Source organism: Hoplias malabaricus, chromosome 4 (assembly GCF_029633855.1).
Source record: "Hoplias malabaricus isolate fHopMal1 chromosome 4, fHopMal1.hap1, whole genome shotgun sequence".
Lineage (NCBI taxonomy): Eukaryota > Metazoa > Chordata > Actinopteri > Characiformes > Erythrinidae > Hoplias > Hoplias malabaricus.
This window is the reverse complement of record NC_089803.1, coordinates 60,754,018-60,818,844: the sequence shown is the minus strand read 5'-3', so window position 1 is coordinate 60,818,844 and position 64,827 is coordinate 60,754,018. Positions and strand designations below refer to the sequence as shown.

Here is a 64,827-nt window from a genome sequence, read left to right as displayed (position 1 = left end):
GAGTGTGAGAGAGAGAGATTTAACTGAAATGTGATGTCTTTGACAGTTCTATTTCTCCCAGTTAAAAAGCCCTGTTGTCCTTTGTTGTCACAGAAACCCCCTGCTTTAATATCATCCCTCTTTCTCTGTTCTCTCCCTCTCTCTTATCACTGTGTTTAATGTGAACAGATTTCTAGCTGCGCAGACACATTATCTGAAAATTAAAATTTAAATAAGGCCACAAATGAATTAGCCTTAAACCACAGAGTTGGTAACATTAAGATCAGCGCTAACCTACTTACAAACGAATATCCACTGCATCCTTTCTCTCCAGTTATCATTACCCTATGCATGACCTGCTTAGAGAAGACAAACTGCACACAGCCTGCAATGCTCTGTGAGGTGTTTTGTGCTTACCAGGCATTGATCTCTTTGTGAGGACCAAAACCTGTTTACACACTCTGATTGTGGGAACATCTCTTCTGGTGGACACCACAAGCTACATGGTCCCCACGGAATAAATCATTACATTTTATGCATTTTGTAACATATTTTAAGATTTGAATAAATTTAGGGTCATAATTAGGCTAGTACTACTTATGGATAATGCAAGTCTCCACAAATTGACTAGAAGTCATGTGGTTGTATTGTGGAATGTGTGTATGTGTGTGTGTTTGCAGGGCTCCACAATTATCTGAATTTTCTGCCAAAAATGGCATTACGTTCGAATGACTAATTTATTACTAATTACAAGAACAATTCTGAAGTCAGTTCACTCATTTATTTCAGGAATTTATTGAATTTATTCATATTCATATTTCCGAGAGATTATTTTTTTATCAGGAGGAAGAAGCATGTCAACAGTGGAAAGGTAGAAAACTTATACTATTCACAACAAATAAGGACCTGGTAAACAACAAAAGCTGTCGTTATAAAAACCAAAAATAAATAAATAAATAAAAGAGAGCTTATCTCTTCACAGAAATGTTCAGACTTCTAGAGAAAAGCGTTAGCACACTGACAGAAGTTTTACTGCAGGAAAGAGGAACAAAGTTCCTGTTAATGCTAAAACTCACTGTCTTTTACAGAGAACATATTTCTGCACATATGTCGTTGTTTAATGGCTAGATGGAAAAAATTAATCATACAATTTGATCAGTGTCAGTGTGGTATTTCTTCTTCCTAATATAAGCCAATAAATAACATTAACATAATAAAAAATAACAAAATAAACAAGAAAAGTTATTTAAGCAATATAGAATTTATGCCTCTTTACATGTATATCAGCATAATCCCAGCAAGGGGCCACAAAAAGGCATCTCATGAGTAATCAGGATTAAAAATAAAAGACTTTGCATAGTGCAAGCAAAGAAAGTGGAAGAGAAAGAAATAGATGTTTTACTTCCTCTGGTGGAGGAAATGGGTCACAGTGAATGTAAACTCCATACATCATTTGCAACGGTGAAAACAGTGAATACAGGCCACATTTTTTTAAACAGATGGGGGTCCTGTATTAATGACTGTGCTAAATATATAATTTTTGTGTCTAATTTGTTAAATTCACTCCAACCATCAGCAAAAGCAATTAGAGCAAGTCTCTAACTGAGCTATGTACTTTGGATCATTGAATAGGGACATCGCCTCTAACCAACTCTTTTTCAGATATTTCCTCACTTGAACGCTGGCCTAGAGTGTATATTAATATTAGATTATTCATTGTTATTTTTATAGGAGAAAAAAACATACACATCTAGAGAAAAAATGAGTTATTATTGTTTACTGAATACTAGACAGTATATTTGGCGCAGCTGGCAGTGTCACACTCACACAGCTCCAGGGACCTGGAGGTTGTGGGTTTGAGCCCCGCTCTGGGTGACTGTCTGTGAGGAGTTCGGTGTGTTCTCCCTGTGTCCATGTGGGTTTCCTCCCACAGTCCAAATACAGTACACACATATAGGTAGGTGGATTGGCTACTCAGAAGTGTCCATAGATGTGAATGTGACAGTGTGTGTTGCCCTGCAAAGCGCTGGAGCCCCCTCTAGGGTGTGTTCCCACCTTGCACACAGTGATTCCAGGTAGGCTTCAGACCCACCATGACCCTGAACTGAATTAGGGTTACAGACGTTGAATGAATGAATGGGCAATATATTTCTATTACATCATTATATTAATGTAATTACTTTTTTAAGGAAGAGAGAGAAAAAAACAGTACCTCATCTATATATGCCATTTCTGGCTTTAGAACTGAAACTGAAAAGATACAATAAATATAAACTAATTATACTTACAAAAAAGTCTAATTTTATATTATATAATTGTAGATAATTATATCTATATAAAATATGTTATACAGACATGATTATGGCCAAAAGTATGTAAACTGACGTGCTAAGCTGAAAATACTGTAGTATATTTTCATATAATACTTATGCACTTTTAAATCCAGTCTTTTTTTCTGTGTGGTGAAAGTCTGGCCACAATGTGACAATGACAGATGTCCAGCCACAGATGGAGCATCTTGAAGCACAGCAATAAAACTCTCAAGATTCTCCCAGAGGAGCTTCAACAAAGCCCCCTCACATGCTCCAGGGACCAACACAGGATTGGGAATTTTATTAAAAATCAAAAGAGCAGGTGGATATAAAACAATTAACAGCAGGAGAGGAAATATGGTGCTTTTTCAAAACCCTTTTTCAGACATTATACCATTTAGCTAAGATTCTCTATCGCACAGTGCTACCAAACTGAGAGAGTGAAGACTACACATCCACAGAGACATGTACAGTCAGCTTTCCTCTTTTGTTTTTGTTTATTACAAAACAATATAAAATTTTAATATTCAAGTTCCAATTTTCATTTTCAGAGTGCTGGTGAATGTGGTTTATTTTAAGGGATCAGGCCTAACTTTAAATATATTTTGTTACAGCAATTGGAGACTGCACATGAAGAGGATAATTATAGTCTCAGTTAATGACAATGATTTTGTGATAGTGAGATTAAGGTGTCTCCAAGCTAGCTGCTGCTGGAACAAATATTTATGCTCTGTGGTGCCTCGTGAGAAATGAGTTTTAATCATCAGAGTCCCTGTGATTTGACACTGAAAAATGTAAAGATATGGATTGAACTTATTACAATATGAAGATTATTTCTATGTTACTAAACTGTGTATCATTTTTACTTTGCTTACAAATGGAAACAAATCGAATATGTCGTCACTGTCCAAAGAAAATATGTAATTCCAAAATAGTAATTTTATTGGAGAAGTAAAAACCCTTCTTAACTTACAATGGAACTCAATGTAAGGATTTTATTCCAGGTATTTTTTAAGCATGTAAAAGGTGTTTGGTTCTGTGTTGTGGGGTTTTGTGTTGGTTCTTAGCTGTGTCCCCCATTGTCATGCGATTTTCCTGCCCTCATTTTTTCTTGGTCATGTGATCTAGTTACCCTTAGGTGTTTTGGATTTATGTGGGGTTATTCTTTGCCTGCAGGCTGTGGCAAAATAATTCGGAGAGTGTAAAAAAAGTGTCATCTACTTAAAATGAACATTGCTCTTTGGCTTTTCTTTATACAGCAGATCTTTAGAAGCTGTTGTCAGTTGAGCATAGAATATGAAGCATTTGAAGCATGATGAACATATCTTATATAAATAGTCTGTAATATATGGCTGTGTTGAAATTTATTTAGAGTAACTGCTCTATGCTAATATGACATAATGAATATGTAATCCCCTAGGGGAAGAACAAATGAAGAAGCTTCTGTTTGTGACACAGGCCCTTTTATTTTAAATAATGTTAGTATAAACAGGGGCGGCACTGTGGCGCAGCAGGTAGTGTTGCAGTCACACAGCTCCAGGGGCCTGGAGGTTGTGGGTTTGATTCCTGCTCTGGGTGAATGTCTGTGAGGAGTTGGTGTGTTCTCCCCGTGTCCACGTGGGTTTCCTCCGGGTGCTCCGGTTTCCTCCCACAGTCCAAAAACACACGTTCCAGGTGGATTGGCGACTCAAAAGTGTGTGAATGTGTGTGTCTGTGTTGCCCTGTGAAGGACTGGCGACCACTCCAGGGTGTATTCCCGCCTTGCGCCCAATGATTCCAGGTAGGCCCTGGACCCACCGCGACCCTGAATTGGAAAAGCGGTTACAGATTTGATTTGATTTTGAAAGTCTATTTTTACAGCAGATGCAAAACATCTTGAAGAGGCTTACAATGACATATTACATCAAATTAGTTTGACAGTAGAAGCGGACCTGTAAATAAAAAACTAAAACTGTGCAGACGTAACATGTTTTGTTCATGTATGAGTTGATATCGAAGAACTGCTCCAAAATGTAATTAAATCACAACTCACAGCCCACATTACAATTAATTTATAAATGCATTATGAATGGATATATATTATAAATCCATCCAGGTAAACTAAAACTCCACAATTTCTTTATTAAGCTCAGTGTAGGAAATGTTTATAAAAGTCCATAGCTTCTTCCAAAAAATGTGCAAAACAGCTATTTATTATTTTTTACTGATAGGCTGACTTGGTTTTTCCTTCATTATATGGAACATTAATTTACTGACACCTAGTGACCTGGATGTATCAGAGATTCTGTACTAAATGTACTGTAACATGGCTGTCCCATTTTGTGGGACCCATTCCTGAAGCATGAATGAATTTAGTCAAGAAAGCAATGTGATTTGACATCTTTACAGGAGTTGCATTAAAAGGTTAAAAATGTATAAATATAAATTTTAGTACTTTCATTATTCAGTACTCCTCTTATTTCATCCAAGTGAAACATTTATACTGGAACAGATTTAAAGCTCTGGACCAAGATCTGTTTACATTCTGTAAAACATCTGAACCAAGGAAATGCAACCCACTATAGTTTTGCAGTGCAGCCACAGTGGCCTCAGTTCTATGAGTCAGCAAATACCACTGTAAACTGAGAAAATAAAACTTTCTACAGTGTCACACATAAACCACAGTCAAGAGCCTTAAACATTCTCTGATATAATTTCTATAGCAATATGCCAAGAGAATTAACCTCTGCACAAGATTAGAGCTAAGTACATTCAACACACACAAAAACCTCCAAGATTCCTAAGAGCATTTAACATGTTTATAAACCTTCAATTACAGTCCACTCATATCAGGAAAACACACACTAAGACCACTACCATGTCAGTGTCACTGCAGCACTGGGAATGATCCACAACCCAAATCATGTCTGCTCTGTGGTCGTCCTGACCTTGGAAGTAAATTGTGGGGGCAAACAAAGCATATAGAGCAACAGATGGACTACTGCCTGAAATTGTAGAACTACAAAATGTCTCATTAGAGCTGAGAAAATGGCCATGTAATGTTATGGCTGTTGGATGTATCGAATTAATGAATCGGACTTGTGCTATTTACTTAAGCTGAGTTTAGGTTAAAGTGTCCTTATTTTCCCAAATAAATACCCTATCAAAAATCTCTTATGGATTAGGGGCTGCTCCATTATCAATCATGAGGCTAGCTGCATTCCCATGATGAAGAGTCTTGTTCATTTCCTGAAAAGAATAAAATTTTCAAAATACATTGAAACTGAAGTTAAGTACAGAGTGGACACTGAGTGAATGTGCTAATCATGCACAGACAGAGCGGTGCCAGACAGCAGCTCTAAGCCACAGCTGACGTTTAGTCTTTAAGCTAAAAGCTTGCTAAATACTACTCTCTGACAACATGTCTTTGTGTGTGTGTGTGTGTGTGTGTGTGCGCGTTTGTGTGTGTGTGTGTGTGTGTGTGTGTGTGGGTGTGTGCGTGTGTGGGTGGTGGCAACAGCCGCAAGCTTCATGAGACAAGACACTCATTCGTACTCCTCTGTGTGTGGGTGTGTTAAATAACCTAGCTCAGTGTCCTCAGATCTAGGATCTCAATATGTGCAACAATATCCACAATCCAGATGTCCTGGAATAACCCCAGCCCAAAGCAGCTTGGAGGTTGAGATGTGTGATTTTTATTAACCATTAAAAAAACAGAAATACGGAATATACTATGATCAGTCAAAACATTAAAATCAAGCCATGGTCCATTTTATCAGCGCTACTTACCATACAAAAGCACTTTGATGTTCTACGGTTTCAGTCTGTAGTCCATCTGTTGTTGTGCATACTTTGTTTGCCCACTTACACTCTGTGCTTCGATGGCCATTACCAAAGGCAGGTATGATTTGGCTGGTGGATCATCATTCTGAATGTTGCACTGTCTTGGGACTTGTGTGTTGCATTGGTACGAGTGGATCAACAGTTTTTTAACATTTTTAAACACCTCAGTGCCACTGCTCGACAGATAAGTAACTAGCTGAAATATACAGCCAGCCATCAGAGTTCTGTAGGCAGTGTCCAGTGACTACAGGATGACAAATAAACTGTGGTGCAAAAAAAAGCTGTTGTTTATGATTTCACACCGAGAATGTGGACAAAAAGGTAGGTTTATGTAACAGAGTGGCTTGTGACTGAGCAGTGTTTAAAAACTCCAGCAGCACTGCTGTGTCTACTCCATTTCTACTAGAGCAGTGTCAGTACAACACTGAGAATGATTCACTACCCAAATAATAGATCCCAGACTGGCCCTGTGGAGGTCATGGTCACTGAAAACAGTGACTGGGTGATAACAAAGTATGCAGCGCAACAGATGAAATACTATCTATAATTATAGAGCTACAAAATCTGAGGAGCTGATATAATGGATGTATACTGATGTACTATGTGTAGAAACAGAGAGAGATGTTTTTTTTTTTTTTTTTAATTATGAATGATCTGTGTTGATATATGTCACAAATATTACATAACAGAACGTACTTTCCTGAGTATTGCCAAACTTTATTATTTTTATTTATAATAATGTTACCAACTACAAATACAGTATACAGGTGAGCAATATGGGAGTAGTTATTTTGTCAAAGTAGTTTTTACAGATGGATTTAGGACTCTCTGCCCATTTCAGAATATTACTTATAGCATGTACGGCAACTTTGATGAAAAATCAGTGTGTTTTTACCACGCTTACATTTTGAAAAGACATTTCAACACAGTGTCTGAAAAAAAATAGAAATGTATGTTTGAACTCTGAAACACTTTTATGGATTTATGGGGTTATTTTAATTAAGAACACCCGAGAAACAAACATTACAACCAACTTTTAAGACTAAAGTTTGGAGGTGGTTAAAAAAACGGCACAGGTGGGGCCTTCTCTGTCTCAAATGCTTTACATAACTACATATAGACCACTTATAGAAACTATTTTGTGCATTGTATTCATCCAATATTACATTTTCTCTATGCATCTCAATAACAAATTGTTGGTTTTTGGACCAGTTTATAAGAAAACAACTTTTCAGTTCTCCATCCTTTCTGTGTTACCATCTAAAAAGTGGCTGATGTATTGTCTTTATGTTGATCTATTGTGGTGCTAGCCCTGTAAATTTTGTGGTGCTAGCCCTGGACCCTTTGATGGTTCAATACAGTTTTATGGCACTTCATTGTCTCCAAGGAGACAGCTGTTGCTCTGTTCTGACGTGGCATTAAAATGTTTTAGATAGGAAACAAAGCATTTTCACAAAATCCAAACCTGACAGCAGCCTCTATTTACATATGATCAATTATTCACGCAAAGAGCTCAAAAGAAATAACACCAGAAATGCACTGTTCTCTTTTGATGTTTCAGAGGTTCGGCTCAGCCTCCACCCACACAAGTAGACACACGAACAAAGAAGTGCTTTGAAAATACAGCAGCCCTCCAGAGCTGTGCTTTTGCAGAATTGAAGCATTATTAGGCATTATTCCAGAGCATTATCTCAGTCTGTGAGGGTGGCTTCCTTGTGAATTTAAAAAAATACTACGGTCTATGGTCAGTACTTAGTCTCTTTGACCATGACAAATAAAGAAAAATATCTTTCATATATTTTATGACCAAATGCCTTTGTACACTCCTGATTGAATTCAGGTAATTTATTTTGTGATCCAAACGTATATTTTTTCACTGCTGAAAGACCTGTGTCATGGCAGAGAAGTCCTGAAATCTAGTGTAACATTCTGTTATTGTGACGCCCTTGTCCTCTTGTCTGTTTTCCCCGCCATGTGCTCACTTGGCACATGGCTCTGTTTGTTATTGTCCATGTCTTGTCTTGTCTCGTCTCGTTTTGTCTATTTCTCATGCCCTCCAAGTCAGTCTTTGTATCTCTCTTGTCTGTTTGTGTGTGTTCAAGTTTAGTCTGCTTTAGCTCTTCCATCTTTAGTTCTCTGTCTAGTTTCAGTCTGTTTTAAGCTTTCTCTGTTTAGATTTCTGTTCAGCTGTATCTGTCTAGGTTTGTCAGTCCAGTTCCCTTTCTCTGTCTAAGCCCCTCTGTCCAGGTCATCCTGTCCAAGACTCTCTGTGTCAGTCTTTCTTTAAGTATTCTGTCTGTTATGCTAGTCTCTGTTTGGTTATCTTGTGTTTCAGTAAAGTCACCGTGTTAGCAAGTGCGTCCGCCTCCATCAGTTCGCCCCGAGAGCCTGACAGTTATTTGATTGAGTTGGTTAGAATTCTTGAGCATTCTAAAAAGATTTTAGCTTTTAAAAAGATTTTCAGCTTTTAACATCACATAACCACCACCTGATTTTACAGTAACTATAATCTTGATTCTATTCACTCCAAGCCACCTCCAGTGTTTGGTCTAATCCAAATATAGAAATCCCATTCTGACTTCCAGTGATGATAATGAAATAGCAAGAGCAAAGGATTTCCTCTGGCTTTTCCAAATTTTGTGTTGGTGATTTGGAAACCTGTTAGTCACATGACACAAACATCTTCAATAGTTCAATGTTCCATAGGTGATTACAGGTGATAGCTCTGGGACTGGACTGGACGCATTTGATAAACATCACAGGAGCAGAGATGAGAAAGAGATAAGACAGAGGGACAAAGGGACTCACATTAGATGTATGAAGCTGAAGATTAGATGGATAATAGGACAGTTATGGACAAAAATTAGACAGAGAGAGGATATTGGAAAAACACAGGGAAAGGAGATGGACAGAACTTTTTTTGAGATATCAGCTGGCCCATTTTGGAAATTACTCTGAACTGTGGAGTAAATGGAGAATTCACAGTAACCAGGCATCACAAGTTGTTGTGAATAGACTTGGTTCAAAAGCTTTGCTTCCAACAAAAAAAAAAAAAAATAAAAAAAATAAAAAAATAAATAAATAAATAATAAAACACACAGAAGCAGAAAGTTAAAACTGGGCTTTTTATTACTCAATAATAACATTTCCCTTTTAAATGTACCGGCTGCTTGGTTGTTGTTGTTGTTTTTTTATTATTTTAATTTTTTAAATTTATTATATTGGCATAACCCAGGTGGCATAAGAATGACATTCAAATCAAGCTGTTCATACCGTTTCCATATTTTCAGGTGGACATGCTAAAAAAAATAATGAAATAAATAATAAAAAGATTGAAACAATAAGCAGCTCTTGCCTCTGGAAATGAGTTTCATCTGTTTTTCAATCGCTGATGTTTCTTAGCAAAGCATATTTCAGCACACCTGTTTACAGTGAACATAACCAAACATGGCATATAACAGCAGTGATGACACAGCCTTCCCAGTACTAAGGACAGAAGCCCACTTCAGTTAAACACAGGATAGTAAAAAAGGAGGTTTATTTATCTTAACCTAAAAGAGGTCCTAACACCTGGGCTTGTATAAATACACCTTTCATATTTCATAGACGGGGTTATTTGTCAGAAAGCAGTTGAGGTAAGCGCTGCTACACATTTGGTATATAGCATGACATGGTTCAGACATTGGGAAGGGGGCAAAAACCTGCCAATCAAATAATTCCCACTCAAATTTTGCTCACTAAACCAAATACCACAAACCAGAGTCATGCATGCCGCAATACAAGCTACGGTCACACTCATTCACATTTACAATACTGAGTAGGAACTAAAAAAAAATGTGCAAATAACACAACTTCATGTAACCCTCAAAATCTTCCTAAAATCCGCATAAAATACAAGACATGCCTTCTGCCAGCAACCCTTGGTCCTTCTGCAACCAGCATGATAAAAGACTCCAAAACTTTACTAAGTCACTATCATGTTCCCAATAAAAATACAAGTTATTTAATATCAAGGTTTCCCTTAAAATGACAGTCATTACATACTGTCATTTCTCAAAAAGAAAATCAAACAAACAAAAAAACCCTCCAACAAAAACATTTTCTTTAGCCTTGTAAATTATTTTTCTCTTTCAGATTAAAAAGGCACTCAACCTCTGAAGGAATGTGAGCTGATGATATACAGACACTGGAAATGCATTTCAGAAACCTGGCTCAAATAAACATTTCACTTTACAATTTAACACTCTGGCTTTTGTGTTGGTTCAGCTCCAAAATATGATATGGCTCTTTGCTGTTTCCTTCACTTCAAATGTGTGCCTATCTGATCTCATCTGATCTAAAAGCCTCTTCTAAAGCCACCCCAACATAGCTGCCAAACCTGGGGTATATAGATGTTTCCAAGGCTATGACTGAGTTACATACAACTAAAACTAGCACCTGCAGTTCTGGTCAACACTGATGGCGCCCTTGCTTTCTGGAATACAATACACAATATTTTTGTCAAATATATTGATATACAGCATGCGTCTAAACAATACCTTTTAAAAAGGAAATGTGTGGTATTATATAAAAACCTAAAAAATGGTGAAATAATTATTGTCACCCTTTAACAAACTAAATTTTAACTGTCTGTGAATTGATATTCACCAACAAGAAAATTGCCAGTAGTCATGACTTGAATTAACCAATGAATGATGTTCATAGTGAAAAAAAAATCTCCGTCCCTGTTGACAACATGAGACTCTGTGGTAAACAGTAACAATGATAACCCTCTGTGTTACAATGTTAGGAAGATTCCTTCTCATGGATCTTTCAGGGACCTTCCTGGATGAGATACTTACTGAAACACTGAACAAAATACTTGTTCAACAGATTAAAATAATACTTATTCATCCTCATCTCGATCTGTCACATTTGTATCACATGCCTGACAAGCACTCACTTTCAATGACCATTGATCTTGTCTAAGTACAGAAAACCTTTTGACACAAAAGGCAAAGGGTACTGGCTTCAATATTAATGTTGTTTTTGTTTGTATATTTACCCAATTATTAACCACAGCCAACAGTACTTGGTAGCTAGATTGGAATGTGCATCCAACACAGCACATGTTGGTCACATGAATGTCTGTTTTGAACTGCTGGTAAAATCACTGGAGATACATGACATACACTGCACAGGAAAACAGATTTCAGAATGACATCACTGTTTATACACCCAGAGGAGGAAACCCACCCTACTTTAAGTCCTTTAAGTTGTGTTTATATGTATACAATCTCCATATTAAACATAAAAATGCAAAAAAATGCAAAATATTCAGTGGAATATTACACAGATGTGAGTAGGCTGGCCCTGTGTAGTTGCTGAGATTGTTTACAGGAGAGTTATAAGGATGATTAGGGGAGTGTTTTCAGGGGAAGATTGTGACAGGTTTGCATATGGTAATTTGCAAGAGGATCAGCTTTCTGGTTTCCCTTGTTTCTGCTAATTCTCTCCATTCCTTCTGCCTCTTTCCTCGACTCGGCTCCTGTCTTCTGAGGAAGGACCGAAGCAGAAGCAACAGTTTCTGGACGAAGCCCCAGTAAAAGTAGCCAAGTATGCCTTGGATGGATGAATGTGGCGTTGGTAAAAATCAAACTTAATATCCTTGCAATACTTAAACCCTATTAAGCAGAGTTCGAGGCAAGAATGTTACTCTTAATTTGAACACATCCACTAGAGGTTTCCTTTACAAAAAAAAATAAAATAAATAAAATGTACAAACAAAAGTTGTCTACCCAAAAGTTGTAGAGAGTCATGGTAGTTACTCTAGTAGTAGACTACTTCAGTGGCCTTCACATTCAGAGGATTCATAATGCTGACCAAAACACTGAACTATTTAATGCTGAATATGTACAAAAATGTTAGTCCATGACCAGGTATCCAGCACCCAAAGCAGCCAAGAGCAGCACTACTGCCCCTAGAGGGTTCCTACAACACAGAAACATCTGTTCCTGCATCTTGCACAGAGCACAAATCACGCAAACTGTAGCAACAAGGCTGCACTTCACAAGTGGTCACTTTAAAGGCTGTCAGGACTTCCACTGGCAACAGAAAATAAAAGATATCATTTATCCGCCTCTGATGGAATGTGAAGCTTTGTCCTAGGCTACCTTCCTTTTGACCATATTAGCTGGAGGTCCTCAGTAAAACTCAGCATTAGAAACTCCAAGGCCACAGCTTGTAAAATATTCATGGTGTAAAAAATGAAAAAAAAGTGATATTTTGGTTGTCTGAGTGTGGACTAAAGGAGATGCCAAAAGCACAGTTTGCCAATAACAGATCCCTTCATGGTCTACAAAAAATATAATTATTAAAAACACACAAGGTTCTTTCTTCTGAAGCAGTGCACAAACACATGAAAAGCACATCAGCCTAAGAGTTGTATTGTGATGAGAGATCCTAGTTCAAACATCAATACCTTTGCAGTACATTCAGTTCACTTAATTTCAAAAGGTTCATGGGTCTCTTTTTTGGTCTTTACATAGGCTCTGAAATAAAAAATATTGTCAAGTCTTGTCCTTGTACTTCTGTCCTTGCCTGAAATTATTCATGCTCATGAAAAAAAACAAACAATAAATGCACAGAACCGTGTAGAAATGTACACAGCAGAGGTTCTATTTTGCCCTTTTTTAGCCCTGAAGAATACATCCCACCCAACCCCCTGATTTTCTCCAACTGCTGCCTTGGCAGAGAGCCTGTTTTTTTCCAAATTCAGAGTCCATTTGAGATGTCTTTAAATACCCACCCATGCACGCCCCTTGCTTTTGTTCATGCTTTTGAACCACACAAAAAAGCGCACAGAGGGTCCTGGAGCCCAGATGCCATACAAATGGCTCTAGCATTCAAACTTCAAGCCTGGGGATTCTGACCAGCCCCCACACTACTCCCCACCCATCACCTCAACCACTGCTTTGTGAATAATGGCTGTCCATGCAGATCTAAATGACAATCCCTTGGCAACAGTGGAGGAAATGTGTGTATTGTGTGTTAGTGAGTGAGTGTGTGTTGGGAGGTGGTATCCATTGGCATCTTCATCAACAGAGATCAAGTAGAGACTTTATTCTCATGCTAATTGTGACGGTGGTGTTGGTGATGGAGTGACTAGCACAAAAAAAAAATACAAAATGGTTGCCCAGGGCAACCTATCCTCTTCCTATTGGCCTCACACACATGGCTTGTTGGAGAATCTGTACTGCTGGTGGGGGGTGCAGAGCCACAAAGACAGCAACTACATGACAGTTGCTCAGGGCAACCAATTCTGCTTCTTCTGGTCTTTTTTCTTCTTTCTAGACAAGACAACTGCAGTAATATTTCAGATTAATTCTCATTCTTTATTCATCTGAAAAATTTACAGTGGTGTTAGTGTAGGAACAAAACGTCATCCCCTCAATTTGGCCTTTACATACAAGTTAATCTGTATGTAAAAGCCAAATTGAGGCAATGACCCTTTTTCCTACATTAACACCACTGTATATTTTTCAGATGAATAAGAATGAGAATTAATGGCGGAGAGCCGCTAGCAGAAACTCCACAAAAGTGTTGCCCAGGGCAACCAATCCTATACCTCCTACTGGTTCTTTCATTGCATGCATGCTAATAAAAAAAAAATAGGTGATGTTTTCGATGAATCCGTCTAAACAAGTAAATAAATAAAAATGTAAGATGGCCATCCTAGGCCACCACTCATCCTTCATCTTCTATTGCTTCTTCTCCTGCTGTTGGCAGCTGCCTATGCGCATGCGCAATGTGCCACTCTTGTGTAGATGCCAGAGCTGTAGAAACTCCTCAGGCATGGCGTGGAAGCCTGATGAGGGCAGGATGTTGTCATAGTAATGGTGGCTGACCGGCCGCTCGTCCAGTCCCACAGAAAAGGGCCAGAACCCATAGGCTGTTACCTCATCACACAGGGCAAGAGCCAGGCTGACCAGGAAGAGGCCAGTGGACAGTCGTTTACCATGGACACCACGGCTCTTCCAGAAACGACCCACATTCTTTAGGAAGTCTGGGTTGGCGAAAAGCACTGTCTGTTCAGATGAGGAGTCGGCCAGGGAATGGTAGGCCCGCAGTGAGGGGTCAGTCCCCGGCTTCATGGAGAACGCTGGCATGTAGATGTAGCTGGAGCCATAAACCTTCATACTCTCCACAAAGGCCTTCCGGGACCACAGGAGGTTCTGAAAGCTGAAACACAACAAAAATGGTTGTTTCATTTAAAACTGGTTAGCTTTTATTGAGTTCAGTTTTGTTTGCTGGAAAGTTTTGATCTGTGATTCAGCTGTAGTGAATTAGTTATTGAGCCAAAATGTTTCATGACAGTTAATATTGTAAGTGAAAATTTGAACAATCCAGGGCTTGCTGATTTACTAAATGATAGTATGTTACTTCTAGTATGTGATTTTAGTGTGCATTTTATTTTAAGAGATTAATTTATTTAGAAAATTTATTAAAAATAATAAAATGAGTCCACATTTTTTGCAGTCTATTTTGTAATATTTCAGCAAATTTTCTGTTACGCAAGAACTTAATACTTATCAAAATCCACTTGACCTATTTCCATGTTGATTTTGCTGTGCTACAAGACTGACACAACTGAGACAAAGATCATGCTGTAAATAGAAAAACCACAGCTGAGTGATTTCCTTTTTGAAGAGGTATCTGGCAACACACACAATAAAGATATCTTTACCTGCTGTTTCTTGGGACTACTGTTTTTGTTGTTTGAAGTTCATTGTGGTTATAAAATAAAAAAGAGAATTTTTCTCATCGTCTGTTTATTTGGCACATCTGACAATAACATTCTCTATGCATATAATCAGTGATCTGGAGTAACCAAAAGCATGTAAAGGCATTATGTATTTAGAACACTAAACATTAACTGTATTCTGATACAGTTACAATGTAAATAGACAGTATTCAGAATACAGTTACATTGGTGAAATTAATTAATTACATGAAGGGATATAGCTATTTAAAATGTTTACTCATAATCAAATTAAATCCTCTTCTAAAAAAACCCCTTCTAAAGAAGTGTCTTTTTAGTCTGGCTAAAGTTGCCATTAAAAAAACACCAATTCATGTTGTTGTTAGTCACTGAGTGTGCAAAAGCAATGGTATAGTCATTTTGTATCATTTACAATGACAAACAATACATCCTTTACTGCAATGCATACATTCTAATTGCAGGTCCAAACACTCATATGCACCGCCTTAAATCATGTAGCAGTTTATATTCCAGCCCTTCAATTCACCTTAAATGTTGCTGTAATTATGTTTGAATGTTGAAGAATTTCTGAGCAATTTCTTTTGCTTCTTTCCAAATTTCATATACCATTTTTAATACTGTGGGGAAACTGCCCCACCTATGAACTCTGGAAAGCTCATTAGAATACAACAGCTGCATTAATACCATAATACCATATTTTCTCTTTTTAAATGGAAAGTTGATGATCACACCCGCTAACAGATGGTCTGGGAGTGATTGGGCTCAGACACACTTTTCAGTTTGTATTGTGTACCAATTACTTTACTGTTATTAATATAGGGTACAATGTATATCACTACAAGAAATATTAACAAGTAGCATTGTCATTGGCATTTATGCATATGTGGTTACAATAGATTGCTACTATAAATTTGGTTATATGTCACAACCAACAAAGAAATGTATAATGGGAATACTATTCTAATAATTTACTGTAAATTATTTAATACAAAAAATTAAACTACATTGTAATAAGGCAGTTATGAGATTGAAGATTGAATGTCTGCACCCACACTTCCTCTTTTGGTGCTGCACAAAATGTTATTAGTTTATGGAGCAATACAAAGGAGGGTTAATCAACAGTATTTTGCCACCAAAAAAATGTGTTAATGGGTTAACTAGATTAACTGAGCCTTGGCTTAGTGAATGCAGGTTTATTGTGTTTCTTGACTTTGCGGAAAGTGATTACTGCTGCTTACTTGGTGTGGAAGCTGAGTGTGGAAGCTGTTAATTTATGGACAGAATCACAATCAAATCAGTCATACCTCTTTTCTATAATACTGGGATTGGCCGTCACCAGCTGTGTTTTTGTACCCACGTCATCAGTGTATTCTTTGGACAGTGGAGGCAAGTTACATCTTGAACGAAAAAGAAAAAAGAAAGAAACATGCATGTTTAAGAAATACTCCACCTATCCACCAAGGAACAATAAAAACAAACAAGGTAATTCAAGGATGCATTTTCTTGCTCTTTGAAAAGAACACAAAATCCAAAAATACTCTCAGCTGACTGAAAAGCAGTCATATAACTTCTGAGCTTTTAAGGGATGTGGGTTTAAAACCACTGTCCACTCATTTTCATACTTTTATACTAACCATGATCTTTATGTCGAATGTGCTCTAAAATTGCACAGAGTGAATGACCCAGACTATTGTCTTGAGAGATCTTTCTTCTTTTGGATTTGAGTTGGACAAGTTTTGCTTATTTAACTTGAATGGTCTGCCATTCAACAAATTAGAGTTTTGCAACACACACTGTTCATTCTCCACTTACTATACAGGAATACTGTTTAGTTTTATAACTACAGACTATAGTCAATTATTTGCCCTGTATACATTATTTTCCCCTTTTCACCCTGTTCTCCAATGGTCAGGATCCCAGCAGGACCACCACAGAGATGGTATAATTTGTGTAATAGATCATTGTTAGTGTTGCAGTGACATTGAAGTGGTGGTGGTGGTGCGTTAGTGTGTGTTGTGCTGGTACGAGGGAATCAGACATCAGAGCTGCCATAGTTTAGTCTGTAATTATAAAACTACAAATTGCTCAGAGAATGGACAGTGAGTGTAAAAACAGTGAGGTGGTCATAATGTTATGGTTGATTGGTTTATGCTGCAAATAACCTTAGTAAATGCCTACTCTGTGGCATGAGATTAACATACATTTTAATATAATTACAAATGAGTAGAGAGTCTTTACTCATGAGTAAATGAGTCTTTAAAGCAACTTGCCAGGCACCGTTAAGGTCACATATCATAGATAGCTGACCAACCAGAATAAAGGATGCCTTTTCCTCTCAACCACAATGGAAGAAATTCAACTGATATTGTATTTAATACGGTCTCCTGTTTAACATTTCAATAACTTGAATTACACCACTTAGTAAGCTTCTTTTAAGCATGGGAATGACCTCTTGATCTCCGAAGTGGACATAAATAGAAATTATATGTTGCATAAAGGGTGCATTAACTTATTTTTACTTTTACTAGAAAATCCACAAATGTGTGTAAATTGACCAGGGGTTTCCAAACATTTACGTACCACAACCAGTCAATACCTCACTTCCATAAGACAAATGCAGCTCACTGAATGGTTCTGGATGGTCAGCCAAGCAGAATGCTGGTGTTACCTCATGACAAAGTCAGCCTTGTCAATGTCTCTGCCACAGCGGCTGTTCTTCAAGACACCTCCGTTTCCCACCACAGAGCACTTCCTCAGAGGCTGTTGCAGAGGAGTATCCTGGCAACAGACCAGTAAACTCTACATACAATTGTTTCAAACACACATACATATACTCAAACACACTCAAAAAGGTGCATTCAATTTACTTGATTCTAATATGTTCATTTGTACATGGTTTATAAATGAGTAGATTGTGGTAATGGTATATTAGGTTTATTCGTGATGTACACATCTGATGTCATGTCACCTCGCTGTGTCACTTGTTGCAATTTTTAACATGTATTAATGCCTCTACCAAGTGTAAGACCACAGTCTGTGGAAAGACTCAAGGATAAAAACTAAAAAAGGCTCTTACTATGTTGAGTGAGCTTTCAGAGAAGAGAGGAAGTAGTGATACTGTGGAAGTCACTCATATTATTGACATGTATTATGAATGTTGTACTGAATTATGACTACTTTCAGCTAATATATTAGCGTTAACATATGACCCATGAATGCCTGGTGTTCTATTAAACTAAACCTACATATGAGTACAAATAAAGCTATGTCTTCCTTTATTCACTCTCAGTTCTTTTACCCTCTTGCAGGACAGACATACACTCACTATTAGGATTTATTAAAAATACACATTTTCAAAATTGGTTTAACAGGTAAAAATGAGATATTTTCTGCTCAAGTCCAGCTATCTGCAAGCTACAAATTAGTATTTTATGATTTATGTACTTATGACTGCCAAAATTCAAACAGTAGAGACTGATGCTTTTTACCAACTGTCTGGTCTTCATCCCGTCCTCTGCTTTATACAAAAGGTCTATACTTATTTATTTCATATTCACTTGAAAACACCATTAGGTACAAGTTTAAAATTTTGCATGAGCCATTTACTGATGAGATTGGATATAAGAGCATATGAATGAATGTTCCCTAAAAAAAATGAAAATGGTAAACAATGAAAAGCATGGACACAGAATGAATGGAAACATTTGATAGCTGTATGTATATGTATGAATACAAACATCATGTAACAAACTTGAATGGAAAAAATGACCAAAATCTGCATAAGCCACGTTTTGCCCCTTCTTGAGCTGTTTTAATAATTGCCTGTGGTTATTTTCTGTGTTTCCCAAACAGTAGGACAATATATCTGTTTATTGAAATTAATTATCCATCCTTAATCTGATTTCTTTGTCTGCACATGCGTGCAAACCTAACAGGACAGAGTGTAGAGCCATCTCCCACACATATTTTGAAGTTCTTTCACTCCTCTTTGTCTGAAAAATCATTAAGTACCATTTACTCCCACCAGTCTGTACCACAAACATAGCTCCAGCATCTGTCAGTAATGGAGGGCCTGTAAAAGAGGAACACATGCTGCGTCCAAGAACAGAAGGTTGTTTAAAAAAGCTTGTCGCCATCTGAGCAGCAGTATAGAGAAAGCTGTGAGAAGGGCAGCACAGCGTAATATTAGAAGTCAAGAAAAAGAAAAAAAATATATCCATATTTGTAGGTCTAGTGGGTCCATGTTTATAAAAAAGCAGCAGCAGAATGTTAATGTCACATCTATCTTTTGCAAAGCAGAAAGCTGATTATTTCCTGATTCATGTAAACTCAAGTTTTCCCTATTATCTGATTAAAAGTGTGCGCAAATGCAAATCTGTTCATCAGTTCCTGATTCTGTAAAATGTTTGAGAATGGCGGGTCTCTGTCTCGCTTTCACACAAACACACACACACAAATTCAATATATCACAACAGAAACAATTCAGCTCATTTTTCTGATAAGATCCCATCCCCCTGCACTGACACACTGCCACCCCCACCTCTCACACACACACTATCCTTCTTTCTTGAAGCTTCATTTTCAGCGCAATGAAAGAAGCTGACTGACCTCAGAGAAGAGTAAGCTTCTGTTCACAGTCTTGGAAGCTCCATTAATGAATGCATTTATCCGACTCGATTAAAGGATGTGTCTCATTCCCTCATAAATAACCGATAGGGCATCAGTACATTAAATCAGCCTTAAACTGTACATGCAGCTGCAATTTACACTCTATTTTATTTACAAATTTAATGAATATGAAGTATTGTTCATACATTTATCAGGGTCTAGAAACAAAAACATACACATATTTAATAGAAGATAATGCACAAATTGGAGTATTTGCTGCGCTCACTCACAAAGAAAATGACGGATAGAGGCCAGAGAAAACACGGGGTTGAGAGTGGGGGTGGGGCTGAGACATGAGAGAAAGAGACTGGCAAGCTCTCGCCTTCTCCTCTATTCACTCATTCTTACACACTGAATGAGACTAGGTCCAATGTTATGACAATAGCAAATGTAATTATTGAATTAAAGACACTATGACAACATTTCCCCCTAACATTTGCTGCAGTGTGCTAAAACAAAAACCTGATACAATACTAAATGAAACACAACTATATTTATAATTAAATATGCAATTTTTAAAAAATGTATTGTTTATATGGGTTGTATTGTGTATTTTAAATGTATTGTAAAAATGCGCTTATTTTCAGCATATCATCTGACAAAAGATGTAATGGAGGTGAGGTCTAGGTTTAATCTAGTCTATATAAGGGGAAGTCACAAGTATATCACACATGAATATACTCGAAACTTCACATTTATTTTTTACAAAAAAGGCAAATTCCAGTAAAATTGTGATTTATATAAAGATTCAGGTTTTTTTTTATTTTAATTTTAATTTTTTTTTTTAATTAGTACAACATCACCATAATAAGCTTATGGGTCTTTCTTGTCTCGTTTTCAAATATTTGCACACAACATGACAGAATTGGACACCTAATGTTCAAACTTTAAATACAGTGTTAAGCAGCTACTTCTGGAACATCAGCAGCTGAAAAACTATAATGAAACAACTAAGCAGTTGGGACCAAAGGCCATGTATTTTGATTTTTTATGTTTATCATTTCAATGTCATGACCTCACAGTATTAAAAACGTACTGCAGCAGGTCTGTGGTTAACTTTGTTTTTTTTAGTCTACCAGTGACTTTTTTGTGACTTGTAAATAGTATATATCCAAGAATATACTAATTTGACACTGAAGCAAAATATGTAGTGGTTTCCAGGAAAAACTGAACAGTGAACTACAGTGGATGCCATAATGTCTCATCTTTGCAGGTAAAACTGACACATGGAAAGTAATGCCGTTACTGTAATGCCATGAACTGTTTTGACCGTTGTTATGCTATGATTGACAATATGTTCCTCTTGGATAGAAAACACATGTTATTGTTGTAAAAGAATTCTGTGATTTTGAGGTGAGCTTGCCATGTTTGGATAGAGTTAGTGTATGTCAGGAAAATATTGTGTGCATTTTGAAATGTAGAGTTGGTATTTAATTAACAAGAGTGGTTTTGAGCAGAAAATAACTTGTGTGATGTAATTGTGTTAAAAATGTAGAAAAAGTGTCTTAGGTGTTAAACACTTGTTAGCAATTGTAAAAAAATGTAAATGTTATGAAACTTATTTAAAATTTAGCAACTGTTAAACTACATTAATTGCATTGCCTTTCAAAAATAAATAGAACTGTGATATACACATGAAAATGCTGATATTTAATGTAATATATACACACACACAATTCCACGTTTGTGACTGAAAAGATAATGTGGCTTTCAATTTTGGGATTAAAAGTCTCTCTTCATATAAAGAGACAGGAGCATGGTCTGGTATGAGTTAAAATAACTGTCTGGCAGCATTAGCAAACTAGCAAATTGGACAAACATTTCTGACATTAAAAGCCATTTAATCTGTTATATATATTATATATTATTATATTATATTATATATTTTATTATATATATATATATATATATATATATATATATATATAATAAAAAATACCCTATGTACCTGTTTATGAATTCTTCAGGTTTTCACATAACTTTTAAAGCAGTTGGTGATTTTAAATGGTAGAAAAATGACTGGACATTGATGATATACTGTGCTTGTGACTGCACTTAATTTGTGTTTTTCTGTGCTCATTATTAACAAGTGAAAAAGAGAGTGAGAGAGAGTGACAGAGAGAGACAGAGACAATGAGCATGAGAGAGAGAGAACAGGAGCTGTGGGAACAGCAAGTGTTAGACATGGGCATGATGCCCAGTACAGGGCGAGCAGGACACCTGTGGTGTCCTTTTCCTCATCGTATATCTGGCAGGCTGAGTGCTGCTCTGTCCTCTAGAGAACACAAAGCACAGTCTGGAGAGTGGGAGTTGAGAAACAGACATCTCTCCTCTTCTCCATCTTTCTCTCTCCAAATCCCTTGCCTTTTTGTCTATAAATTCATACCGTAACCTCTTCATGAGTTTAATTGCTACACTAAGACAACTAATTAACACAAAACTGTACTCATTCATTTTATTAAACCAGTAAAAATTCTAATTCATATATCCCCCTTTCAAACATGCAATGGTAATCCATAAATATTCTGGAGTTTACCCGGAGGAGCTGTATGCGTTAACTCTGCAACATTCGTCATGGACTTTACCCAAACTTTATCCTAGTAACGCCCTAGTAACAACTCAGCCAGCACATTTGAAAATGTAGGGGGGAATGTTCCGGAATTTCTTCTGCATGCACTGCACAGGCACTGCTCCACACCTAAAGCATGTGAGCAACATGTTTGGAAGACTATTCTGGATCATTTTTGAATTGATACTCCAGAGTTTCTCTAGAAATAATCTGAAGTTCATGAGTGAAAGAAGCTATGAAAATCATTATGCCGTGTAAATGCCTCATAAGTGTCTATAATCGCATGTGTGTTCAAAATAGCAACATCACAGGACAACAAAAAAAATATCTTAATCTTAACCTCTATTGGTAAATACATCATGAAATCACAATGTAAGGAGCTCCTGGCATTCTTATATTAATTTTTAAAAACTGAAAAATGGCTAAACAAATGGACATAGAAAGTTTATGAGAGTATGTATATTTTGCTCTTGTTTCTTTATCTTTATAAAGTCCCTAATTCAACCCCCCATCCATTTTGACTAATATCCATCAATACATTAACATTAACTATTAAATAATATACTTAAGTTTGTAAACACCCCTTATACTTATGAATTCAGCCTACTGTCCAATAGAATGCAGTGCTAGTTCACATGAGTTTAAGTAGATGATGCTCAGTGCCAAGCTTCAGCTAGACGGGCAAACTGAATATCAAGCATTTTATGAAATAGCATGCTAAATATTTAATGATACACGCAACAATTCAAAAGGCTATAAATATATGGCTTGACTACACTCTTACACCTAATCATCCCAATGGCCAGTGCATCGATCTGTGAAATGGTTGGGTGATAAAGCCGAATGATGTTGAAAGCTAAACAGCATCATCTTTGCTCTTTGGCTTTTTGTCTCAAACATTTAAATGCATTGTTAGTCTGAAAACATTTCTTTCCCTGAACATTTAGCAGAAGGTGGGCTGCTCAATTCTTTCTAACTGCAGTTCACTCCTCTTTTAGAAACATAATCTGACATGGAGCAGGTTTAACAGCACCGAGCCAGTTTATTACTCTGAAGGAAAATCATTGCTGTTTTACACTTGCATATCTATCCTTTGTATATATGTAATGCATATGATTTACCTCTAAAAAGAAAATGTATGTTTGATATTATTATTACTGTATATGTCAAGCTGGCACCTCTTCCAACAGATGTTTTTCTCCACTGAGTATTTTTAAATGATCAGACAGTCTTTAAACTGACACCATAGTGACCTGAATGATTTTTCATCTAATGCGAGATGAAAAAAAAAACATGGTTTGAGGAATTTATTACCACTAAGAGACGTAATAGGGGATTGGCTGCTTGTCCTAAATATTCCAGGGTTTCTCCCAAGTTCTGGAAATAATTATAAGAGGCTCCTGCTCTGGCTCAGTGAACTGACCAAAAATAACAGAAATAATTACTAGTGAAGAATTGAATCTATTTCCCCACCACAGGTTTTATTCACTGCCCCTGTACTTGATGTGCTGTAACAATGGGCTGATATGCTTTAACACACAGCATAATAAAGCCGTAAATACTGTAATGAAATTAGAAGTGCAAGTGGAAACAAAATCAAAATGTTGTTCATTGAAAAACAGTGCACATACAAAGTTTACCCGTATGCTACTCATAAAACAACTTGAAATTTAAGTGCAATTTACACTATCAAATATGTGTTGGCATCACTTACAATAACTGAATAAATTTACTTAGGGGTGCACCCATTTTGGACATTGATTTGGACAATTATTTGTTAAAACAGATCTTGCATTCCATTGAAAAGCATGGAACCAAATGTGACTCTGTGGAGCAACAACATATGAGCCTAAGGTAATCTTGCTCATTCCCAAGCATCTGTCTGAGGGATATCAAACCTTCCATTCTCAGGTTGGGTGAAGCACCATTCAGTAATTTTAAGATAAGTTTTTGACAGGTGTTCATGATCCAGAACTCAACATGTATCGACAGTATCTGGCCTCACTAAAGTTTATGTTTGCGGAATGCCATCAAATCCTCATACAAATGTTCAAACAACTAGTGTAAAATTTACTATTTACTAGTTTAAATAGTAGCTTTTAGTCCAGTAAAAGGGAACGAACTCCATGTTAATCATGCAGGTGGGTGTCTTTGAACCTTTGGCAATATATTTTATAAACCTAAGTCCTTCTTTAACAGCAAATTACATTGACAGATGCAAAGGGTGTTAAACAATGCATATATTTTATTCATTTCATTCATTCACTGTCTGTAACTGCTTACCCAGTTAAGGGTCGTGGTGGGCCTGGAGCCTACCCAGAATCACTGGGCGCAAGACAGAAACACACCCTGGAGGGGGCGCCAGTCCTTCACAGGGCAACACACATTCACACCTACGGACACTTTTGAGTTGCCAATCCACCTACAAACATGATGTTTTGGACCGTAGGAGGAAACTGGAGCACCTGGATGTAACCCACAAGGACATGTGGAGGACACACCAAACTCCTCACAGACTTGAACCCCACAACCCCCTGCTGCACCACCGTTCCGCACATCTATCTTAGTCATTTTGTAATTTTTAACATAAAAAAAATTACCTAGGAAAAAATAAGTAATTATTCTTACATTCTCTCATGTGTACTCCACAGAGTCACAAACACAGGGGAAGCAATGTGTACAAAATTTTGTACCGAAGTCCCAAGTGGTTGCTGACTTATTGTTTTTTTGACTGCAAAACTTGTATTAATAAAAACTGACTGTACCTGTACAAACATTGGATAGGTCTCATTGTTGACAGTGTGATAGTGGTAGAACTCGCCATCGTACCACAGAACCTTTCCTATGGGAGAGTTCTCCTTGGTAATCGCAAATGTCCTCTTTGGGTCACAGCATTCGTTCAGCAGCTTCCTAAAACACAAAAAAAAGAGTCCCATATATATGTTACAGCAAAACTGAAATACTACATTTCTGAGTTGTTAAATGATCATGATACTGACAAAGTCATTTAAAGTGGAATTCAAGCTCAGAATTGTTTACAATAGTGACAAGGAACCAGACATCTGAAGTGTTTTATTGGCGAAAGCTGGTTCCTATCACCTCTGCTGAGAACAGCATTATCATGTAGGATTCTTTAGAATGGGACATAGTCATTTTGTTTATATCTCAGCAACTGAAATGAGCTGATGTTAGAATGATTTGTTAAACTTTGTTGAACTGATACTGTGATATCTTTGCATTACTGACACGCCAGAAGGTAATTTGCCAGACGTTTTACTTTTACCCAAGTGCAATTTGACAAATCAAATCATCATTGAGTGTTTCTCTGGGTGTTCAGATGGATTACTGAATAAAGTAAGTCAGTATATGCTCACACACGTTTAATCACAATTTTAAAAAGAAAATCACAAAAGCAAAAAACAGAGGCTGTCATAGAAGAATCATATTTGATTCCCAAAGGAACCATTTTATGAATGGCTCTAAAAAGAACTGTATTTGTAAATATACTCAAACAGCCTCCAAATAACGAAAAAGTACTACAGCACACAAAGGAGAATTTAAAACTTCGGCTTAATAATGATCTATTTGTTTAACTATAACACTAATATATTCTCATCAGTATGACAGAACACATAATAATACCAAATGGAGATATATCACAATAAGTAAACATTCAGTTTGAGCTTTGGGAGGTAACAGCTCTAGTCAGGTAGATGAGTATGAGAATCCATTTAACCATTTAATTCATCAACCTTGCTCAGACCAATAATAGTTAAAAAAAAAAAAATATAGACTGATAATAAAACAGTATTTCTGGACTTGAAAAGCTGCAGTAAACAGATTAGTCATGAGCTTCCTATTTTTTTTTTTGCAGTTGACTTGGTAATTCATGACATGAATGACTTCCATAAGCTCGAAGCATAGATAAACAAAGGGCAACCTCTTTTAAACAGTCTGCTAAGTGCTTCAGTGCTGCACTGTTAAGTGAGCAGAAGAATTTTTAAATCAATCTGGAATACCATTTGAAAAGAAGGCAGACTTCTGAATGTCCTGACCTTGCCCTTGTCATTACCAGATCTGTCCTGAACTAAACCCACCGCAAAGCCAAACAGATGCTGAGTTCTAAGGTTTATCTTAATCGGCTTTTATACAGCATACTGTCTGTGCCTCACCCAGTGGAAGGAGATGGAGTTGTAACAAACCAGGCCACATAAGAACAACATTCCCTCTCTCTCTTTTCTTCTCTCTAGTCTGCTTTCTACTCTCTCTCTCTCTCTCTCTCTCACTGCTAGAATAAATTAGAACAGATTATTGTGCAGGACATGGATGAGGTCACCCAAAAATATACCTCCAGGAAGAGGTAGGTCTTAGAACTCAATACTAGGATGATCAGACTGTCAAATATTTTGCAGCACAGTCAAAATGCACTTTCAGTATCATAATAAGACCTGTAAGGGTTCACCATTCATAATTTAAACTAACTCAAAGTACAAAACTGCTTTCTTGCAGAAGGCGGCAAAATATATTTTGGATTCTTTGGAAGTTAGCGTATTGAGATTTTATTCCAAATCATATTTATTGGTCTATTAATTGTGAACTGATCACACAGTGTGAGGATCAGCTGATATGAACATTCATTACTTGTCTGTAACCACTTGTCCAGTCCAGGTTAGAGTGGATCCGGAGCCTACCAGGAATCACTGGGCGCAAGGCAGGAGCACTCCCTGGAGGAGGCGCCAGTCCTTCGCTGGGCAACAAATCAGGACACAATCAGAGTTGGGACATAACAGAGAAAAATTCGAGTTACACCCTCGCATATTCATGTTTAGCAAACTGAAAAGTCTCCACCAGAGGGCGACTCGAGCAGTGAAGCAGTTTTGCCTGATAAGGACAGTGCGTGCAACCACTGACGCGGTGTGCCCTACATTATGTAAAAGCAAAATAATGACATCAAAGCTAGTACTGTACCTGTACAAGTCAATACCAGTCTGGTTCCGGCTCCAGGTTTGGCCTTGTCTCAGCACCTCTTCCACAATCTCCTTGTCGCTGGGCATCCTGTATACTGGGAAAATGTAGAGCCAGCAGAGTACGAGCACGCAGAGCGCTGCCCAAACGGACTTGCTTCTGTGGCATTTCATAGACATGTTAAACGCGTTCCAGGTCGTTCATGCATGCGCAGAGGTCTCGATCAAATGTCCCCTACCGTTACGCAAAAAGGGACTTAATTTAATTGCGTGCAGCATTCCTGCACCGTCCAGAATTGTCCAATCTTCCGTTGCACGAAGGAGGGCTTTAGCCAATGTCTCGGCCCTTCATTCGTCCATCAAATCCCTCCGTTTGATTCTGCAGCGCTGCGTACTGGCAATAGCACAAGATGACCATCGCTCATCGCTCGGACGAATGCACTGACCCCGTCTTCACAGACACAAAAGACGAATTAAGCCAAATAGCCTCAGCTCGGCTCACTGTTGTTGTGGTGCGCGATCCAAACAGCCAGCAGTGCACACTCCATCATCTGCAGACTTTCCCCAAATCTCTGCCTCGCGCTCCTCTGTCTCATAGCACCCCCTTTTACACCCACATCACGAGCGCCCACTCCACAGTTAAGAACGCAAAACACACCTCCGTCCAAATGACCCACAGCCTCCGTGTCTCTGTGAGCGCGAGACACAAAGACCCTCGTGTTTTCAAGCCCCACGAATGAACCGATACGGTTCACCACAAATATTTGACCGATTTGCTGCCCCCTGCTGGTCATTTGTTGCGCCTCCGGTCAGCTTCTTCTCTCAGTCTCCCCCCACACTCCCCGAGGAAAAACCTTCTTTGTTTGAATGAAGTTATACGCCTTATTCTCTCTCTCTCTCTCTCTCTCTCTCTCTCTCTCTCTCTCTCTCTCTCTCTCTCTCTCTCTCACACACACACACACACACACACACACACACATATACAATTACATAAATACCAAAGCCTATTATATTCAACCCAATGCACTGCTATTGTATAAGATAATCTTAATCAATATTAAAATGCTGGATCTTACAAGAACTATAGGATCGATGTTTGGAAATCCTTCTGTTAAGTAGAATATGGTAATAATAATAATAATAATAATAATAATAATAATAATAATAATAATAAGAAGAAGAAGAAGAAGAAGAATACATTTTATTAAGAACACACTTTACATGGGAACAAATCTACAAAGCTACAAAGTGCTTAACTAATTAAATTAAGAATCATAAGCTCCAGTAAAAATAAATGTTTTAAGTCCTGTTTTAAAACTCTCAATAGTCTGAGGTGCCCTGAGATTGTCAGGAAGGGCATTCCATAAGCAAGGTGCAACAGAACAGGAGTTTTATTTGGGACAGTGTAGCTTGTGTGACGCCCAAACCCAACTTTTAGAAAATCATTTTTCTTAAGGACAGTGTGGAAATGTAGCAAAGTATTTAATAATTTCTCAGGCTCAGAAACAATTTGTGAAGACCCTTGTGTGATTAAAGTGGAAGGCCTCTAATCCTGGTCACTGCCAGAGGGTGCTCCAGCTCCAAAATATTTTAGAAGTGCCCCTACATTTGCAATAAAATAGGGTATATAAGACTTACAGAGCCAGATACACTACACTTATTGTTGCACTATATACATTTATTAAATTAATTGATAATGCAATGGCTAAATAGCAGCATAAGAGACGTGAGAGAAGAGGATGAGCACACAGTTAGAGAGGGAAAGAGAGAGAGAGAGAGAGAGAGAGAGAGAGAGAAGGGGGTAAATGTAAAAAAAATACATATTCTAAGTGGAGTCAAAGCAGTTTATAGGAGAATGGATGGGTAACATAAATCAGAAGTCAGCATTTGAAGTTGTAAACATTTGGCATTGTGAAACGAAGTGGGTTTTAATTCTAGTTATGGCCCTGGTAGAGAGTAGTAGTAGTAGTAGTAGTAGTAGTGTGGATTAGCATGACCTGACAGTGTAATAGTGGTTATGGGGGATGACAGAATCTTATTTGGTGTGCCAGTCAACCTCACTTTAGTTTTTGCACCATTCTGCATACAAATATTAATTTCCTCCAGGCAGGCAGTGATCATTGGAAAAGATGATGAGGATAATGATGATGGAACAGCAAAATGGGATGAGGTGGTATCAGTTTTCATGTATAATTGTATGTCATTAGCATAGCAGTTACATTAAACTCCATAGTGATTTTTCAGATTGCCAAGGGAAATAATGTATAAGGTGATTAGAATGGGGCCAAGAACAGACTCTTGGGGGACTCCGCAGGTCACAGCCTGTGACTGGGATCTCTTGTGTTACCAATATAAACATACTCTGCAGCAGAAAAAAGCAGCACCTGTGAATCCAATGGTGTGGTATAGCTGGTTGAGTTGTATGTCATGGTCAGAAGAGTCAAATGCCCCTGACAGATCAAGGAGAATAAGCACAAAAGGAGAGCCAGCACCTGCCATCATCAGAATGTCATTTGTGACTTTAACCAAGGCTGTTTCTGTACTGGGCGGCACGGTGGCGCAGCAGGTAGTGTCGCAGTCACACAGCTCCAGGGGCCTGGAGGTTGTGGGTTCGATTCCTGCTCCGGGTGACTGTCTGTGAGGAGTTGGTGTGTTCTCCCCGTGTCCACGTGGGTTTCCTCCGGGTGCTCCGGTTTCCTCCCATAGTCCAAAAACACACGTTGCAGGTGGATTGGCGACTCGAAAGTGTCCGTAGGTGTGAATGTGTCTGTGTTGCCCTGTGAAGGACTGGCGTCCCCTCCAGGGTGTATTCCCGCCTTGTGCCCGATGATTCCAGGTAGGCTCTGGACCCCCCACGACCCTAAATTGGATAAGCGGTTACAAATAATGGATGGATGGATGTTTCTGTACTGTGAGAGAAGTGGAAACTGACATTTTTCAAAGAGTTTGTTGAGTTTAAGGTTATCCTGAAGGTGGGCAGCAACTGTTTTAACCAGAACATTTGAAGGAAAAGGAAGATTGGAGATTGGCCCATAATTCACAAAAATTCTGGATCAAGACCTGTTTTTTGAGAAGTGGTCGAATTAAGTCAGTTTTTAGAGAGGCAGGAACATGACCAGTTTGAAGAAAGTTTATTATAGTTGTAATCAGAGGACTTGTGATAGTGGTGTTTGCTTTTATTAAAGCAGTGGAAAAAGGCATATACTTGAAAAATATTCTGCTTAAACTATTATGATTTTATATGCATATATAATTGTACATCATGGTCTTATAGGAGTAATATTTGATATCAACAAATATAACCAAGCTCCCAGCACACTGTAGGGTTTGAGCATGAACCGCCTTTTTAAGGTCATGCCACAGCATCTCAATAGGATTCAGGTCAGGACATTGACCAGGCCACTCCAAAGTCTTCACTTTGTTTTTCTTCAGCCATTCAGAGGTGGATTTGCTGGTGTGTTTTGGATCATTGTTCTGCTGCAGAATCCAAGTTAGTTTCAGCTTGATGTTACGAAGAGATGGCCGGACGTACTCCTTCAGGATTTTTTGGTGGACGGGAATTCATGGTTCCATTTATCACAGTAAGTCTTTCAGGTCCTGAAGCAGCAAAACAGCCCAAGACCATCACACTACCACCACCATATTGTACTGTAGGTATGATGTTCTTTTTCTGAAATGCAGTGTTACTTTACGACACACCTTCCAAAAAGTTCTGCATTTGTCTTGTCAGAGTATTTTCCCAAAACTCTCGGGGATCTTCAAGATGTTTTCTGGCAAAATTGAGACAAGCCTTAATGTTCTTAAAGTGGTTTTAATCTTGTCTCTTTTTTATGGTGGAGTCATGAACGCTGTCCTTAACTGAAGCAAGTGTGGCCTGCAGTTCTTTGGATGTTGTTGTGGGGTCTTTTGTGACCTCTTGGACGATTCGCCGCTGTACTCTTGGGGTTATTTTGGTTGGTTGGCCACTCCTGGGAAGGTTCATCACTGTTCCGCGTTTTCGTCATTTGTGGATAAAGGCTCTCACTGTGGTTCACTGGAGTCTCAAAACTTTAGAATTGGCTTTATAAACTTTTCCAGACTGATAGATCTCAATGACTTTCTTTCTCATTTGTTCCTGAATTTCTTTGGGTCTTGGCATGATGTCTAGCATTTGATGTGGCAGTGATCAGACCTAGGTGTGGCTAGAGAAATTGAACTCAGGGCTGATAAACAACAGTTAAGTTATGTTTTAACTGGGGGGTAAGTTTGGATTTTTTTCCTCTCTTATTAAAAATGTTAATTTAAATACTGCATTTTGAGTTTACTTGTGTTGTCTTTGACTAATATTAAAATTTATTTGATCATCTGAAACATTTATGAGTGACAAACATGCAAAAAAATAAGAAATCATGAAGGGGGCAAACACTTTTTCACACCACTGTAGAGACCAAGATGTTTTGACAGTGTGTAGAAACAACTTCTCCACAATTTACACTTGAAGGCAGTTTTCTTCAAGGAAATAATGATAAAAGTGCAGTGATTCTCCTTCGCTCCCCCAGGCTTACGAGTCTCTTAATGGATAATCTTGGTGGGCTGTTGGATCATGTGAAGCACCAAGTAAAGAACCTTGGGGTTATATTTGATGAAGCCACCAAGATGAAGGCATTCCTATCACCTCAGGACCTGGAAAAGGTTATACATGCTTTTATTACATAAGTCTCGCTTAGATCACTGCAACAGTGTGCATTTGGGTGTCAGTATGTCCTCAATAGCTCGTGTGCAGTTATTCCAAAATGCAGCAGCTCGTCTTCTTACTTAAAATGGTTTAAGGTTCTTAAAATGTTGCTGTTTGTTTTTAAGTCCTTAAATGGAGTGGATCCCTCTTATGTAGGAGATTGGCTTCAGCTCTACCCTGCCTCCAGGTCTTTGAGGTCATCAAATCAGCTGCTGCTCACTGTGCCACGGTCTCGGATGAAGCTCAAAAATATTCAACATTATGTCTTTCAATATTATCTCATCAGGGTAAACCTAAGACTTTTCTGATCTGTGATTAATTAAAACTCCAAACCGTGGGTAAATAACATCCCCATCTAGTGGCCAAACAGTAGGCTAACGAAAGTAGGCTTACATTGTCAAACATGGGCTCAGCCACCTATATACAGAGACACTCTTTATAATGAATGAATTCTACTTGTTTAAGGTGCACCTACTATAGACACACATGCACACACATCTTGTATAATGCCATAGGACACACTGCAGCAGCTGCACAGGAGCCTAAAGTCACCAAGACCAGTGCCAAGAATCAGTTAGAGGGGTATAAATGCATCCAGGACTGGGCTGTGGAGCAGCAGAACTGTGTTCCCTGGAGTGATGTCACAGGTGCATTGTAGTGATGATCCAGAGCTAAGCATCCTGTATCAGTACCTTATGTCACTGCTTTTGTACCTGAATGCAATCAAATCCAGTTCAAACATTTAGAGTAAAGCCTTTCTAGAAGAGACCCCTTGTTAATACCCTTCATTTCAAAACAAATGTTGTATTAATAGGTGTAGATGGCAAATGAGCAAGAATTGTGTATTAATATTAAGACTTCCAGCTCAGTTTTGTAAAATTTATTAATAACCCACAAATCATTATGGTTAAATGGGGTTGGGCAAATGGGATCGTTTGATGCCAATTTAATGCCTCAGAATTCAGAGGCAAGTCATATTATGTGGATAGTTTACAATTCACATTGTAACACTTTGATTTCAACTAGAGAACCTAAACAGCTCAGGCCTAATGTCTGAAATTTCCAATCTTCCCCACCTTTCCAAATGAATAGCCCATAGGTGGTAATCTAAACCCATTCAAATAAATAAATAAAATTAAAATAATAATAACAATAACATAAAAAATGTTCTATTGTACTATCAGGGCAGCATGGTGGTGCAGCAGGTAGTGTTGCAGTCACACAGCTCCAGGGACCTGGAGGTTGTGGGTTCTAGTCCTGCTCCAGGTGACTGCCTGTGAGGAGTTTGATGTGTTCTCCCCGTGTCCGTGTGGGTTTCCTCCGGGTACTCCAGTTTCCTCCCCCAGTCCAAAAACACACGTTGGTAGGTGGATTAGCGACTCAAACGTGTCCGTGAATGTGTCTGTGTTGCCCTGTGAAGGACTGGCACCCCCTCCAGGGTGTATTCCCGCCTTGCGCCCAATGATTCCAGGTAGGCTCTGGACCCACCACGACCCTGAACTGGATAAGGTTACAGATAATGAATGAATGAATTACTATCAATAATATCTAATTTCATAAGATTAAAAGTGCTGACTGTTCTGAAAGTAAATTGCTACACAAGCAAAATAATTGCAAATTTGGAATCTGATTTTTCTGTTGGGTATTACCTCAACCACTTCTGATTCTTATTTATTTCATTGTTGAAAGTTTCTTAGAAAAACCTTTGTGAATCAGGCCCCAGTTTCTTATCACCAAACTCCTATCTGATGAACCAGCCCGGCTCAGTTAATTAAACCACTTTCACTGACTTTGTTAACGTCTTAACCACGGAATTGTTAGAATATCTGAAATATGCCACTTTCAGGCCAAAGAGTTGATTCTGTGGAAAACAGAGCAGGTTTTCACACTACTCAGAACGCCCTTTTATTTATCCTGTTTGTTTACTGTGTTTCTTGGTTAAATTTGGAACTAAGAGCTGACAACATGGATTTCAACTCAAAGTTATTATTATCCAGTTTTTTCAGTGAAAATAACCTAATGTTCAGTTCAGGTAGTGAACCCAGAGGACCTACATCAGCACCAAATTTAAAGACGTTTATTTCACATGACTGTAAAACTACTCATGTATAATGGAAAACATTTATGTATCTCTCCTTTATGAAGATGGTTTAAATAATAACATAGCTTTATCTCTTCCATATTTAAAACCTTTATCCAATGACATGCACATTCTAGTGAAAGAAAACGTGCTGAATATGATAAACATGCAAGCATAGCACAATGCACCATGTGATAGCAATGCCACGTGATTTAGGCCAAAATGGGTTTTTCAGTCTATAAATCATAAATAATGAACAGCAACTCAATGTACAGAAATACCCATTGTAACTTGGATATTAGCTGTAAATCTAGGCACTGATGAAATGTGAAAGGATGTGTAACCACAAAAGTCCACTGGGACTAGCAGTGTAGGCTGGTATTTAATGGGAGTTTGATAAGGGATTTAGGCCTCTGGCCGAAAGAAAAAACCCACAAAATTCTCCACCACTAGATAAGATTTGTCTGAATTAAAACAAGCCCTGTCGAAGGGCTTGAAAACCATATTTGCCTGATGCTTGAAAGCAGACTGCTAATGCAGAGGTTTATAATTAGCATGTGAACTGGAAGCTGATGGACCTGGCCACCATCCAAGGAATCCTTTGAAAGGAAGAGGGAAAAGTGGCTTTGGGGTGGGGGTGGTGGGCAAAGAGAGGTGATGAATCAAGGTTATCTTGGCACATATAACCACAGAGAGTAGCAACTCTTCCCATTTGATTATTATGCTAAAAGAGAGAGTAACATTGGCAATGACAAACAGCAAACTATGACATTAAGGGATACATATTAACAGATACACATCAACAAAGGCCTGCACTTTTGTTGGCAAATTTAACAATAAAATGGGACATTAGAGCTTTTCAAGAAGTAGCTAATACGTTTGTAACTCCATCATCCCTAAGGTAAAAACTGCTTAGCTCGAATTCTATGCTAATCTGAGCTGCTTTATGCTGGTCTGGTGCAGTTTTAGGTCACATAGCAAAGTCATCATATGTTTATTTTGCTGGCAAAAATCTATGGTGGCCCTTGTTGTTTTATTTCTTCAAGCAGGAAATGGACACATGGAAACTTGTGGTTTTATACCTCGGTGTTGAAAAGGAGAGCCACTCAGTGCCATCAGAAGCTTTTCTCAGAAAGATAACAACAGCAAAAAGTGTGTGATGCACAAGGACTGACAACTGCGCAAGCATCATGTTTCTGAATAAATAGCAGAGCCACCTGCTCAGGATAACCACTCATATAACAACAAGAACATTTGTCCGCAGCCCTGGTTCCCCCAGTTGGGACTGCTCTGAAAATTTAGATGTGACATGACATGAGCAACTATATGTACTACTGAATGAGAAAATTTTATTAAGCTGCACCTTTTTTTTCTTTCCCCCCGCAAACATTGTAAAATCACTTTGGGTTTCTGAACAGTGCTATATGACTGTAACATAATATTATTATTATTGTAAACTGCATCTAGTTGACTATAAGGCTTTTGAAATGGCGACTGTATATTAGTAAATTAAAAGATTTGACTGAATGTAAAAAAAATATCTGGATAAACATGAGAAACTTTGAGCTCAAAGTAGCAGGCAATAATATTGCCCACTATGTCTGATGAATAACAGACCTGCAAAAATAAGCTACCATGGCATATATTTCATGCTGATCTAAGCTGGTTTATGCTTGTTAATGTTGGATTGAAATGGCCATCCAGCTGCACCATGTTGGTTGACTCAAATATTAGAATCTAAAACAAAACATACACAGGTTTTGCCAGCGTTTTGCCAAAAAGAAAATTGTTAGCAATTAGGATTCCAACTAGCTTGTTTTGCTTCAGTTATTATTTGTACTTTTACGAACAATAAAGAGCATAGACTAGATGAATTTGGGTGCGAGTTTTAGAAGAGAATACTTGTTTGTTGCAGATTTTGCCACAAAATGTTAATGAAGCAAATTGTTTAGTGACTGGTCTCCATACGTTTATTGTCTGACTCCAAGAAATAAATTAAACATTAATTAATGAAATGTTTATCCGATAATATTCCAATTATTAACACTTAGTGTGGTTACATAACATGCACAAGAGATTCTTTGACTCATTTTAAAACCTTGGTTTAACTACACAGTTTGAAAAAACGTGACCTCTACATCAACTACTTCTCCTCAAAACATCCCGATGAGGTGTAGTACTTGGTGTGCAGCTGAGAGGCTTGTGTAGCATGGCATTGCAGAGACTTACTGACAGCATGCTTGCCCACATGCCCCCTCGTGATAATTTAGTGAGGGCCTGTTTAAAGTCACCTACTACCTTGAACAACAGACTCTCTCAGCTGTTCCTTTGTTCTTATATGGTGTCCAGTCTGAGAGCTGTCATGTTAATGAATTAATTTGCATTATTTGCTTGCAACGTTACATGTTAAACTCTTCTTCGAGTATATAATCAATTAATTAATGCAGTTTCAAACAATCAAACATACACAACATTTGCTTAAAAATGCTTATCGGCTGATATACATTAACCTAGGTCTGGGCATGGATTAAGATTAGCCCAGGAATAGATAGCAACGCCACTGACCAATGCCCATTGGAAATTGATTATAGTCAAGGTATAGCCCTTGGAACATTCATTCATTCATTCATTCATTTTTCATTCATTATCTGTAACCGCTTATCCAATTCAGGGTCGCAGTGGATCCAGAGCCTACCTGGAATCATTGGGCGCAAGGCGGGAATACACCCTGGAGGGGGCGTGTGTTTTTGGACTGTGGGAGGAAACCCACACGGACACAGGGAGAACACACCAACTCCTCACAGACAGTCACCCGGAGCGGGAATCGAACACAAATCCTCCAGGCCCCTGGAGCTGTGTGACTGTGACACTACCTGCTGTGCCACCGTGCCACCCTCCCTTGGAACATAGTATGTAAATACACATTTAAATCACCTAACACACAAAAACACAGAGATACACACACATGCAAAGCATTTTTAAAATCAAACCAATAAGATGCTCCTGGACTCCAGAACCCAGATGTTAACATCACTGTGTATGCTTGGGATTACTAATTCATAAGAAGCAGAAAATGCCACCAGCCTCTGCACACATAAATAAATAAATAAATAAATAAATAAATAATCTGGGTTTGGCTGTCCATCCCAATCAATCTATAACTAATTTTAAAATTATTATGAATAAATGTAATAAGAGCTGAGGTAGAAACAGCATTAAAATTAAGTATAGACAACAAACATATATATAAATAAACAAAAATTGTATAAGCAATAAATACTACATACTTGTGGTGCCTCCCCTGATCCCTAAGATCACCACACAATCCCACCGCCTGATGCTCATGGTGTATTCTTATATACTGATTGTATTGTCAGAGCTCTGTTGGGTGATATTTCATCCCTGGAGGGTTGCCAGGTCATTCCTGAGGACACACACGACTGCAGCTAGCTGCAGCTAGGACATAAAAGCTGCCATTGTCTCAGTGTGGCCTTGGTCAGTTCTCATCTACTGGATATTGCCAAGGTAAAATCAGCATAATGATTTTGAATATATATTACTAAGCTTGGCTGAATTTTAGTATAGCTCTTGATTAACGCGTAGATTTTCTAAAAAAAGAATATAACATTTTGTATTTTTTGCTCTTGTGTTAAAGTTGACACAATGTCTAGGTAAGTATCACCTTTTTTCCTGTTCTTGTTCAAACTTGCATGATTTATATATCCTATGCTGGAAAGTAGCTAGTATATAATTATTGAATAAGCATGATCTAAATGTCAAATGTCTTTTCTTTTGTATGGCTTTCATCATTGACACTGGCAGTGAGGTGGGCATATTATTACAAATTATTTTGACCCCAGGATTTTTGTATAAATATATTGTTATGTTTATTATAGTAAATTCAATAAGATATACTCAGACTGTGCAGTAATTTGTCTTGTGGGATCTTCCCTTTGTCATGGTGCTTTAATTTCAGGGACGTCCAAAAGGGAACCCAAAAGCATTTGACAAGGTATTTATAGACATGATTTCAACACAACATACTCAACATGCTGAACTTCTATAGCAAGTCTGGACAATACAATCTTTTAAATAAATATCAAAAGTACTGAACTTATCTAACGTGTATTTAAAATCATTTCTATCTTCATAGCCAAAATGCAAAATCTCTGCATCCCGGAAACTCTCTCTGAAGGTTAGTTTCAAAGAATAATATCTTGAAAGCAGGTTTGTTTCAGTGATATAGATTTGTCATATATCAGCAGGATTTAAAAGAACATCTGTGGAGAACAGTCCTGAAGATGAAAACCTCACCACTTCCCTGAATTGCCATTTCAGAAAACCAAATATGGAAATCATTCATTATAAGGAGCATCTACAAACTTTTGGAGAACATCTGGAATGCATATATGTCTCAGAATACATTACAAAGTGTTGTAGATATTTAAAGATCACACACAAATCTGTTAATAAACAGTGGGTGTGTGTGTCATTTTAAACCTGTTTTATCCAATCAGATGCTGCTCTTGAACAGAGCGATAGAGGAACTGGAGAAGGAGAAGCAGGACAGAGATGAAGAGAAAGTGCGATACCTGGGAGAGAAACTGCCTCCACTACAGCTCTCTGGACTCTCAATGGATGAGCTGCAGGTGCTTTTACAAACGAATGCAAAAGGAATGAGTTTTGAGATTCATGATATCAGGAAACATAATATAACACAAAACCTCTTTCCATTATTACAAACATTCCCATATTTTCTTTCAGAATTTGTGCAAGCAGCTCCATGCTAAGATCAATATAGTGGATGAAGAGAGGTATGACTGTGAGCTTAAAGTGAACAAGCACAATAAAGATGTGAGTAAAATTCATGTTGCTTAATAAACTCTTTTCAGTGACATTGTATAAACTATACTAGTTTGTAACTGATGCTTTTTGCTTTGTATCAAAATAGCCTTACCCGAAATAGGCATGGGATGCCAGAATTGTCCATCTATCTTTGAGCATGTCATACACTGATCCAATATAACATTGCGACTGCCTCCTTGTTTCTACACCCACTGCCAATTCTCTCAGCTCCACTGACCATACAGGAGCACTTTATGTTGCTCTGCATATTTTGTTTGCCTCTTTCACCCAGTTCTTCCATTGTCAGGACTTTCACAAAACCACCATAATTTTCTGTGCTGTATCACTCTCAGCCCTACAGTGACACTGACAGGCCGGGTTCTTAGTGTGTTGTGCTGAGTGGATCAGGCACAACAGTGATCCTGGAGTTTTTAAACCCCTCAGTGTCACTGCTGGAGTGACAATAGTCTACCAGCCAATAATATTCAGCTAACAGCATCCAGAGGGCAAGCCCTTTGAGAGTGCACCTGACACAGAAAATCTCCCACTGTGCACCGCATGTGTGAATGACTACACCGGGACATCTCCAGACCCGATACTCCGGAGTTTCTTTAGAAATTCTCTGGAGTTCATATGTGAAAGTGGACAGTGAGTTTTTAAAAACTCCAGCACTGCTCTGCTTGGTCTGATTCATTCAAAACACCATCACCACAATGTCAGTGCCACTGCAGTCTCGAGACTGATCGAACACCCAGATCATACAACAGATAGAATATGGTCTGTAATTTTAAAACTACAAACCGAACCTGTATGGTCAGTGGAGGTGTGAGATTGGACAATGAATGTAGAAACAAGGAGGTGGTCACAGTGTGGTTTGATTGGTGTGCATACTGTATATAACTCTGACCAAACAAATTTTTAAGCATATATGTTAAGCATTACATGTCCCATTTGCACTCACGCATGTATGTAAACATGAATCATTAATCTTGTTCAAATACAAAAATCTTCCAACATGTAGTATAAACCCAGATAGCTTTTGCAGTTGTCTTATGGCCCACATTTTGGCCTTTAATGATGGTGTTGTCTGAAGGTGGGCCTGGCTGCCTCAACTGAGCCCAAACTACCATATATGGGCCAGATGTCAGGTGTGTTATAGAACAAATCGCTCTCATGCAAGTCTGGCCCATACAACAAATGCCGTAACCAAAGTGAAGTCAAAATGGGCTCATGACAGTTGGCCCATGTCTGGCATACAAAACACTTGCCAGGGCTAGAAATGAGCCATACATTCCACATTTGTACTCCTCTCTCTCACTGCTACCAGATTCATGAATTAAAGTTGAAAGTTCAGGATCTGGGAGGGAAGTTTAAGAAGCCAGCTCTGAGGAAAGTGCGAGTGTCTGCTGATGAGATGATGAGAGCTCTGCTCGGCTCCAAACACAAAGGATCCATGGACCTGAGAGCCAACCTCAAATCAGTCAAGAAGGAGGACATCAAACAAGAGAAGGTACAGGGTTTACAGCATTTACAGGTGCTGGTCATAAAATTAGAACATCATGAAAAAGTTGATTTATTTCAGTAATTCCATTCAAAAAGTGAAACTTTTATATTATGCTCATTCATTACACACAGACTGATATATTTCAAGTGTTTTTCTTTTAATTTGATGATTATAACTGACAACTAAAAGAAAACCCCAAATTCAGTGTCTCAGAAAATTAGAATATTACTATAGACCAATACAAAAAAATATTTTTAGAAATGCTGGCCAACTGAAAAGTATGAACATGTACGGCACTCAATTCTTAGTTGGGGCTCCTTTTGCCTGAATTACTGCAGCAGTGTGGTGTGGCATGGAGTCGATCAGTCTGTGGCACTGCTCAGGTGTTATGAGAGCCCAGGTTGCTCTGATAGTGGCCTTCAGCTCTTCTGCATTGTTGGGTCTGGCGTATTGCATCTTCCTCTTCACAACACCCCATAGATTTTTGATGGGGTTAAGGTCAGGCGAGTTTGCTGGCCAATTAAGAACAGGGAGACCATGGTCCTTAAACCAGGTACTGGTAGACTTGTTGGAAAATTAAATCTGCCTCTCCATAACATTGGATCACTCAGCAGCAGTCCAGTCTTTAGCCCAGACGAGACGCTTCTGACGCTGTCTCTTGTTCAAGAGTGGCTTGAAACAAGGAATGCGACAACTGAACCCCATGTCTTGCATACATCTGTGAGCGGTGGTTCTTGAAGCACCCTCCAGGGTGAGGTTATCCCTATCGCTTGTACACTTTTTTCTACCACATCTTTTCCTTGCCTTCACCTCTCTATTAATGTGCTTGGACACAGAACTCCGTGAACAGCCAGCCTCTTTAGCAATGACCTTTCGTGTCCTGCCCTGTTTGTGTAAGGTGTCAATGGTCATCTTTTGGACAACTGTTAAGTCAGCAGTTTTCCCCATGATTGTGTAGCCTACAGAACTAGACTGAGAGAACATTTAAAGGCCTTTGCAGGTGTTTTGAGTTAATTAGTTGATTAGAGTGTGGCACCAGGTGTCTTCAATATTGAACCTTTTCACAATATTCTAATTTTCTGAGATTTTGGGGTTTTCATTAGTTGTCAGTTAAATAAAAAAGAAATAAACACTTGAAATATATCAGTCTGTGTGTAATGAGTGAGTATAATATACAAGTATAAATAATACACTTTTTGAATGGAATTACTGAAATAAATCAACTTTTTCATGATATTCTAATTTTATGACCAGCACTTGTACCTTCTAAACCTTTAGAGCCATGTGAGGGTATCAGAGGCCCCACTGCACAGACCTTTCTAAATCATTATTAAAGGCCAGTTGTTTGTCACAGAAAAACTTGTAATGTCTTTTAAATGCTTGAGACTTTAAGTGAAAAAGAGAAAGTTCTTTTAAATTTTGGATTAATTTAAAAAATGCAGTAGGCAAATGTTGTAGTGTGCCTCTCTTTATTACTAGAATTTGCCTACCTAATCACCAGAGGTAGGTATCCCAATTTCTACTGCATTAATCAAGGCAAATTCTGGGGGACAAGCAAGTGAACCACAAAAAACAAAAACAGCTGGTCTGACCATGAGTGCAGTTTTCAACACGAGCACAGAATTCGCCTGTGCTGATGGCACTGCTATTATTTTCTTCATATTTTACTGTTTAAATTTAAACAACTTAAAAATTACATAAAATGTGTTAAAGATTTACACTAAAGATTTTAGACTAATTTGAGAATGGTGCCATTTAAAAAAATAACAATAAAGTTAATGTTTTAATAATATTTTAATAATAATTAAATAGCAATATTATCGGTATCGAATTAAATCGGTATTTTAGAATAAAGTTTACATTGTACAATTTAAGAATACAGTCAGAATTATTTGAGAACAAATTTGTAATGTTTAATACACTATAATATTTTTAAACGGTTTAATTATTTTTAAAAGAGCGACTACAATTTAAGAAAAAAGGTACGTTATTTCTAGTAAAACGGGGCCTAATATTTGATAGTTTGTGGAATAAAATACCTGCGTTTATTTCAGTTTTGAGAAACACTTGCTGCAGCATTACAGCTTCTGTCCGACAGATGGCGCCAACTCATGTTAGTTATTCTTCGCACACTTACAAATAAAGAAGTAAAAATAGTTGCACACAAATAAACCACTTTTATCTTCATAAGGAACGTTCAATAGATCGAAATATTATTATAAATGAGTGCGAGATTTAAACAGTCTCTATATAGTTTAAAACTGCAGTATTGTGTAAATATTTAAGGCACCTTAAAAAAATCATCCATTATTTTTTAGTTTTTTGTTTTTGAGGGTAATAAATACTTATAATAAGTGTGCTGCTGATTTTATCAATCCATACAATCAAGGAGAATATCTGGAAACAAACTTTGTTTTTCACACTCGCCTATAACAAATCTACTACTGTTTAAAAAAAATCCTTTCAGTTACTTACTGTTTAATGTTTTTGTATTTATCATAATTATACAGGCATTACATTTATTGAGAAAATTACTTACTTTTAAATAATAATAATAATCGTAGGTACCTAATACTTTTGCACAATACTGTACATTTTGTACAACTCTTAACCCACAGGAGAATTCTCTTGCAGACAACCATCAACTCACAAATTCTACTCATTTATTGTCTGAATCCTCTTATCCAGTTCAGGGTTGCGGTACAGAAGCTACTGCTCAGGCTAATTCTTACAATTTTTCTGCATGTGTTTTCCTCAGTGCAGGTGCTTACTTTGCTACAATTTTACGAACAATTTTGCTCCTTTTTCATCCTCACAGGTCCTGACTTCTGAAGTGGGTGATTGGCGTAAGAATGTAGAGGCCATGTCTGGAATGGAGGGCAGGAAGAAGATGTTTGATGCTGCTGGTGGAGGCCAGTAAATAGCATCAAGTTCTTGATGTTACTCTTTGGATGGAAAAGAATAGAAAGAAATAGAACAGAAAAAGAAAGAATGAGTAATTGAATTAAAGCCTCCAGTTTTTATTGAATGTGATTAAATAGGATCCTATTTGCTTAAGGATACCTTCAGCTGTCTTTTCTCTTATACGTAATGGTGCCAAAAATGTATCTGTAAATGTAAAAATGAAATAATAGAAACCTCAGTGGAAAGTTCTTGTACATGATGTGCCACTATGTAGAACCTTTTACAACATAATGAAAAGGTTCCATACCAGTTTTGCATTCTCAAACAGCACTGGACACACCCAGTAATTACAAATACATTCAAAACTGCCAACAAACCAGTTTTTTTTTTTAAAGATAGATTAGGTTTAAGATATTTAATTTGCACAAAGAACAGGTAGGTCAAAAGTAAAAAGGGCGGCGTGGTGGCACTAATTGCAGTGTTGATGCCGCATATCTCCAGAATCTCAAGGTCTAGGGTTCAGTCACCACCTTGGGTCACTGTCTGGGAAGAGTTTGTTGCATTCTCCCTTTGTCTGCATTTGTTTCTTCTGGGTGCTCAAGTTGCCTCCCACAGTCTAAACTGCTACTGCTGGTAGGTGGATTTCCTGTTGAGATTTACTCACTGGAGTGAGTGTGTCAGAATGGGTGTGACACTCTATGATTCTGCGTAGGACTGCTGTGGACCTGAGCATGACGAAGCAGTTTCAGAAGATGAATAAATGAATGAAGTTAACAGAATATGACTCCTTAAAACTATACAAAACTTGGGAGGGGAGAGAAACAATGCACCATTCTCAGTTCAGGTCTGAAAACAGCCACGTGTTTGTTTCTGTTCCTTTACTGTGAGAAAACAACAAAACTCTACAGGTCAGAAAAGATGTAGAGCAGTCAAGAAGCCCCTAGGGAGAAGGAAATAACACAAAACAGTTGCAAATCGGCTGGTTTTCTTACTTGGAGTTACTGAAGAGTAATAAAACTAAAAAAGTTAAAGGAATGTATAAATGTAAAGGATGGGTTAATGAAGTATTAAATATTACATACAATTTTTAATTTTCTGCTATTAAAATGTTTATTATTTACTTAATCTGAAATATAAAACATGTACTTAATGGCTGTTCTAAGTGGAAATGAAATAAATGAAGGGTGGTCTCTGACATTTGCACTGCTGGACACATGAACTCAATTTCATAACTTTTATTTTATTTTATTTTTATTTCTTTATTTTACTTTATTATAGTTTAGTTATTGAAATACATACAGCCTAATATTGAAAAGCTGAAACGACCTTAAATCTGAAGTAGCCTCGTTCTGTTCATAGTAATTCAGTTTTGGATAAGAAATAGTTTAGTTTGCATTAGAGTATGTGGTGAGGTAGAGATGACAATTTTAATATTGGATGGGAATTAATTGTTATTTTGACTGTAAATTATTCCTCAAATACAGTAATAATAAAAAGAATCTCCAATGACTGTTTTAAATGGTCTGCAACAACCATATTACAGACACCTAGTGTCCTGAACATATCAGAGCTTTGGAATAAAAGCCATGAAAGGACGTGTATACAGTGTATTTAGCACAGAATGGTTCAAACAGGGACGACAAAGCAATTTGTTTTTCATCTCATTTGACTTTACTTATAGAAACAGACATAATATATAATCACTTTCATACTACTTTTCATGCTTCTTTTTTGTTGATAAAATGAAACGTAAAATATACATAGGGCTTTCAATAACTTTGCTATCAGTAAAATAGCTACTTTTCCTGCAGGTAATTTTATAATGGTTGTAGAAAGTGACATTTTTAATGTATATAAAAAAATCCTCAGCTCATTTATCCTTAGTGTTAATCAGGTCTGAATCAGACCTAGCTAAGTTATTTCTTTCTTTTCCAAAGTTTGAAGAAAGAGCTGTGTGGAGATTTTCTGACAGTGATAGATGACCATTTTTGAGAAATGAAAATTATGTTGTTGGATCTAATAAATGTATAGCAGTTAAGTGTGATTTCATAGAATTATACCAGCAGTGTGATTGGCTGAGAGCGGTAGGCCTTTTCCACCAGTTCAGTACCTTATTATAAGGTTTCAGAACCCAAATGATTTGTTCCCAAAGAACAGATATATCAGCATGAAATGTGATGATGTCTGTGGGTGTATTGAGCGAAAGAAGCTGAGAAAGATTAAAGAGACAGAGATTAAAGAGTTTTGGGTCAGCAAACCTTCGTTAAAATGGTAAAGAACAAACAAACAAACAGACAAACAACAACAAAGACGATCTGCTTGTGTGTTTTCAGAGGCTGTGGTCAGTGCGAGTCGAGCAGTGGCGGATGCTGGTCTTTCAAGGAGGGGAAGCTCAATTTCGGCCTACATCATAAAATGTGTCGGTTTATTTATACGTAAATTCTACCCTCCGTTGCTTTTCAACAAAATGATCTGTGACCCTGTCGTACCAACAAGGCGTCTTTTCCAGGGACTTGACTAGTGTCCTCTCAATGGCCAGCAGAGCTAGGCTTAAACGGCCTTGGCCCATGTGAAGTGTGTCCGTCTGTGAGTGCCTTGTGACGGTGGAGGGGCTCAGCAGCACCCGCTGGACAGAAACTACGATAGAAGTCAGAAAGAGTGATAGAAGTCAGTCTCCAAACACAAGCAGCTACAAAAAACCCCACCAGAAATAGAAACTCGATTTGTCGCTAGTCGTTTTTAACAAAGAAAATGCCGCTAAGAGGATTAAGAAAGTCTGGTTCAACGCAGAACAGAATGAAAATTTAATGCTCCCTCGGATCTTTACACCAAAGGGTCGCTGATTCGCTCATTTCGCTGTCAATCAAAAAGGGATTCAGCCTCAGACAGATCATCCAATCATCATGCAGAAGCTGAGCGTCCGGGCCAGCCGAGGCCAGCCCACTGCCCCATAGACCCCCAGAGACGCTGAGCGTCCGATGGGCGGGACAAAGCCCAGCCTTTATCCAATCACTCGTCTCGTTTCCCTGCACTTCGCTGCTTCTCCATTGAACTCTGTGGACGCTCAGCGTCCTCACTGTTTAAAGCCCTGTGAATCACTCTGCGGGAATGATTGAGAGGAAAGCCGCGTCTTTACCGGTGATAAGAAGCTGATTCTGAACAAAAGTTAATCGCGTTGTAGTGCATATTTATTCAATGACACGTACACACAACAGTATATATTTGATCACTTCTTTTTTGACATTTTAGGGGAAGCTGAGCTTCACTTGCAGTCTTAGAGCAATCGCCACTGGAGTCGAGGTGCTTTTTTTCTCTTTGAACTTAAACAGATGCACTGCATAATTTACATGTGTTTGATCTGAACCCTATCCTGACTCTATGTCAATATTTGATCAATATTTTTACATCATTTAGCTGTGATTAATTGTGATGAATTGTATTCGTCCCTTCTTAACAACGATGGTGTCAATAATGAATATTTAAAATAAAGAATCAATGTAACACCAAACCAGTGGAATCATATTAGCAGTGTCTAACATTTAAAAATGCAATCACAATAATATCCTTTAAATGCTAGCACTTCTTTTTATTTTGGGGCGGGAAATACACTCAGAAAAAAGGATACAGTAGACGTACATTATTGTCACTAAAGGTACAAATATTGTAAATATACCTTTAAAAGTTCCAACTGTGGAATTAGAGTCCAGTTGTGTTCCCTAAAGTTACATTAATTTCTCCTTTTGGAAAAGATAATGTAATTGTAAGTTTCATTAGAACTATGTAAAATAAAATATGGGGTGTATGAAATCATGCAGTGGTCATGAAAATATATGCCAAATTAGCCTACTGATGATAGATTTATCTCATAAATCATGACACACTGCTCTCCCCTACATGAAGAAAATGATCTGTTTTTATTAGTAAAACATAGTGCTATTACAGATACTCTCCCTGTGTTTACTTGGTATTGGGTTGATAACACACTTTGCAGTATTGCACACCACTATTTGCTGTGTGTGTGAGTGACCGAGAGACAGGGAGGAAGTGAAAAGGGCTAAAAGTCTTGATAAAACTGCTAATATGTCACAAGATTCTGCAAAAGCAAAATTGAATTGTGGGAGGAAGTATTGGCCAAATTTGGTAAATAATACATTAGTGTTAAAGAAAGTGATATGCTCCCACATGCATTAATGCATATATTATAACATCATTAATAAAAATATAATGCATTTCTTAATCGTATGTATATATATATATATTTATACTGAGAATTTGGTGTCCTAAATATCGATTACAACCCCAAAATACTGTGATATTTCTTGGAGGTTTTGTAATAAAATGCTATTACTGATAGTTACTAAACAGTGACCTTAGGCTATACCAGAGCTGAGGAGCTTTATGTGAAATAGCTCTTCATTCTGCATCGGTTTTCCTTATGCGAGGAACTATGAGTAGACCTGTGTCCTCTGACTGAAGTGGATGTGATGTGTTGTAGGGTCTTCTAATAATCAAACTTTGCTCACCATTGTCCTCAGAGAGTGATATTGTCAAATATTAGATAAACAAACAACATTTTTCAGCACCCTCTAAAGATGATGAAAAACATCAAAAAATTAACATCATTCACCTCATTGCTGCCCTCTAAAGGTGATAAAAAAACCCTTCCTATAATTCCTGGCCTTCCTATGGCTTAATTTGAAACATCATCAAGTCATACAGAAGACCAAGGCTGAGTCTATTCTCTGTCTTTGCTCCCAGATGGTGGATGAACCGCTAGTTGTCTAAAAAGCAGATTTTAGAGACTTCATAAAATTGCTTATCACATTTTTACAGTATTTAAATTACCACTTAACACAAATTATACTGTCACTTTCACTAATGGAATGATTAAAAAATAAATAACACTTTATTTGAATCTTGCTACATACTATTACTACAGATGCTGGTCATAAAATTTAAATATCATGAAAACGTTGATTTATTTCAGTAATTCCATTCAAAAAGTGAAATGAATGAATGAGTGATATTATACTCATTCATTACACACAGACCGATATATTTCAATTGTTTATTTCTTTTAAATTGATGATTAAAATGGATAACTAACGAAACCCCAAATTCAATATCAGAAAATTAGAATATTACTTAAGACCAATACAAAAAAAATTATTTTTTTAAATTCTGGTCAACTGAAAAGTATGAACATGAAAAGTATGAGCATGTACAGCACTCAATACTTAGTTGGGGCTCCTTTAGCCTGAATTACTGCAGCAATATGGTGTGGCATGGAGTTGATCAGTCTGTGGCACTGCTCAGGTGTTATGAGAACCCAGGTTGCTCTGCTAGTGGCCTTCAGCTCTTCTGCATTGTTGGGTCTGGTGTATTGCGTCTTCTTCTTCACAATACCCCATAGATTTTCGATGGGGTTAAGGTCAGGCGAGTTTGCTGGCCAATTAAGAACAGGGAAACCATGGTTCTTAAACCAGGTATTGGTAGCTTTGGCACTGTGTGCAGGTGCCAAGTCTTGTTGGAAATCTGCATCTCCATAAAGTTGGTCAGCAGCAGGAAGCATGAAGTGCTCTAAAACGTCCTGGTAGAGTTGATCTTGGACTTCAGAAAACACATTGGACCAACACCAGCAGATGACACAGCACCCCAAAGCATCACTGACTGTTGAAATTTTACACCGGACCTCAAGCAACGTGGATTCTGTGCCTCTCCTCCTCTGCCTTTCCAAAGGAAATGAACATAGGAGAACAAAGGAGAACACAACTTTGGATCGCTCAACAGCAGTCCAGTCTTTAGCCCAGGCGAGATGCTTCTGACGCAGTCTCTTGCTCAAGAGTGACTTGACACAAGGAATGTGACAGTTGAAACCCATGTTTTCCATATGTCTGTGGGTGGTGGTTTTTGAAGCACTGACTCCAGCTGCAATCCAGTCTTTGTGAAATACATTTTTTCCACCACATCTTTTCATTTCCTTCGCCTCTCTATTAATATGCCTGGACACAGCTCAGTGAACAGCCAGCATCTTTAGCAATGACCTTTTGTGTCTTGCCGTGCTTGTGTAAGGTGTCAATGGTCATCTTTTGAACAACTGTTAAGTCAGCATTCTTCCCCATGATTGTATAGCCTACAGAACTAGACTGAGAGACCATTTAAAGGCCTTTGTAGGTGTTTTGAGTTAATAAGCTGATTAGAGTGTGGCCCCAGGTGTCTTCAATATTGAACCTTTTCACAATATTCTAATTTTCTGAGATACTGAATTTGGGGTTTTCATTAGTTGTCAGTTAAATAAAATAGAAATAAACACTTGAAATATATCAGTCTGTGATATATTTATGTAATGAATGAGTATAATATACAAGTTTTACTTCTTGAAGGGAATTACTTAAACAAATCAACTTTTTCATAATATTCTAATTTTATGACCAACACCTGTAATCTCAGAATATGATTCTAGGCCAGAGGTCCACGATAAGTTCAGGAAAAGTAAACTTATTGTGATCGTTATATAACTGGACAAGTCTGACTGTTACTCCTTCTGGCCAGTTACTCTGTGTAGCATCTCTGTTTAACTTTACACCAAAACAGGCGATTGATCAGTTTGATTTATCTGATTGATAAAACAATGTGCAATTGCATTACAGCACAGTTTTATCAATATAACTATTTCTACATAAATGGCTGGTTCCCAGCAATGCACTGTTCCTTTATGAACTACATATTTTTCTGGTTAATAAAAAACAAATGTATTTGTGTTTACTAACATTAAAATATATAATATAGTCACTTCCTGCCAAGATCAGACAGCTTTCTTGTGTAAATGATACGTGAGTGTCATTTTCAGTAGTGACTTTTTTATATGAAGCTTGAGTTAAAAACATACCAAAAACATACCTGCTCTGTGGGGGGTCCTGACCACAGAAGACCAGGGTGAAATGGGGATAAGAAAGAATGCAGAGGAACAGATGGACTACAGTTTATAATTGTAGAACTACAAAGTGCTTCTGTATGGTCTGTGGAACTGATAAAGTGGACTGAAAATAATGAATGTAAATAAAAGGTAGGTGTTCCTAATCCAGTTATAGGTCTACATATATTAATGTTCATGCCCTCAGTTCCTGTTCCAGATCAGTAGGTTAACAATTTCTCTGGACAATTGTTCCACCTGAACCATCATTGCGTTGCATAGCAGAACCATTTTTGTTCTGTAACAGCATTGGCATATTCTGGCACATATTCTTCACACTTTTGCTGCTTCAGAGCCTCTAAAATAGAAAATAATATTAGCTATAACATAAATATTCCTCATAATAACTAATAAAATGATCACAGGTCCTGCCCCAGTACTTATCAGTTCCCAGCTGAATAAATTAACTTTAGCTAACATTAACTGTTATGCTAGCAAGCTGGAATCGCCGGTTAAATCTAGGCATTTTGCCACAGTACCTCAATGAAAATAATTTAGATAATGCTTTAAATACATAATAACATTCATTATCTGTAACCGCTTATCCAGTTCAGGGTCGCAGTGGGTCCAGAGCCTACCTGGAATCATTGGGCGCAAGGCGGGAATACACCCTGGAGAGGATGCCAGTCCTACACAGGGCAACACACACACATTCACTCACACCTACAGACACTTTTGAGTCGCCAACATGTGTTTTTGGACTGCGGGAGGAAACCAGAGCACCCGGAGGAAACCCACGCAGACAACACACCAACTCCTCACAGACAGTCACCTGGAGCAGGAATCGAACCCACAACCTTCAGGCCCCTGGAGCTGTGTGACTGCGACACTACCTGCTGCGCCACCGTGCCGGCCCCAAAACATAATATTCTTTTAAAAATATTTTATTAATTATAGACAATCAGTCAAACACTGAAGATTTTTAACTTTTGGACTGTATGTTCTTACCACAGAGGCCACAGTGAGCTGTAACAGTTGGTGTGAGAATCGGCTCTAACTGTAGAGAATAAACTTGCACGCTGTCGGCATCTCCCGCTCAACTGTAAGTCAATGTTTATTCAGTGTCACTATTGCCGACGTTCACAGCAAATTCTCCAGTGTTAAATTATTACACCAACTGTTTTAATTTAACACTAATAGTGTTGATTTAACACTGGTGAATTTACTGTGTTGGGACTGGCAACATTTCGTTGAAACTCTAAGGTTGATCCAACATTGTATTTATATCGAAATTTCAACCTCAACCATTATGATGGATCACCTTGCTATCTGGGATATGATTTGGAATAGACTACTTTTTTAGATTTAAAAGACACATTAGGTGTTTTTGCACAAAGTATCAGATCTGTATCACCCATACCAGCCTGAATTTTACTCAGTATCAGATCGGAAAGGTAATTGGTGGTATTGAACATCATTAGATCCTATAACTTTTTGTTCATCCTACATTGCACTGCACACCAGCATACATAGACAAATGGAGGAGATGTTTCATGATATGATTGGGCCAGCCATATGTCAGGAAAAAAATAACCAGGGCCACAGCAGTCACATATTTGTTTTCAAAACAATGCCACACCTTTACAGAGACTTCGTTTAGGCTAAACCCTCTGTGATTACTCAACAGTTAAATGTCTTTCCTCAGTAGGTATATAAGACTGTACGTTCTATAGTAAGCACATCAGCATTCAAAGTGAATCATTCCTCTGGTAATCACTGATAATCGTAGGGTGAAATGTTTTCCTGGCAATATAAAGAGCATGTGTTTATAGTGACAGAGATTTGCACAAACATTGTCATATATTTCTGTGGACAGCTTTTATGCTAATGCTATGGTCTTAGAATGAAAACACAATGATGGAGATGTTGATTTTACAGTCTATGATAGTGTGATGTTCTCTTTTTGCCGGACATATCCTCTTTTTTGGACATAAAAAATGTGTCCGGCAGTGATTTCTAAATTGTCTGCAGGCATTTCCTCCATCCCAATCCTTGACATAAGCCCTAAACCATTCTGTGAAGTGGGCACTTTGAAGTTGTTTCATAACGTTGTTGTAGGTGAGGAACATGGGTCAGAGAGATGAAGTGTTCAAGGGGCCAGCGAGCTGAGAGCAGAATTGGGACAGTTCACTTCGCTCATCTTTATGCTTGTTCAATGCTACGTGTTGCAAAATGGTTTATACTTTTTAATGTTTTAATACTTTTCCACAATTCAATTCACTGATGTTGCTTTATTTTATTTTTATAAAGATAAATGGCCAAAATTAGCATCACATGAGAAATGTAGCTGTCTGTATCAGTATACATGGTGTTAAATATGATTTCTTGCTCTTTCTTATTAGTTTGGTCTTCACCCCACCGTTGAAAATCTTCAAAGGCCATCTACTGAACTTGTAAGAGACAGCAACAAGTGAAATAAAACCTAAAGAACTGAAATGAAATTTAGACTACTTATGGACTGGATTGGGAATGAAATATTTGTGTTCTTCTAAATATAGGAGAATATATGTGGTGCTTTTTATTTAATGTATTATTGTTATATATAAATGTTCTGGACAAAAATGGAATAACTTCTTTTGATTTTTATATATACACTGTAGTCGTCTGCATATTGATACACACATGTTTTAGTTTAGGGGGGTCCCAAATTCTCAAAAAAGTGCCAAGGAGGCTTCGGAGGAAAATGTTTGAATACCTCTGGTTTAAACAATCCTTATGGTGCGAATGGGAGGGGCTAAAGGGTTTCATAGACTAGTTGACTAGGAGGAAAAAAAACAGCATGTATGCAGAAAGTCAGCAAAGAGCACAGCGCTTTCACTGTGTTAATCAAACACTGTGTTAAGCCAATTCTGGTAGTCCGGAAATATTTTAGAAAAGATGAATCCAATTGTGCAATCAGCTGTACATATGATATACATATGAAGGAATGTTCAAGTACAATAAAAATACTTCTGCAATGCATAATCATCTCAAAATGAATGCTAATGCCACTAGTAGTACACTTGTTTTATATCAAGGATCAAGCATATTTGTCATTCACATCACATGTAGTACATTGGGTGTAACGAAATTGCAAGAACCCAGTTTACATCCAAAAAATACCCCCAAAATAAGGATATAAAAATGATATATGTGTTTTAAATTGAATGTCACATAACACCTTGTCAACAATGACACGGCTTCTAAAGTATTCAAGCATCCCTATGATCCCTTGAGAGGAATCCCAAGCATCCCTTGAGAAAGACAAGTTGTGCTTATAAGCAAAATTTACAATCAAAGAAATCCAAAATGACAGCCAGAATAACTGGACTAGTTTCTAAGATTAATGTGCTAACATGAACCAGCATTTCAGAAGTGGGAACTGAGAAACAGATCAAACCTGAACCATGCTGCACTTATTACTGTAATTTCTCATATGACTTTCCAATGAAAAAATACTACCACAATGCTGTTGTTAGAGTTGCGTTAATTTTATAATAATTATCACCTATTGGTAAATACATTTCTGATTATTGTTATGAATAAATCATTATTGTTCTAATATTATTTGTGCAAATGAGAAGTGGAGGCAAACACTTGAAGTATCAGTGTTGGAGTGTATGGACTGTATGGAGCTTAATCACTACAGAGAATACAGTTCTGCTGTTTCACACCCAATTATGGGGGTTTATTCCCCTATAGCTGATGCTTGACATTGGGTATGGTGATCTAATGGCTTATGTGTGGCTCTTCCAGAATGTCCTAGTTCATTTAATTTTTTTCTGTAAAATTCATACAAACTGTACACAAATGAACAACTGTGGTCGCAACAGATTGACACATTGCAAATGCATTTTTTAAAATTAATTTACTACTGATAGTTTCAGTAATGCAAAAAATATATTAGAATAATAACGTATATGGAAAAATATAATGCATCAAAAGACTTATCTCTTTCAAAGTTTCAGATATAAAAACTTTCATAATAGTCTACTGAGGTGGGGAAAAACTGAGCCCCAAGAATGGTTATGCATTACAGAAATCTCTCTCTCTCTCTCTCTCTCTCTCTCTCTCTCTCTCTCTCTCTCTCACTCTCTCTGTTTGTGTGTATGTATGTGTGTCTGTCTGTCTGTCCACAGGAGGAGTCTGGAAAGAAAAGTTTGAAAAAAAAAAGATGAATAATGATCTGCACATTAAAGTAGCATGATTCACTGATTTTATTAAATATATAATGGTTTCTACAAAAATTATAGTATAATAGACAGAATAACAATGAATGTAAATCATATCACTGCTAAAGAATTAATGTTTAACTAATGTTTATATTTAGTTTAGTTTAGTTTAGACCTGGAGGTTGTGGGTTCGATTCCCGCTCCGGGTGACTGGTGTGTTCTCCCCATGTGTGCGTGGGTTTCCTCCGGGTGCTCTGGTTTCCTCCCACAGTCCAAAAACACAAGTTGGTAGGTGGATTGGCGACTCAAAAGGTGTCCGTAGGTGTGAATGTGCGAGTGTGTGTGTTGCTCTGTGAAGGACTGGCGCCCCCTCCAGGGTGTATTCCCGCCTTGCGCCCAATGATTCCAGGTAGGCTCTGGACCAACCGCGACCCTGAACTGGCTAAGCAGTTATACATAATGGATGGGTGGATGTAACTTTCCTTCATATTGTGTGAAAAATCCATGATGAATGAACCAATAGTTATGTTACAAATTACTTGAAATAAAATCTTATATTGACTTTCTTGGATGATAAGGTTTCATCATTCTCCTATTCATTTAAATTTCAGAGATACATTTTTTTTCTTTAGGTAACGATATATACATTTTTAAAAACATGTTTGCAATTGTTAATAAGTTTGTCTAAAGTCCAAGTAAAGTTTTCTTGAAAAACTTAACTCATTCATTATCTGTAACCGCTTATCCAGTTCAGGGTCACAGTGGGTCCAGAGCCTACCTGGAATCATTGGGCGCAAGGCAGGAATACACCCTGGAGGAGGCGCCAGTCCTTCACAGAGCCACACACACACTTTTTGAGTCGCCAATCCACCTACCAACGTGTGTTTTTGGACTGTGGGAGGAAACCGAAGCACCCGGAGGAAACCCATGCGGACACGGGGAGAACACACCAACTCCTCACTGACAGTCACCCGGAGCAGGAATCGAAGCCACAACCTCCAGGTCCCTGGAGCTGTGTGACTGCGACACTACCTGATGCGCCACCGTGCCGCCTCTAAAATTAAGTCAGACATTTTAGTTTTTCAAGTTTTTCAAGAAAACTTTACTTGACCTTGGTGTTCAGCCAAAAACAGAATTAACGCCCAGATAAACTTATTAACAATTGCATACATGTTTTTAAAAATGTATATATCGTTATCCAAAGAGAAAAAATGTATTTCTGAAATTTAAATGAATAGTAGAATGATTAAACTGGTTTAAACAATCCTTATGGTGCGAATGGGAGGGGCTAAAGGGTTGCATAGACTAGTTGACTAGGAAGAAAAAAAACAGCATGTATGCAGAAAGTCAGCAAAGAACACAGCGCTTTCACTGTGTTAATCAAACACTGTGTTAAGCCAATTCTGGTAGTCCGGAAATATTTTAGAAAAGATGAATCCAATTGTGCAATCAGCTGTACATATGATATACATATGAAGGAATGTTCAAGTACAATAAAAATACTTCTGCAATGCATAATCATCTCAAAATGAATGCTAATGCCACTAGTAGTACACTTGTTTTATATCAAGGATCAAGCATATTTGTCATTCACATCACATGTAGTACATTGGGTGTAACGAAATTGCATGTTCAAGGACCCAGTTTACATCCAAAAAATACCCCCAAAATAAGGATATAAAAATGATATATGTGCTTTAAATTGAATGTCACATAACACCTTTATAATTAAACACATTAATTCAAAAGTTTAAACAATGATAAGGTTTCTAAAGTATTCAAGCATCCCTATGATCCCTTGAGAGGAATCCCAAGCATCCCTTGAGAAAGACAAGTTGTGCTTACAAGCAAAACTTACTATCAAAGAAATCCAAAATGACAGCCAGAATAACTGGACTAGTTTCTAAGATTAATGTGCTGACATGAACCAGCATTTCAGAAGTGGGAACTGAGAAACAGATCAAACCTGAACCATGCTGCACTTATTACTGTACTTTCTCATATGACTTTCCAATGAAAAAATACTACCACAATGCTGTTGTTAGAGTTGCGTTAATTTTATAATAATTATCACCTATTGGTAAATACATTTCTGATTATTGTTATGAATAAATCATTATTGTTCTAATATTATTTGTGCAAATGAGAAGTGGAGGCAAACACTTGAAGTATCAGTGTTGGAGTGTATGGACTGTATGGAGTTTAATCACTACAGAGAATACAGTTCTGCTGTTTCACACCCAATTATGGGGGTTTATTCCCCTATAGCTGATGCTTGACATTGGGTATGGTGATCTAATGGCTTATGTGTGGCTCTTCCAGAATGTCCTAGTTCATTTAATTTTTTTCTGTAAAATTCATACAAACTGTACACAAATGAACAACTGTGGTCGCAACAGATTGACACATTGCAAATGCATTTTTTTAAATTAATTTACTACTGATAGTTTCAGTAATGCAAAAAATATATTAGAATAATAATGCATATGGAAAAATATAATGCATCAAAAGACTTATCTCTTTCAAAGTTTCAGATATAAAAACTTTCATAATAGTCTACTGAGGTGGGGAAAAACTGAGCCCCAAGAATGGTTATGCATTACAGAAATCTGTCTCTCTCTCTCTCTCTCTCTGTCTCTCTCCTCTCTCTCGCTCTCTCTGTTTGTGTGTATGTATGTGTGTCTGTCTGTCTGTCCACAGGAGGAGTCTGGAAAGAAAAGTTTGAAAAAAAAAAGATGAATAATGATCTGCACATTAAAGTAGCATGATTCACTGATTTTATTAAATATATAATGGTTTCTACAAAAATTATAGTATAATAGACAGAATAACAATGAATGTAAATCATATCACTGCTAAAGAATTAATGTGTAACTAATGTTTATATTTAGTTTAGTTTAGTTTAGTTTAGTTTAGTTTAGACCTGGAGGTTGTGGGTTCGATTCCCGCTCCGGGTGACTGGTGTGTTCTCCCTACTTTACTTGACCTTGGTGTTCAGCCAAAAACAGAATTAACGCCCAGATAAACTTATTAACAATTGCATACATGTTTTTAAAAATGTATATATCGTTATCCAAAGAGAAAAAATGTATTTCTGAAATTTAAATGAATAGGAGAATGATGAAACTGGTTTAAACAATCCTTATGGTGCGAATGGGAGGGGCTAAAGGGTTGCATAGACTAGTTGACTAGGAGGAAAAAAAACAGCATGTATGCAGAAAGTCAGCAAAGAGCACAGCGCTTTCACTGTGTTAATCAAACACTGTGTTAAGCCAATTCTGGTAGTCCGGAAATATTTTAGAAAAGATGAATCCAATTGTGCAATCAGCTGTACATATGATATACATATGAAGGAATGTTCAAGTACAATAAAAATACTTCTGCAATGCATAATCATCTCAAAATGAATGTTAATGCCACTAGTAGTACACTTGTTTTATATCAAGGATCAAGCATATTTGTCATTCACATCACATGTAGTACATTGGGTGTAACGAAATTGCAAGAACCCAGTTTACATCCAAAAAATACCCCCAAAATAAGGATATAAAAATGATATATGTGTTTTAAATTGAATGTCACATAACACCTTGTCAACAATGACACGGCTTCTAAAGTATTCAAGCATCCCTATGATCCCTTGAGAGGAATCCCAAGCATCCCTTGAGAAAGACAAGTTGTGCTTATAAGCAAAATTTACTATCAAAGAAATCCAAAATGACAGCCAGAATAACTGGACTAGTTTCTAAGATTAATGTGCTGACATGAACCAGCATTTCAGAAGTGGGAACTGAGAAACAGATCAAACCTGAACCATGCTGCACTTATTACTGTACTTTCTCATATGACTTTCCAATGAAAAAATACTACCACAATGCTGTTGTTAGAATTGCATTAATTTTATAATAATTATCACCTATTGGTAAATACATTTCTGATTATTGTTATGAATAAATCATTATTGTTCTAATATTATTTGTGCAAATGAGAAGTGGAGGCAAACACTTGAAGTATCAGTGTTGGAGTATATGGACTGTATGGAGCTTAATCACTACAGAGAATACAGTTCTGCTGTTTCACACCCAATTATGGGGGTTTATTCCCCTATAGCTGATGCTTGACATTGGGTATGGTGATCTAATGGCTTATGTGTGGCTCTTCCAGAATGTCCTAGTTCATTTAATTTTTTTCTGTAAAATTCATACAAACTGTACACAAATGAACATCTGTGGTCGCAACAGATTGACACATTGCAAATGCATTTTTAAAAATTAATTTACTACTGATAGTTTCAGTAATGCAAAAAGTATATTAGAATAATAACGTATATGGAAAAATATAATGCATCAAAAGTTTAGTTTAGTTCATACCTGGAGGTTGTGGATTCGATTCCCGCTCCGGGTGACTGATGTGTTCTCCCCATGTTTGCGTGGGTTTTTCTCCGGGTGCTCTGGTTTCCTCCCACAGTCCATAAACACACATTGGTAGGTGGATTGGCAACTTAAAAGGTGTTGGTAGTTGTGAATTTGTGAGTGTGTGTTGCTCTGTGATGGACTGGCGCCCCCTCCAGGGTGTATTCCCGCCTTGCGCCCAATGATTCCAGGTAGACTCTGGACCCACCGTGACCCTGAACTGGATATGCAGTTATAGATAGTGGATGGATGGATGGAACTTTCCTTCATATTGTGTGAAAAATCCATGATGAATGAACCAATAATTATGTTACAAATTACTTGAAATAAAACCTTATATTGACTTTCTTGGAAGATAAGGCTTCATCATTCTCGTATTCATTTAAATTTCAGAAATACATTTTTTCTCTTTAGATAACGATATATACATTTTTAAAAACACGTATGCAATTGTTAATAAGTTTATTTGGGCGTTAATTCTGTTTTTGGCTGAACACCAAGGTCAAGTAAAGTTTTCTTGAAAAACTTGAAAAACTAAAATGTCTGACTTGATTTTAGAGCAAGATTGCCCAGAATGGGACGTCCCTGTGGAACCTGATATCTGAACTCTTTGAGCAACAAAGGACTACAGCTACTCAATCCAGCACAAGCCTATTTGTTTTATTTTGATTATTGTTTTGCTTCAGGCCAACTAGAGGAGGATGGATTTCAATCTTTTAAGTGGTTTCTCTTCAGGTTTTTTCCCCACTCTCAGTTATTTCCTGCTACTTTTGCTTTGCAAATTACAGATTTTAATACACAACTATTTTTTATTTGGTAAAGGTAAAACACTGGGAAATACATAAAATTTGAACTTGTGAAACAGTAATAGCATTCTACATGTCTGATTAGCTCTCAGTGTGAATTTTTACATGCTTCAAAATTATACTGTCACTTTCACTAATGGAATGATTAAAAAATAAATAACACTTTATCTGAATCTTGCTACATACTATTACTACAGGTGCTGTTCATGAAATTTAAATATCATGAAAATGTTGATTTATTTCAGTAATTCCATTCAAAAAGTGAAACGAATGAATGAGTGATATCATACTCATTCATTACACACAGACCGATATATTTCAGTTGTTTATTTCTTTTAAATTGATGATTATAACTGACAACTAATGAAACCCCAAATTCAATATCTCAGAAAATTAGAATATATAAGGATTTTTTGAAATGCTGGTCAACTGAAAAGTATGAACATGAAAAGTATGAGCATGTACAGCACTCAATACTTAGTTTGGGCTCCTTTTGCCTGAATTACTGCAGCAAAGTGGAGTGGCATGGAGTCGATCAGTCTGTGGCACTGCTCAGGTGTTATGAGAACCCAGGTTGCTCTGCTAGTGGCCTTCAGCTCTTCTGCATTGTCGGGTCTGGCGTATTGCATCTTCCTCTTCACAATACCCCATAGATTTTCTATGGGGTTAAAGGCGGGTGAGTTTGCTGGCCAATTAAGAACAGGGATCCTATGGTCATTAAACCAGGTACTGGTAGATTTGACACTGTGTGCATGTGACAAGTCCTGTTGGAAAATGAAATCTGCATCTCCATAAAGTTGGTCAGCAGCAGGAAGCATGAAGTGCTCTAAAACGTCCTGGTAGAGTTGACCTTGGACTTCAGAAAACACAGTGGACCCACACCAGCAGACGACATGGCACCCCAAACCATCACTGACTGTGGAGATTTTACACCGGACCTCAAGCAACGTGGATTCTGTGCCTCTCCTCCTCTGCCTTTCCAAAGGAAATGAACATAGGAGAACAATGGAGAACATAACTTTGGATCGCTCAACAGCAGTCCAGTCTTTAGCCCAGGCGAGATGCTTCTGACGCAGTCTCTTGCTCAAGGAATGACACAAGGAATGTGACAGTTGAAATCCATGTTTTGCATACGTCTGTGGGTGGTGGTTCTTGAAGCACTGACTCCAGCTGCAGTCCAGTCTTTGTGAATCTCCCCCACATTTTTGAATGGGTTTTGTTTCACAATCCTCTCCAGGGTGAGGTTATCCTTATTGCTTGTACATTTTTTCTACCACATCTTTTGCTGTAGGCATCTCCCGCTCAACTATAAATCAATGTTTATTCAGTGTCACTATTGCCGACGTTCACAGCAAATTCTCCAGTGTTAAATTATTACACCAAATGTTTTCATTTAACACTAATAGTGTTGATTTAACACTGGTGAATTTACTGTGTTGGGACTGGCAACATTTCGTTGAAACTCTAAGGTTGAAATAGACTACTTTTTTAGATTTAAAAGACACATTAGGCCCTGTGAAGGACTGGGGTCCCCTCCAGGGTGTATTCCCGCCTTGGGCCCGATGATTCCAGGTAGGCTCTGGACCCCCCGCGACCCTAAAAAATTGGATAAGCGGTTACAGATAATGGATGGATGGATGAAGACACATTAGGTGTTTTTGCACAAAGTATCAGATCTGTATCACCCATACCAGCCTGAATTTTACTCAGTATCGGATTGGAAAGGTAATTGGTGGTATTGAACATCATTAGATCCTATAACTTTTTGTTCATCCTACATTGCACTGCACACCAGCATACATAGACAAATGGAGGAGATGTTTCATGATATGATTGGGCCAGCCATATGTCAGGAAAAAAAATAACCAATGGGCCACAGCAGTCACATATTTGTTTTCAACACAATGCCACACGTTTACATTCTTCATTTAGGCTAAACCCTCTGTGATTACTCAACAGTTAAATACCTTTCCTCAGTAAGTATATAAGACTGTACGTTCTATAGTAAGCACATCAGAATTCAAAGTGACTCATTCCTCTGGTAATCACTGATAATTGTAGGGTGAAATGTTTTCCTGGCAATATAAAGAGCATGTGTTTATAGTGACAGAGATTTGCACAAACATTGTCATATATTTCTGTGCTTCAGTGTGAAAGATAAACAGAAACCTGGACAGCTTTTATGCTAATGCTATGGTCTTAGAATGAAAACACAATGATGGAGATGTTGATTTTACAGTCTATAATAGTGTGATGTTCTCTTTTTGCCGGACATATCCTCGTTTTTGGACATAAAAAATGTGTCCTGCCGTGATTTCAAAATTTTCTACAGGCACTTCCTCCATCCCAATCCTTGACATAAGCCCTAAACCATTCTGTGAAGTGGGCACTTTGAAGTTGTTTCATAACGTTGTTGTAGGTGAGGAACATGGGTCAGCGAGATGAAGTGTTCAAGGGGCCAGCGAGCTGAGAGAAGAATTGGGACACAGTTCACTTCGCTCATCTTCATGCTTGTTCAATGCTACATGTTGCAAAATGGTTTATATTTTCTGATGTTTTAATACTTTTCCACAATCCAATTCACTGTTGTTGCTTTATTTTATTTTTATAAAGATTAATGGCCAAAATTAGCATCACATTAGAAATGTAGCTGTCTGTATCAGTATACATGGTGTTAAATATGATTTCTTGCTCTTTCTCATTAGTTTGGTCTTCACCCCACCGTTGAAAATCTTCAAAGGCCATCTACTGAACTTGTAAGAGACAGCAACAAGTGAAATAAAACCTAAAGGACTGAAATGAAATTTAGACTACTTATGGACTGGATTGGGAATGAAATATTGTGTTCTTCTAAATATAGGAGAATATATGTGGTGCTTTTTATTTAATGTATTATTGTTATATATAAATGTTCTGGACAAAAATGGAATAACTTCTTTTGATTTTTATATATACACTGTAGTCGTCTGCATATTGATACACACATGTTTTAGCTTAGGGGGGTCCCAAATTCTCAAAAAAGTGCTAAGGAGGCTTTGGAGGAAAATGTTTGAATACCTCTAGTTTAAACAATCCTTATGGTTCGAATGGGAGGGGCTAAAGGGTTTCATAGACTAGTTGACTAGGAGGAAAAAAAACAGCATGTATGCAGAAAGTCAGCAAAGAGCACAGGGCTTCCAAATTTTGTGTTAAGCAAATTCTGGTAGTCCGGAAATATTTTAGAAAAGATGAATCCAATTGTGCAATCAGCTGTACATATGATATACATATGAAGGAATGTTCAAGTACAATAAAAATACTTCTGCAATGCATAATCATCTCAAAATGAATGCTAATGCCACTAGTAGTACACTTGTTTTATATCAAGGATCAAGCATATTTGTCATTCACATCACATGTAGTACATTGGGTGTAACGAAATTGCATGTTCAAGGACCCAGTTTACATCCAAAAAATACCCCGAAAAAAGGATATAAAAATGATATATGTGCTTTAAATTGAATGTCACATAACACCTTTATAATTAAACACATTAATTCAAAAGTCTAAACAATGATATGGTTTCAAAAGTATTCAAACATCCCTATGGTCCCTCGAGAGGAATCCCAAGCATCCCTTGAGAAAGACAAGTTGTGCTTATAAGCAAATCTTACTACCAAAGAAAACCAAAATGACAGCCAGAATAACTGGACTAGTTTCTAAGAGCTGACATGAACCAGCATTTCAGGAGTGGGAACTGAGAAACAGATCAAACCTGAACCATGCTGCACTTATTGCAATTCATGCTGCACTTTCTCATATGACATTACAATGAAAAAATACTGCCACAGTGCTGTTATTAGAGTTGCATTAATTTTATAATAATTATCACCTATTGATAAATACATTTCTGATTATGGTTATGAATAAGTAATTATTGCTCTAATATTATTTGTGCAAAATGAGAAGTGGAGGCAAACACTTGAAGTATCAGTGTTGGGTCTTGTGAATTTATTTACCTTAAATATTAGAATAATTCTCTGAAAGGCTTGCATTTAGCCACAGACACATTATCATGATCAAACTTTGATGCTGGATAATTAGTTTGGTATAAACACAGTTATGTGTGCAGCTGAATATGAATCGGCACATTAAAGTAGCATGATTCACAGATTTTATTAAATATATAATGGTTTCTACAAACTTTATAAAACAAATTATAGTGAAATAAACAGAATAACAATGAATGTAAATCATATCACTACTAAATAAAACATGTTGATTTTGTATTTACTATATCATTTGACCACAGCAACCGTCCTTCAGGGAGACACAGTGGTGCAGCAGGTAGTGTCGCAGTCACACAGCTCCTGGGACAAACTCACAGGAGCTTGTGGTTTCGATTCCCGCTCTGGGTCACTGTCTTTGAGGAGTTTGTTGTGTTCTCCCCATGTTCGCATGGGTTTCCTCCGGGTGCTCTGATTTCCTTCCACAGTCCAAAAACACGCGTCGGTAGGTGGATTGGCGACTCAAAAACTGTCTGTAGGTGTGAGTGTATGTTGCTCTGTGAAGGACTGGCGCCCCTTCCAGGATGTATTCCTGCCTTGCGCCCAATGATTCCAGTTATAGATAATGGATGGAATTTTCCTTCATATTATGTGAAAAATCCACAATGAATGAACCAATAATTATGTTACAATTTACTTGAAATAAAATCTTATATTGACTTTCTTGGAAGATAAGGTTTCATCATTCTCCTATTAATTTAAATTTCAGAGATACATTTTTCTCTTTAGATAATGAAATATAAATTTGTTAAAACATATGCAATTGTTAATTAGTTTATTTGGGCGTTAATTCTGTTTTTGGCTGAACACCAAGTCAAGTAAAGTTTTCTTGAAAAACTTGAAAAACTAAAATGTCTGACTTGATTTTAGAGCAAGATTGCCCAGAATGGGACGTCCCTGTGGAACCTGATATCTGAACTCTTTGACCAACAAACAGCAGCTACTCAATCCAGCACAAGCTTCTTTGTCTATTTTTGATTATTGTTTTGCTTCAGGCCAAATAGAGGAGGATGGATTTCAATCATTTGAGTGGTTCCTTTTAAGGTTTCTTCCCCACTCTCAGTTTTGCTTTGTAGACAATGTCTACAAATTTTAATGCACAACTATTGTTTACTTGGTGAAGGTAAGACACTGAGAAATACATAAAATTTGACATTGTGAAACAGTAATAGTATTTTAAATCTGTAAAAAATAAAACAAAAATAAGTAATAAATCCAATTTTATTTTGACATCAGTGAATAAATAGAAATTGTGCAGAAATATCTAGCTTGTTCATGGAAGAGGATGTGTCTTGACGTTTTAACACTATATTATGT

The 64,827-nt window shown here is 37.5% G+C and overlaps 2 protein-coding genes across 2 annotated transcripts; one reads left to right on the top strand and one right to left on the bottom strand.

The window, feature by feature from the left end:
- Window positions 1-9,251: 9,251 nt before the first annotated feature.
- On the bottom strand, window positions 9,252-27,790 carry st8sia1 (ST8 alpha-N-acetyl-neuraminide alpha-2,8-sialyltransferase 1). The gene is made up of 5 exons (XM_066669836.1): window positions 27,080-27,790; window positions 24,877-25,021; window positions 17,543-17,652; window positions 16,179-16,271; window positions 9,252-14,333 (listed from the first exon to the last, which is right to left on the bottom strand). The coding sequence occupies exons 1-5, from the start codon at window positions 27,253-27,255 to the stop codon at window positions 13,853-13,855; spliced, it is 1,005 nt and encodes a 334-aa protein (XP_066525933.1). The 5' UTR covers window positions 27,256-27,790; the 3' UTR covers window positions 9,252-13,852.
- A 10,037-nt stretch (window positions 27,791-37,827) lies between these two features.
- On the top strand, window positions 37,828-43,138 carry tnni1d (troponin I, skeletal, slow d). The gene is given in 6 exon segments (XM_066668241.1): window positions 37,828-37,881; window positions 38,023-38,064; window positions 38,387-38,518; window positions 38,634-38,723; window positions 40,042-40,224; window positions 43,037-43,138. Coding segments are annotated over 6 exon segments (603 nt in total).
- The last annotated feature ends 21,689 nt before the right edge of the window (window positions 43,139-64,827 follow it).

What these genes read in the sequence shown, in the direction of transcription:
- st8sia1 (XM_066669836.1), bottom strand. Translation starts at nt 27,255, where the DNA reads ATGTCTATGAAATGCCACAGAAGCAAGTCCGTTTGGGCAGCGCTCTGC. An exon ending in CCTATCCAATGTTTGTACAG is followed by an intron (nt 17,653 to 24,876) that starts GTACAGTCAGTT and finishes GTCTGTTGCCAG; the next exon opens with GATACTCCTCTGCAACAGCC. An exon ending in AAGGCTGACTTTGTCATGAG is followed by an intron (nt 16,272 to 17,542) that starts GTAACACCAGCA and finishes TTTTCGTTCAAG; the next exon opens with ATGTAACTTGCCTCCACTGT.